The 70,065-nt window shown below is 43.8% G+C and overlaps 2 protein-coding genes across 9 annotated transcripts; one reads left to right on the top strand and one right to left on the bottom strand.

Annotated features, from left to right (window-relative positions):
• Positions 1-21,068: 21,068 nt before the first annotated feature.
• Positions 21,069-59,578, bottom strand: ENOPH1 (enolase-phosphatase 1). Of its 3 annotated transcripts, none has more exons than XM_070372586.1 (6): positions 59,445-59,578; positions 32,187-32,288; positions 30,348-30,550; positions 28,212-28,344; positions 25,531-25,654; positions 21,069-22,163 (listed from the first exon to the last, which is right to left on the bottom strand). In XM_070372586.1, the coding sequence occupies exons 3-6, from the start codon at positions 30,470-30,472 to the stop codon at positions 22,024-22,026; spliced, it is 522 nt and encodes a 173-aa protein (XP_070228687.1). In that variant the 5' UTR covers positions 30,473-30,550; positions 32,187-32,288; positions 59,445-59,578; the 3' UTR covers positions 21,069-22,023. The 3 variants fall into 3 exon arrangements, with proteins under 3 accessions (XP_070228687.1, XP_070228686.1, XP_005904406.1); XM_070372585.1 differs by having other exon boundaries at positions 59,434-59,570; XM_005904344.2 differs by lacking the exon at positions 59,445-59,578 and adding an exon at positions 58,778-59,130.
• A 214-nt stretch (positions 59,579-59,792) lies between these two features.
• On the top strand, positions 59,793-65,093 carry HNRNPDL (heterogeneous nuclear ribonucleoprotein D like). Of its 6 annotated transcripts, XR_011464535.1 has the most exons (9): positions 59,793-60,462; positions 61,263-61,431; positions 61,528-61,689; positions 62,161-62,292; positions 62,469-62,583; positions 63,116-63,286; positions 63,583-63,674; positions 64,041-64,145; positions 64,832-65,093. XR_011464535.1 is itself a non-coding variant. In XM_070372580.1 (8 exons), the coding sequence occupies exons 1-7, from the start codon at positions 60,020-60,022 to the stop codon at positions 63,651-63,653; spliced, it is 1,263 nt and encodes a 420-aa protein (XP_070228681.1). In that variant the 5' UTR covers positions 59,793-60,019; the 3' UTR covers positions 63,654-63,674; positions 64,832-65,093. The 6 variants fall into 6 exon arrangements, 5 of the variants coding, with proteins under 5 accessions (XP_070228681.1, XP_014336476.2, XP_070228682.1 ...); XM_070372580.1 differs by lacking the exon at positions 64,041-64,145; XM_014480990.2 differs by having other exon boundaries at positions 64,041-65,093.
• Positions 65,094-70,065: the final 4,972 nt, after the last annotated feature.

Here is a 70,065-nt window from a genome sequence, read left to right as displayed (position 1 = left end):
TGAAAAACAAAAGCTCCCCCTATCACTTGGAAAATTCCAAGAGTTTTAGGAGCTTTTGGCAGGAACCAAAGACAAAGACCAAATAAAATTTTGTATCAGAGCACACAGACCCATGAAGATCCAGATAACAGAACCTCCTAGGAGTTAAGGACCACAGTATTCATCTAGGAGGACAAGACCAGGGAGCCTGCATTTGGAGTGAGCATTCTTACAGGAGCTAATGCAGACGACCCAGAGAACACAATAGGAGATACACTACACTGCGTTTCTGGTAGTCCAGCTAAGTCTCCTGAAAAGTGCCCTTCCTGGTTAGGAGAGAAATATTTCAAAAACAACATTCGAGGTTCAATAGTTTTTGATTCAATGGAGAACTGACAGTGAGGTCAAGTTGTGTTACCTGTGTTATTTATTGGATTTTCTTTGCACATGGTATGGAAAAGCAGAACTTGCATATCCTGAAATTTGCAGTTTGCTGGTTATCGTGGAGACTGGTACATCACTGCTTATTTTTGTCCTTAGGCACTGTGTCAGGATGAATTAGGTTTTTGCCTTCCCAAAATAAAACTAACGAAACTAAAGTTTATTTTCATACTAGCTGTCTATCCTGGATGAGCAAGGAGGCTCTGCTCATCATTATGACTCAAATACTGGCTGATAGAAGTTTCATCTTTTTTTTTCCCCTAGCCACAACCACAGACCATGTGGGATCTTAGTTTCTCGACCAGGGATCGAACTCAAGCCCTCCTGCTGTGGAATCGTAGAGCCCTAACCACTGGGCTGCCAGGGAACCTCTAAGTCTTCATCTTAACACTTGTTTCCATAGCTGCTGACAGCCAAGAAGATGTGGGAGACTGCTCAGTGGTCTTAAAACCACTATGAAAGGACAAACATCACTTAGCTTACATTTCACTGGTAAGGGCAAATCACCATAGCCAAGGGTGGCTCTCTGGCCATGTGCCCAGAGTGGGAGAAGCCTTTGTCAACAACCTTGTGACTTACTGCCACGATTCATATTTAGGTTTTTTAGGGGGGTTGGAGGTGGAATGTTATTGATTTATTGAAATCTAATTGATTCACATTAAGTTTTAAAGACTTTTTGAGTTACTGTCCTTCCTTTGAAATGGGAGAATTGTTAGAGAACTCATCAACAGGGACTTCCCTAGTGGTCTAATGGCTAAGACTCCATGCTCCCAATGCAGGGGGCCCGGGTTTGATTCCTGGTCAGGGAACAAGATGCCACACACTGCCACTGAGAGTTTGCATGCCACAACTAAAGATCCCACATGCCATAACCAAGATGAGAGATCTTGCAGGCCGCAACTAAGACACCATGCAGCCAAAAAAAAAAAGAAACTCATCATCATCCAGAAATGGAGGAAGGAGGCGAACTGTGGGGTTGGGTTAAACACCTAATTACAAGTGTGAAGAACCATCTAAACAGCAGCTAAATGACAGAAGTGCAATTCCACCAAGTCTAAGGACTCTCAGCCACATTTAAAATGTGTCATGTCCTCCAAAGTAGTGGGAAGTTTGGAGAAAGAGAATTCCACATATGAAACAAGTTGATTTTCACATGGTATAGTAAAGCAAAACTTGCATATCCTGAAATTTGCAATTTGCTAGTTATTGTGGTGACGATAACTAGTTCTCTATCTGTTCAGATTCCCTATTAACATTCCTCAAAGTGAGGGTTCCAAGAAACAGCAAACATCCATATCTGAAGCGCAAGGGAAGGTGAGTGAGAAGGTTAGGTCCATCACTGGAAAAGCAAAGATCTTTTCATTAGCATAAATATTCTTTTATTTCTCCTATCTTAAAAAGTAAACAAGGACTTCCCTGGTGGTCCAGTGGTTAAGAATCCACCTGCCAATGTAGGGAATATGAGTTCCATCCCTGGTCCGGGAAGATCCCACATGCTGCGGAGCAACTGAGCCCATGCACTGCAACTACTGAGCCGCTGTGCCCTAGAGCCACGCTCTGCAGCAAGAGAAGCCACCAGAGCGAGAAGCCCGTGCACCGAAACCAGAGGAGCCCGGATGGCTGCAACTGGAGAAAGCCCCCAGGCAGCAATGAAGACCCGCTCAGTCATAAATACATAAATAAATTTTAAAGCAAACAAAAGAAACAACAGAAAGTCCATATTTGCTGTTCCCAGCCCCTCTCCCACTTCTTTTTTTAAAAAATTTATTGAAATACAGTTGATTAACAATGTTGTGTTAATTTCTGCTGTACAGCAAAGTGACTCAGTTATCCATATATATATATATATATTTTTTTCATATTCTTTTCCATTACGGTTTATCACAGGATACTGAATATAGTTCCCTGTGTTACACAGTAGGACCAGTTCTTTGCTGAACCCACTCCACTAAGCTGTTGCTTGTACCACTTCACTGGACCTGCTTTCCTCAAGTTCTCCTTGTCATGTTGTAGACACAGTTCATTCTTTTAATATTTTACATAGCTTCACAACTGGATCACCCACACTTTCTTTATGTGGCTTCCAGAACATCACACTCTTAGTCTCCTTCCTGTTCCTGTCCACTCCTCAGTCTCCTTTCCTGGGCCGCCTTCTCCCAGACATCCTAACGTTGGATGACCATCCTAACGCTGGTTCCGTGGCTTGGGCCTCGGAACTGTTCCTTCTCGTCTATGCTCCTGCTCTTGGTGACTTTGTCCAGTCTTCTAGTTTGAACTGTTGCCATCTACTCACCTCTCGCAGCTTCTCCAGCCCAGACCTTTATCCTAAATGCCAGGCCTATATATTCAACTACCTTTGTGGCATCTCCCCTCAAGGGCACCTCAAGTTTAACAGTCCTGATCTGATCCCTTTAAAGTCATTCCTCCAGGCATGTTCCCGTATTAGTTAAAGACAACTCATCTTCGAGTTGCCAGACTGAAACCTTGAAGTCATTCTTATCTCTTCCTTCTCTCACACCCATATCTGTCAGCAAATTCATTCTGCTTTATCTCCAAATTATAGTAGAGTTTATCCCCTGCTACCATCTGGTCCAAACCACTTCCATCTCTCCTGGATTTTTATAATAGCCTACAAAAACTAGTTTCTCTGCCTTTTCATTTGCTCCCTTCAGACCGTCCTCAACACAGCATTCAAAATGATCTTAGATCATCACACTCCACTTAAAATCCTCCAATGGCTTCTCTTTTACTTAGACTAAAAGCCCAACTCACTGAAATGCCCTACAAAGGCCAATAGGACCTGCCTTCTCACCTTAAAAAAAAAAAATTTTTTTGGTTGCAAGCCAGGTTTTTGTTGTAGCACCTGAGATCTTTATTGCCACATGAGGGATTAGTTATGGGGTGTAAGATCCAATTCCCTGACCAGGGATGGAACCCAGGCCCCCTGCATTGGGAGCATGAAGTCTTAACTGCTAGACCACCAGGGAAGTCCTTGCCTCTCTACTTGTCATTCTCTCTGATCTAGTCCCTCTGACTCCATATGTTCCCCGAAGAGCCAGGCATGCTCTGACCTCGGGACCTTTGCATTTGTTAAGACCTCTGACTTGACCGTCTTCCCCCACCTTCTTCACCTCCTCAACTGTTACTTTCTCACTGGGGCCTCTCTGGCCTCTAGAATTCACCGCCTTCGAGTCCATTCCAGCTCCTCAAGTGTTACTTTCTCACTGGGGCCCCTCTGGCCTCTAGAATTCACCGCCTTCGAGTCCATTCCAGCTCCTCAAGTGTTACTTTCTCACTGGGGCCTCTGTGGCCTCTAGGATTCACCGCCTTCGAGTCCATTCCAGCTCCTCAAGTGTTACTTTCTCACTGGGGCCTCTCTGGCCTCTAGAATTCACCACCTTCGAGTCCATTCCAGCTCCTCAAGTGTTACTTTCTCACTGGGGCCTCTGTGGCCTCTAGAATTCACCGCCTTCGAGTCCATTCCAGCTCCTCAAGTGTTACTTTCTCACTGGGGCCCCTCTGGCCTCTAGAATTCACCGCCTTCGAGTCCATTCCAGCTCCTCAAGCGTTACTTTCTCACTGGGGCCTCTCTGGCCTCTAGAATTCACTGCCTTCGAGTCCATTCCACCTCCTCAAGTGTTACTTTCTCACTGGGGCCTCTCTGGCCTCTAGGATTCACCGCCTTCGAGTCCATTCCAGCTCCTCAAGTGTTACTTTCTCACTGGGGCCTCTGTGGCCTCTAGAATTCACCGCCTTCGAGTCCATTCCAGCTCCTCAAGTGTTACTTTCTCACTGGGGCCCCTCTGGCCTCTAGAATTCACCGCCTTCGAGTCCATTCCAGCTCCTCAAGTGTTACTTTCTCACTGGGGCCCCTCTGGCCTCTAGGATTCACCGCCTTCGAGTCCATTCCAGCTCCTCAAGTGTTACTTTCTCACTGGGGCCCCTCTGGCCTCTAGGATTCACCGCCTTCGAGTCCATTCCAGCTCCTCAAGTGTTACTTTCTCACTGGGGCCTCTGTGGCCTCTAGGATTCACCGCCTTCGAGTCCATTCCACCTCCTCAAGTGTTACTTTCTCACTGGGGCCTCTGTGGCCTCTAGGATTCACCGCCTTCGAGTCCATTCCAGCTCCTCAAGTGTTACTTTCTCACTGGGGCCTCTCTGGCCTCTAGAATTCACCCGCTTCGAGTCCATTCCAGCTCCTCAAGTGTTACTTTCTCACTGGGGCCTCTCTGGCCTCTAGAATTCACCCGCTTCGAGTCCATTCCAGCTCCTCAAGTGTTACTTTCTCACTGGGGCCTCTGTGGCCTCTAGGATTCACCGCCTTCGAGTCCATTCCAGCACCGTCACTCTTTTCAGCTTTATTTTGCTCCACAGCATTTTTTTAAAAACATGGTCCTATAATTATGAAAATGTTTACATGCATAACACTAACACATTTTACTTATCTTATTAGTGTATCCTCTCTACCCTACAAGGCAAGCCCCGTGAGGGCAGGGATTTTTGCCTGACACATACCTGGTTCCTAGAACAGTGCCTGGCACACAGTTAAGTGCTTAGCAAGTATTTTTTAAGTAAGTGGCTGTTAGCGACAACCCTGCCCTGTCCTTTAGTTTTATTTTCATTCTTCTTTTTCTTTTTTTAATATTTAGTCTTGTAAATACGAGCTACTCAGTGTTCACTTAGGAAACAATGGTAACAGGGTCAGATTTCAGAGGATGCAACTGTTCCTCCACTTCTCATAGCAAACAGCTTTCCTGTGTCTTAAGGAGGAAATTCCAGATTATAAAAAGGGTTATTTTTTATGATGTCTGCAGCAAGTAGGACACATTAAATACTCAGGTTCTAATTAGGACCTGAAGTAATCTTCATGCAAGCTCTGTGTCAGAACCTGATTTTCTCTTTTGGAGCTTCAAAAATAAAATCACTATTTTTGGATAACTGGGTACTTACCTGAAGAAAATTGCATCTATTTCATGGCTTTAAGACAGGAAGCTGAGATGAGCCTGCAAGTCATACTCAGATTAAAAAAAAAATTTTATTCCCCCCCAACACACACCGTGTGGCATGTGGGATTTTAATTCCCTTGACAGGGATTGAACCCGAAATCCCTTCATTGGAAGAATGGAGTCTTAACCACTGGACTGCCAGGGAAGTCCCATACTCAGATTTTTTAAATGTAGCTCGTCAAAAACTCTCCTTACAGATACTGTTTGGGTCAAGATAAAGAAAAGGGTATAAGTTAGAACTAAGAGATTTATTTAACAGTCAACACCTAATACCTCTAGATGTCTGTAAACCAAGTTTAGATTTGTAGCCAAGATCATTCAGAGAGGCTGGAGAAAAAGCACTTGGATTAAACACAGGAACCAAGTGGATCCACGGATTAGAAGCACTCCAGAGATTTCCCCAGTAGTCTAGTTACAGCTCCAAGATTCTACTGCATGGGGTCCAGTTTCCATCCCTGGTCAAGGGGCTAAAATCCCACAAGTCACAGGGTGCAACAAAAATAAATAAATTTTTGTCTTTAACTTAACTTAAAAAGAAGTACTCCAGAGACTACCCACTGATTTGCTTCTCAAATAGCCCTGGAGGTGCTTTATCAAAATACAGCAGACTTCCACATACTGTCTATTAGTATTACCATCACTTGCCCCTGGAAAGCTTTAAAGCCTACCCTTTTCTAGCATGAAACCTGAAAGCCTGATGCCTATTATTACTGGGTGTCTATTTCCATCTCATTGCATTGTATTCTGTAGGTAACAATGAACTCCTGGAATTTCAAGCACAGACTGTTAGGAATGGAAAGAACAAATTTGTGAGGCGCTATGAAAAAGACAGCGGGTGTGATTTGTTACTCCAGGAGGGTGAAGTGTTAGTCGCTCAGTTGTGTCCAACTCTTTGTGGCCCCACCAGGCTCCTCTGTCCATGGGATTCTCCAGGCAAGAATACTGGACTGGGTTGCCATTCCCTTCTCCAGGGGATCTTCCTGACCCAGGGATTAAACCCGGGTCTCCTGCATTGCAGGCAGATTATTTATCATCTGAACCACCAGGAAAGCCCCAGGAGGGTAAAAGGAAAGGAAAAAATAAAGACATTCTGAGGTTTCAAGCCTGGATGATTGGGGAGGTGGGGACACTGCGAAAATGGAGGAAGACAAGAGAGGCTGCTGTTTGGAGGGAGGAAAAGGAATCTGTGTTATAATCCTGCTGGTCATCCCCTTCCCCCAACCTCCCCAATCTCCTACACTTTTGAACACGGGCCCTTTAAATCCATCTGCACAGAAAGGGACAAGTTGTCTGTCCACTGCTTGATACCGTATGACTCACTTCGTGAATTTCCAGTTACTGTGGCTGCCTAGCAAATTACTGCAAAATATAGTGGCATAAAAACAACTGTGTATTATGCTCACAGATTCTGCGGGTCAGACAGGGCACAGCAGGGACAGCTCATTTCTGCTCCATGAGGTCTGAGGTCTCAGCTGGAAGCCTTGAGGGCTGAAGGCTCAAAGCCTCTGAAGGCTGGTTTATTCATATGTCTGCAGATTGAGGCTGGCTGTCAGCTTGGGACCTTTTTTTGAAAATATTTACTTGGTTGAACTGGGTCTTAGTTTATTTATTATTATTTATTTGGGCTTCCCTGTTGGCTCAGAAGGTAAAGAATCTGCTTACAACTTGGGAGACCCAGCTTTGATCCCTGGGTCGGAAACATCCCCTGGAGAAGGCAATAGCAACCCACTCTGGTATTCTTGCCTGGAGAATCCCATGGACACAGGAGCCTGGTGGGCTATAGTTCATGGGGTCACAAAGAGTGACTAACACTTTCACTTTATTTGACATGAAGGCTCTTTAGTTGTGGCATGTGAATTCTTAGTTGCAGCATATGGGATCTAATTCCCTGACCAGGGATTGAACCCAGGTCCCCTGTATTGAGAGCTTCGAGTCTTAGCTGCTTGACCACCAGGGCAGTCCCAGCTTGGGGCCTCCTTTCCTCTCCCCGGGAGCCTCTCCACCTGGGCTAATTTGGGCTCTCACAGCATGGTGGCTGGTTCCCCAAGGCAAGTGTCCAACCCCTAGCTCCTGAAGAAAAGGCTATAGAAGCTGTATTCTTCTCACAGTCTAGCCTGGAAAGTCCGAGTGTCACCTCTGTGGGCCTCTTTCGGTTGGAGCTGTCATAAGCTCCCGCCCAGACTCAAGGAGGGAACAAAGGTCGCCACCCTCTTAGTGGGAGGAGTGTCAACGTTATATTGTTAAAGACCATGGTGAGGTGACAGCAGTGAAAATGGAGGAGTAAGGGAAGGCTTCCTGGAGCAACAAAATAGTGTGTCTGACTCCAGACCAGACAGTTGTGTGTTTAAATCACGTTGGGGTCAACGTGTTATTTTTGGTATGACAGTATGGGGCTTCCATGATGGTTCACATGGTAAAGAATCTACCTGCAATGTGGGAAGATGCAGGTCTGATCCCTGGGTCAGGAAGATACCCCAGAGAAGGGCATGGCAACCCCCTCCAGTATTCTTGCCTGGAGAATCCCATGGTCAGGGGAGCCTAGCGGGCTACAGTCCGTGGGGTCATAAAGAGTCAGACATGACTGAGCAACTAACACACAAGGAACCTCAAGTCTTTCCCTCCAAGGGATTTCCCTGGTGGTCCAGTGGCTAAGATTCCAAGCTTGCAGTGCAGGGGTCCCAGGTTCGATCCCTCCTCAGAGATCTAGATCCCTCATGCTGCAACTAAGAATTCATGTGCCGCAACTAAGAATTCACATGCCGCACTTAACACCCAGTGCAGCCAAATAAACACATTAATTAATTACAAAACAAGTCCTTCCCTCCAAGGAAGCACAAATAGACTGGCAAAACCTGTCAGAATCGACTTTTTCAAAATCCTGGAAAGTAAGTAAAAGCTTGCAGCAGCCCAGAGGGAAAGGCGTAAGGCAAGAACAGCTGAGTCTCAGTAAAAACAGAGAGCATGGTGGTGTCTTAACTCTCTTTGGTCCCAGCCCTGCTCCCAGGCTCAAGGGTGGCCTTGACAGTAACAGCCTGTATTTCTGGTACAGGTAAGAGCAGAAAAATGGACCCCATTTGTTGAGAATTGTGGCTGTTCGCTTTGAGCTATGTGTTAGTTCAAGCAGCAGTTTAAAAAAAAAAGCATAGGCTGCTTGTTGAAGTTTATTTTTTCACAGTCTGGAGGCTGGCAAGTCCAAGATCAAGGTTCTGGCCAATTCAGTTTTCAGTGAGGGCTCTCTGGGGTCTCTTCCTCCTCTTATAAGGACATAAATCCCACTGGATTAGGGCCCCATTCTGTGTGTGTGTGTGTGTGTGTTAGTCGCTCAGTTGTGTCTCTTTTCAACTCCATGGACTGTAACCCACCAGACTACTCTGTCTATGGGATTCTCCAAGCAAGAATACTGGAGTGGATAGCCATTCCCTTCTCTAAAGGATCTTCCCAACCTAGGGATCGAACCAGGGTCTCTTGTGTTGCAGGCAGATTCTTTACTGACTGAGCCACTAGGGAAGCCCAGGGCCTCATCCTGATGACTTGATCTAACCTTCAGTTTCAGTTCAGTTCAGTCACTCAGTCGTGTCCAACTCTTCATGACCCCATGAACTGCAGCACGCCAGGCCTCCCTGTCCAGCCAACTCCCAGAGTTTACTCAAACTCATGTCCATTGAGTTGGTGATACCATTCAGCCATCTCATCCTCTGTCGTCCCCTTTTCCTCCTGCCCCTAATCTTTTCCAGCATCAGGGTCTTTGAAATGAGTCAGTTCTTCACATCAGGTGTTGGAGTATTGGAGTTTCAGCTTCAGCATCAGTCCTTCCAATGAATATTCAGGACTGATTTCCTTTAGGATGGACTGGTTGGATCTCCTTGCAGTCCAAGGGACTCTCAAGTCTTCTCCAACACCCCAGTTCAAAAGCATCAATTCTTCGGTGTTCAGCTTTCTTTAGAGTCCAACTCTCACATCCATACATGACTACTGGAAAAACCATGGTTTTGACTAGACAGATCTTTGTTGGCAAAGTATTGTCTCTGCTTTTTAATATGCTGTGTAGGTTGGTCATAACTTTTCTTCCAAGGAGCAAGTGTCTTTTTTAATTTCATGGCTGTAGTCAATTACCTCCTAAAGTTCCCATCTCCAAAGAAAGTCACAATGAAAGTCAGGACTTTAACATATGAATCTGAGAGGGGTTGGAGGGGGCAGGCAGAGGGCATAGAAACACAGTTCAGTCCATGACAACCATCTGGTGGCTTCTTGGGGGACTGGCTCAAAGCATTCGCCTTTATCTTGCCTAACTAAGAATTCCGCCAGGGTTGAGGCAGCTACCCTACCCAAGGGCAACTGTCAAAAATGTCCCTGGTGGTGCAGTGGATAGGAATCTGCCTTCCAATGCAGGTTTGATCCCTGGTCTGGGAAGAGTCCACATGCCTTGGAGCAATCAGGCGCCTGTGCCACAACTACTGAGCCCAAGTGCTGCAACTACTGAAGCCCTTGTGCCTAGAGCCCGTGCTCTGCAACAAGAGAAGACATTGCAATGGAAGCCCATACTCTGCAACAAAGAGGAGACCCAGCTTGCCATGACTAGAGAAAGTCCACCCTAAAACCAATGAAGACACAGTGCAGCCAAAAATAAATAATAGATTAAAAAAAAAAAGAGTTTAAAGTCAGTGGATTAGGCACGGCTACCCGGAGTACTGTAGAACAACCGGGACTAATGACAGACTGACTAAAAAGCTTGAGAGGAAAGAGTGGAGAATGAGATACTTTGGCAAATAAGTGCTGTGAAAAGTTCTGACACGTTCCTGGTGTTAGGGGTTGACTTGTGTTTCCCCAAAAAGATCTGTTGGAGTCCTAATCCCCAACAGCTCAGGACGTGACCTTATTTAGAAACAGAATTGTTGCAGATGCAGTCAGTCAAGATGAGGTCATCCTGGAGTAGGGTCGGCCCCTAATCCCATCTCCTGGAAGTCAGTCTGTGAAGACACAGACACACGGGGAGAAAGCCACTGGAGGCGGAGAGAGATTAGAGTGATGCCTCTGCACGCCAAGTAACGCTGAGCATTGGCAGCTGTCGGGAGAAGCGAGAGACAAGGGGCAGATTCTCCTTTGGTGCCTCCAGAAGGAACCAACTCTGCCGACACCTTCATTTCAGAGTTTTGGCATCCAGAACTGTGAGAGAATAAACTTCTGTTGCTTTAAGCCACCCAATCTGCGGTTCTTTGGAGCCCTAGGAAACTAATACAATATTGTTGCTGTTTAGTTGCTAAGTTGTGTCTGACTCTTTTGCAACCCCATGGACTGTAGCCCACCATGGGATTTCCCAGGCAAGAATACTGGAGTGGGTTGCTATTTCCTTCTCCAGGGGATCTTCCCAACCCAGGGATCGAACCCATGGCTCCTGTCGCATCCCCTGCACTGAAGGCAGATTCTTTCCCACTGAGCCATTAAAAGAAAATATAAATATATTTGTTGTTTGTAACTCCTTTTTTCCCCTCATATCTGGTTTAAAAGACAACTGCATAAAGATATGATTATAAATCTATGTCCATGGGCACACAATAAAGATGTAATTTGTGACAACAATATAGCAGAGGGATGGCAGAGAATAGAGTTATATATGAGCAGAGTTTTATATCTATTAAAATTAAGGTAGTGCTAATTAGAAATGGATTGTTGTAAGATGTTAATTATAACCACCCAGAGAAACCACTAGGAAAATACAATAACTCAAGAACATAATGTAAAAGAAACAACAAGGGAATTAAAATGGCATACTAGAAAATACGTATTTAACACAAAGGAAGGCAATACTGGAGGGCTGAGGAACAAAAAAGATACAAGAAATGCAGAAATGAATTCTGAAGAATATAGCGCAGTATTGTTGACCATAATCACAATGTTATGTCAGATCTCCAGAACTTATTCATCTTCTAATTACAAGTTTGCACCCAACAGAAAAACGACAGAAGAAATTCCTTACCAGTAATTACATGGAATGTGGAGAACTGAACTTCAATCAAAAAGCAGAGACTGGCAGAATGGATTTTTGACATACAACCCATGATACACTATCTGCACAAAACACATTTTCGATGCAAAGGTAAAAACAGATTGAACATAAAGGATGAAAAAAGACATGCCATGTAAACAGTAACCAAAACAGGACTGGAGTGGCTACACCAGCATCAGGTAACACAGAGGTTCAGACAAAAACTGTTACAAGGGACCAAGAGGTTCACTTGCTGTAATGAAGAGCCAATCTAGCAAGAAGCTTATAAACAGACAGAGACCTAACACAGAGCACCAAAGTAAATGAAGCAAAAACAGACAATGAAAGGAAGAAATGGTTCAACAATAATAGATGGAGAACTGAATACTCCACACTCAAAAATGGAAAAAACAATCAGAAGGCTCAATACTATACAGCAGTTAGACCCAGTGAACATCCACAGAGCATTCAGTCCACCCAACAGTGGCAGAAAACAACACTCTTCAGGGCACAGAGAATGTTCTCCTGGACAGACCATATGTTAGGCCACAAAACAAGTCTCAATAAATTTTAAAAGATCAAAATCATTCTAAGTTCTCCAAGTATAATGGAATGAAATAAGACATCAGTAACAGAAGGAAATTTAGACAATTCACAAGTATGTGGAAATTCAACAACACACTCTTAAACGATCAATAAGTCAAAGAAGAAATCACAAGGGAAACTAGAAAATACTTCGAGATAAAGGAAAATGAGAACGCAAGATACCCAAACCTACAGGATGCGGTGAAAGCAGTATTCAGAGGGAAATTCACAGCTATAAATAACTACATTTTTTAAAAAAAAGAAAGATCTCAAAGCAGTAACCTAACTATTCACCTTAAGGAACTAGAAAAAGAAGAGCAAACTAAACCCAATACAAGCAGAAGAAAGGAAATAATGACGATTAGAGTGAAGATAAAACAGAATTAAAATACCCCAAAGTTTGTTCTTTAAAAAGATCCACAAAGTTGGTAAATCTTTAGACCTCATATTCTCTCTTCAGCTTAAACTAATCTTACTTAAAAAAAAAAAATTATTTATTTTTGCTGTGTTGGGGCCTTCATTGCAGCACATTGGCTTAGTCACCCCTTGGCACGTGGGATCTCAGTTCCCCAACCCTGGATTGAACGTGCGTCCCCTGTGTTGGGAGGCAGATTCTTAACCACTGGGCCACCAGGGAAGTCCCTGAATTCATCTTAGTTTTATTCCTACTACTGCCCTGAGACTGCATTTGTCTAATCCTAGTACCACTGCTATTCTCAACTGACTTGCTTACCAGCGCTTGACACATTTGAGCGCTCTCTTCTTCATTTGGCTCACACGTCACTCCCCTGACTTTCCTTCCTCCATTCCCAATCCTTTTCCAACTCCTTTGCTGACTTCTCTCCTTAGCTTGATCTGTAACGTTAAGAGCCCAGGGGCTCGGTCTAGACTTTCTATCAATATTCTTCTTATGTGTTATATTTTTAAAGGATAAATGACTTGGGTTTTGATAGCATCTTCAGAATGAACTCACTAACCTGATTTTCAGCCAAGGCAAGGCCCTCAATTCTAGGCTTAAATTCAACTGCTTTTTGGTCATGTCTACACTGGCATTTCACACTTTACATGCTACAACTCCTCAAGCTGAAAAATAGGAAAGTTTTTCTTCCGAATCCAATCAATAAACATGTGCTATCATTGTTGCCTCTAAAACATACTCTCAGTGTGTCCACTTCCATCTATTTCCACTCCTGCCATCCCAAGCCAAGCCACCACCATCCTTTACTTGTATTACCACAATAATCTTGTCTTAGATCTAGCAAATTGTCTCTCTCGAGCACCATTTTATTCACAAACTGGAGACATTATAAACCTAAAAACATGTCCCAGACACCCTAATGTGTAGGAGCTCTAGGTTAGAATTAGATACTGTCCATTAAATGTACTAGCACCAAGTTAATAAAGAGAAGCAAGACCCAGAGGCAACCTTCCTACTGGTACTGCTGTTGGTAAGCAAGGTGACACAGTACCAGTTTGGAAGAAGCTGTAACAGGCAAACTTGGTATTCCAGTGCCTGGCCAGCCCTGAGCAGCCATGTCAGTGGTGGCAGGATTCTCAAACTCTGGACTCCACTACTGGGGGTTTCCTTCAACTCTGTAATCCAGCAGTACCACCCGCCACTACTCCTCCTCTAGTCCTTCCCACTGATTTCACAAATGTCTCACTCTGTGTTTTAAATCCCTCTCTGAATAAAATACCTAAAGCAGCTTCTGCTTTGGCATTCAACTCTGATACATCTATCTGGTTTTCCTGCGTCCACTCTTGCCCACCTACGATCCATTCTCCATCCAACAGAGAATTCCCTTAAAAATGTAACTCACGTCATGCCATCTCCCATTTAAAATTCTCTGGGAGCTTCCCACCACCTGCAGAAAACAGCCCCAACTCCTTATTGTGGTACCAAGGCCTGATGATTTAGCTCCAACCCACTTCTCTGATGACATCCGGCCACTGGCCTGCTCTCAATTTTTGAAATAAGCCAAGCTCTGCCCTAGATATTTACGACATGCTATCCCATCTTCACGGAATAGTCTTCCTTCCAGTTTCTTACTTGTCTAGTCCTTCATGTTCAGATTAGATGTCACCTTCTTAGCATCCTCCTTATAAAAAGCCACTGTGCGCTATTTTCTCTTCAGGGCATTTACTGGTATCTAATTTTCTATCATTTATTGTTTATGGACTGCTGCCTCCAAAAATGAATGTACTGAGGCTTCCCTGGTAGTCCACTGGTTAAGAATCTGCCTTGTAATGCAGGGGACACCGGTTCCATCCCTGATCAGGGAAGATCCCACATGACTCTGGACAATAAAGCCCATGTGCCACAACTACTGAGCCTGGGCACCTAGAGCCCAGGAGCTGTAACTAGTGAAGTCTGTGTACCATAGAGCCTGTCCTCCACAAGAGAAGCCACCGCAATAAGAAGCCTGCACACCTCAACTAGAGTAGCCACTGCTTACTGAAACTAGAGAAAACCCTCTGGAAGCAATGAAGACCCAGCACAGCCAAACATCAATTAATTAAAGTTTTTTAAAAATGGATGTACCCTGAGAGTAGGGAGGGACTTTATCCCCTTACAGCACACTGTAGATGCTTAATAAATATTTGTATGAATAACTTGGGTAAAATCTGCAGAGTGAATTTTATTTCTGTTAGAGTGTCTCCAATGCTTTGGCAAAAACTACAAATTATTCTTAAACATGAGGTTGAAGATAACAGCAGTTTACCATCTAGGCACAGGTGGTGGGAATAACAAACTCTTCTACACATACTACATTCAACTTTGTACTCCAAGGATTTGTTTTGTTTTGTTACCCCAAACAAGTTCATTTTAACACTGCATCTAGAAAAAACAGTTATCTAAAATCACTGATTTTTTTTTTTAATGTGACTTAGGGAACAAAGAAGGAAGAGAAACATTAGTAGCTAGATTTCATTCAGTATTACTGCTGTTTTTTCTCAAACTACTCTGACTTCCGTAATATCATGTTATGAATTTAAGGATAAATACTGTCATGGATTTAAGGACAAATACACTTATTTTGTCTAGTCAAGGCTATGGTTTTTCCAGTGGTCGTGTATGGATGTGAGAGTTGGACCATAAAGAAAGCTGAGCGCCGAAGAATTGATGCTTTTGAACTGTGGTGTTGGAGAAGACTCTTGAGTGTCCCTTGGACTGCAAGGAGATCCAACCAGTCCATTCTAAAGGAGATCAGCCCTGGGTGTTCTTTGGAGGGAATGACGCTAAAGCTGAAACTCCAGTACTTTGGCCACCTCATGCGAAGAGTTGACTCATTGGAAAAGACTCTGATGCTGGGAGGGATTGGGGGCAGGAGAAGGGGACGACAGAGGATGAGATGGCTGGATGGCATCACCGACTGGATGGACGTGAGTCTGAGTGAACTCCGGGAGTTGGTGACGGACAGCGAGGCCTGGCATGCTGTGATTCATGGGGTCGCAAAGAGTTGGACACGACTGAGCGACTGAACTGAACTGAACTGAACACTGATTTTGGGAGAAGGAAATGGCAATCCACTCCAGTGGTCTTGCCTGGAGAATCCCGTGGACAGAGGAGCCAGGCAGGCTACAGTCCAGGGGATCACAAGGGCGGGACACACACACACACACACACACACACACACACACACGTTCTCTCTCTTAACGCTTAACACACACACACACACACACACACACGTTCTCTCTCTTAACGCTTACACACACACACACACACGTTCTCTCTCTTAACGCTTACACACACACACGTTCTCTCTCTTAACACACACACACACACACACACACACACACACACGTTCTCTCTCTTAACGCTAACTCCTAGCGCCATCTGCTGTTATCGCGGGAGGACACACTTGCTAGTCCCCAGAGAAACAGCACCATCTGCTGGACAAAGGCTGCCATGCACCTGTCTTGGTGAAAAGTCACCAGTTAAGCTTAGCAACTCAAGCCAGCCTTGCAGAAGGCCAAACAGGAAGCCCTGCTACCCAGAAGTGCTGATAAGATTAGAGAAGCCCTTTTGTGTGAGGCTTCTAAGAAACCAACTTTATCGACACAAGATTGACAATCCGTGCTCCTGTGGGAGGGAGCACAACTGGGCTTCGTGGCTCAGATAGTAAAGAATCTGTCAGCAAAGTGGAAGACCTGGATTTGATCCCTGGGTCAGGAAGATGCCCTGGAGAAAGGGAATGGCTACCCACTCCAGTATTCTTGCCTGGAGAATTCCATAGACAGTGGAGCCTAGTGGGCTAGAGTCCATGCGATTGGATATGACTGAGCAACTAACACAAGGCAGATCTGGATTAACAGGAATAAAAAGAACCACAGCTTTAAGAGGCCTTTGTCCCCTGATATCTCTGCAGGCAAAAGTGAAAGTCAGTCAGTTGTGTCCAACTTTTTGTGACCCCCATGGACTATACAGTCCATGGAACTCTCCAGGCCAGAATATAGGAGTGGGCAGCCTATCCCTTTTCCAGGGGATCTTCCCAACCCAGGAATCGAACCAGGGTCTCCTGCATTGCAGGAGACCAACTGAGCTATCAAGGAAGCAGGCAAGATGCTTAGCAAATTTAATACCTTTGTCTCTTTCTGGAAATTCCAGAGGTGAGATTTTTCTCCTTTTTCTGTTACTAAGGATCATGATTGACTCTGACTCAGCTCCTAGCTCACTCCCCACTCTCAGGCATTTTTCTTCCTCAGAACCAGCCTATTTGATAACTCAAGTTCTTCTAAGATCCTTTTCCACCACATCAATTATGAATGCATTTCTTAGGACCTCAGAAAGATCCCACTCACCTTTTTTTTTCCCCCCTTCCTTCCCACCCCATGCTGACAAACTGAATCTGATATTTCAGTTTTCTCTTAATTTTTTAATTATTTAAATATTTAAATTTAATTATTTAAATATTTTTAAATTATTTCTATCCTCAACTACTCACCATAAATTACAGTGTGTCTGGTACCCGTTTTAAAATTTTTTAACTGGAGGATAATTGCTTTAAATATTGTGCTGGTTTCTGCCATACAATGTGAATCAGCCATAGGTATACATGTGTCCCCTCCCCCTGAAGTTCACGCCCACCCCCTCATCCCACCCTGAGGCTGTCACAGAGCACTGGGCTGAGCTCCCCGTGTTACGCAGCAGCTTCCCGCAAGCTGTCCATTTCACATGTGGCAGTATATATGTGTCAACGCTACTCCCTCAGTTCATCCCACCCTGCCCTGCCCCCACCACGCCTACAAGTCTGTTCTCGATGTCTGCATCTCTATTCCTGACTTACAAACAGGTTCATCGGTACCATTTTTCTAGACTCCATGTATACGTGTTAATACGGTATCTAGTACCCTTTTTATTATGCATAGTAAATGCTTCTAGCCATAGACTGAATGCTTGTGTTCCCCCTTCCAAGCCCAAATTCTTATGTTGAAGTTTAACCCCCAAGGTGATGCATTGGAGGCAGGACCTTTGAGAGGCCTTTGGAGCCAAGAATGGGATTAGTGTCCTTATAAATGAGGCCCAAGAAGCTCCTCCACCCCTTCTACCCTGTCAGTGACAGTGACAAAGACAGCCAGCAGCGAGGGGACAGGCCTCTCCCCTCGTCTCTCATCTTCTCCTGCAAGAACACCAAAATCGCAACGAGCTGCTGAACAACCATTGACAGGAGGATGTTGGAACCCACCAAACAAAGATATTCCCCTGTCCAAGGACAAAGGAAAAGCTGCAACGAGCCAGTAGGAGGGGGCGCAATCAGGTTAAAATCAAACTCCATACCCGCTAGAGACTCCTGGAGGACACAAACAGAACCTTTTGCACACCAGGACCCAGAGGGAAGGAGTCGTGACCCCACAAGAGAATGAGGCGGACCTGCCTATGAGTGTCCAGGAGTCTCCTGTGGAGGCACGGGTCAACAGCGGCCTGCTGCGGCGACAGGGGCACTGGCAGCAGCCGTCCTGGGAGGCAGTGGGTTGGCGTAAGTCCTCTTGGAGGAGGTTGCCATTCGCCCTACCATGAAAGAAAAGTGAACGTGAAAGTTGCTCAGTTGTGTCCCACTCTTTGCGACCCCATGGGCTTCTCCAGGCCAGAATACTGGAGTGGGTAGCCTTTCCCTTTTCCAGGTCGAACTCAGGCCAGGGATCGAACCCAGGTCTCCCCCATTGCCGGCAGATTCTTTACCAGCTGAGCCACAAGGGAAGCCCAAGCTCTACCACAGAGGTATCATATGGCAGCTCGACCACAGAGACTGCAGACTCCAGGACTGGGCAGCCTCAGGCACAACTACACAGAGGGAGCAAGGCCCCACCCATCAGCAGAAAACTGGATTAAGGATTTACTGAGCATGACCCCCCCCACCAGAGCAAGACCCAGGCTCTCCCCAGATGATGAATTCACCAGCTCCTTGGTCTTGGACTTCCCAGCCTTCAGAACTGTGAAAAATAGTTTTGCTGTTTTGAAGCTACCTAGTCTCTGTGACTTTGTTATAGCAGCCTAGAGGGACTAAGATACTCTCCACTCAATTCTCCACTGGCTAGAAACTGAGCATTCTCCTTTTCATTTCTTTCTAATCTAGTCCCTGGTGTATAATTTTCTCTCATTCCTTCCTTACTTTTCCAGTTGTTCCTCTACTATCATTAAGAGATCCCCTTTCTTTAGTCTTCAGTCAGTTTTCATTCCAATTCCAAAGAAAGGCAATGACAAAGAATGCTCAAACTACTGCACAACTGCACTCATCTCACACGCTAGTAAAGTAATACTTGAAATTCTCCAAGCCAGACTTCAGCAATATGTGAACCATGAACTTCCAGATGTTCAAGCTGGTTTTAGAAAAGGCAGAAGAACCAGAGATCAAATTGCCAACATCTGCCGGATCATCAAAAAAGCAAGAGAGTTCAAGAAAAACATCTATTTCTGCTTTATTGACTATGCCAAAGCCTTTCACTATGTGGATCACAATAAACTGTGGAAAATTCTGAAAGAGATGGGAATACCAGACCACCTGACCTGCCTCTTGAGAAACCTATGTGCAGGTCAACAGTTAGAACTGGACATGGAACAACAGACTGGTTCCAAACAGGAAAAGGGGTATGTCAAGGCTGTATATTGTCACCCTACTTATTTAATTTATATGCAGAGTATATCATGAGAAACGCTGGACTGGAAGAAGCACAAGCTGGAATCAAGATTGCCAGGAGAAATACCAATAACCTCAGATATGCAGATGACACCACCCTTATGGCAGAAAGTGAAGAGGAACTAAAAAGCCTCTTGATGAAAGTGAAAAAGGAGAGTGAAAAAGTTGGCTTAAAGCTAAACACTCAGAAAACTAAGATCATGGCATCTGGTCCCATCACTTCATGGGAAATACATGGGGAAACAGTGGAAACAGTGTCAGACTTTCTTTTTTGGGGCTCCACAATCACTGCAGATGGTGACTGCAGCCATGAAATTAAAAGAGGCTTACTCTTTGGAAGGAAAGTTATGACCAACCTAGATAGCATATTGAAAAGCAGAGACATTACTTTGCCAACAAAGGTTCATCTAGTCCAGGCTATGGTTTTTCCTGTGGTCATGTATGGATGTGAGAGTTGGACTGTGAAGAAGGCTGAGCGCCGAAGAATTGATGCTTTTGAACTGTGGTGTTGGAGAAGACTCTTGAGAGTCCCTTGAACTGCAAGGAGATCCAACCAGTCCATTCTGAAGGAGATCAGCCCTGGGTGTTCTTTGGAAGGAATGATGCTAAAGCTGAAACTCCAGTACTTTGGCCACCTCATGCAAAGAGTTGACTCATTGGAAAAGACTCTGACGCTGGGAGGGATTGGAGGCAGGAGGAGAAGGGGACGACAGAGGATGAGATGGCTGGATGGCATCACTGACTCGATGGACGTGAGTCTGAGTGAACTCCAGGAGTTGGTGATGGACAGGGAGGCCTGGCGTGCTGTGATTCATGGGGTCGCAAAGAGTCGGACACAACTGAGCGACTGAACTGAACTGAAGCTTTTTCAGAATCTGTATAAAGTTCATTCTTTAATTACCATTTGTGGCTTTACTAACACTTACAAATTACTCCCATTTCTATGATTTACTTATATTCATTTCCCTTTTACTACTCTTCTATATCTTCACATAGCTTGCAAAGACCCTGATGCTGGGAAAGACTGAAGGCAAGAGGAGAAGGGGACGATAGAGGATGAGACAGTTGGATGGCATTACTGACTCAATGGACACGAGTTGGAGTATAGTCCAGGAGATGGTAAAGGACAGGGAAGCTTGGTGTGCTGCAGTTCAGGGGGTCACAGAGTCAGACATAACTGAGCGACTGAACAATAATATCTTCACAGCCCTTAGATTTCTTAATTAGCTACTACAACATAGAAACTATCTTTTATGTTCCCTGTCCTCTCCTATTTGCAAGGCTACTAAAATTATTACTCCAGGATTCATTCATTTTTCTTGATTAATTAGGAGAACAGTTGCCTCCTTCAAGCATTATCTTATATACCTCAAACATAAGATTCTCAAAAATCTTAAGAAATCCACTTATATCTTGAATGTTTATTATCCAAATGAAATAATAACTACTAAGGTTACATATCGGAGAAGGCAATGGCACCCTACTCCAGTACTCTTGCCTAGAAAATCCCATGGATGGAGGAGCCTGGTAGGCTGCAGTCCATGGGGTCGCTAGGAGTTGGACACAACTGAGCGACTTCACTTTTTACTTTTTACTTTTATGCACTGGAGAAGGAAATGGCAACCCACTCTAGTGTTCTTGCCTGCAGAATCCCAGGGATGGGGTAGCCTGGTGGACTGCCGTCTATGGGGTTGCACAGAGTCAGACACGACTGAAGCGACTTAGCAGCAGCAGCAAGGTTACATATCTCTCTCTCTCTCTCTCAAATAATAGTCAATGATTTTCTACTGGCATTCCATTAAAATGCATACATGCATAAACACCCATATCACAAACACACACTCAAAATTAAGGCAAAAGCTAAACTAAAATTCTTATTTATCCAATCTCTCTTCAGCTACTTTTCTGCTTCTGGCAGTAAGCAAGCTTCCATAAAACTGAATGAAGAAGAAAATGCTTTTATTAATCATATGAAACTGACATGACATCCCATTAGGCTGAACCAGGATAAATAATGCTGTTATAAAATTTACATTTCTTGCATCCACTTCATATTAGATATCAGGGCTCTAGGTCTTTTGGCCAAATTTCAGTAAACCATTTATTTTTTAATAGTGAACAGGAATTAACATATGTTCTCAAACTGTGCTAAGAAGTAGTTAGCTGGGCATCTCTGATCTGTAACAAGGGGCAAGATTAGGGCTGTTTGGTTACACCTTAGGAAGCACATTTCTATTTTAGCTGTTACATTAGTGCATCTTTTCCACTGGTAAGGCAACTGCTTGCTGTGGGTACCACAATGATCAGCAAGTTTCTCAAGTAATAAACACTTGGTTAATCAAGACTCACATGCATTTTCTTTCCCAACTCTGCTCTCTTCTGGAGCAGAAACAAATAGCTTTGTCATTTGTAAACAGAGAGATTAATAGTTTCAAATTAGGTTGTTGTAATCTTAAACTCACAATTTAAAAGGGGAAGTAGATTATTATTAGGAATGTCTTTGAAATACTTCTAGTTTCAAAATAACAAGGCTTCTGAGAAACCACTCAAACCAACCTATTTTGATCCATGACTTGATAAACATTAACACATTTGACCTGTTCAGTCATAATCTCTTCTCTCAACTATACGTTGCCCTCCATAAGGGTTAGAGTTGTGGTCCCAAACAATTTCTACATATAGAGCATCTTTAAAATGTTTCCTTTTCACTGAACTGAGACTCTTTTTCCACTATGTGCTTGTGAAAGGAAATTTGAACATACACACACTTAACAAACCTTCCGTGTGTGTTTATATCTGTATTTTTTAAGCAAATGCCTTTTACCATTAGAATAAAACTAGACGACAGGGACGACGCTGTGAAGACAGCCTGGCCTTCCTCGGGGCTCCTCCTCTAGGTCGAGGAAGGCAGGTACAGTTCACTGAAGGACGTGATGAGGCTGAAGTGGGTCTTCTCATCATCAGTCAGCCCTGCGTTGCCCGGTCTCACCACCACAGCGACATGCACGCCCGCCTCCTCAGCAGCGCTGGCCTCTGCAAGAAGCAAAACACGCGTCAGAAACAGCAGAACAGGGTGCTTGGGATTTGCTTCAAAGTGATCAGAGGGAGGTGGGAACGCAAGAAACAAGTCTCGGGACTTCCCTAATGGTCCAGGAGTTAAGACTTTGCCTTCCAGTGGAGGGGGTTCGGTCCTTGGTCAGGAAGCTAAGATCTCACATGCCTTGTGGCAAAAAACACCAACACAATAAAAGAAGCATTATAGTTAAGAAATTCAACAAAGACTTAAAACAAAGGTTTGTCTCAAAAAAAAAATTCTTAAAAAAGGAAAGAAATCTGGCCCAAATTCTGTAATTGTTGAAGCTAAAAAACAGGCACACGGGGACTTCCCTGGTGGTCCCAATGCAGGGGGCCAGGGCTCGATCCCTGGCCAGGGAGCTAGATCCCACATGCTGCAACTAAGTCCCAACACAGTCAAATAACTAAATAATCTTAAAAAAAAAAAAAAAAAAAACATGGGGTAGAATTATTGTTTTAAATAGTTTTAATTTTTCCATAAAACATATTTTTCAAATACCTAACTGTACTGACAGACTAGGAGGACGGTGTATCCCAGACTTCTGAGCTTGATTAAGTGCTTATGAACGCACAAAGACAGAGCTGTGTCCTGCTGACAGCTTTCTTCCATTCCCTCCCATCAGTCCTCCAGAGACCTGAGCTGTTTCCCAGAGGACAGGCTGTCAGGAATAATTCCAATTAAACAGATATGGGACAAACGGAACCCCAGGATCTAATCAGGCTAAAACACCTACTTATACCTGGAGCCCAAAGATGTCATAAGCCTTGGCTAGACTGTCCACCATTTTTGCGTGGCGGATTCCTACTCTTCAAAATTCAGCTCAAGTATTCTATCTTCTAGAGCCACCACCATCTGTATTAGAGCATCCTCGGTGCTCCTTGTATTTAGTTCCATCAGGACAATATGAGGGACATCCCAAGTGGTGCTAGTGGTAAAGAACCCACCTGCCAATGCAGGAGACATTGGAGATGTGCGTCTGATCCCTGGGTTGGGAAGATCCCCTGGAGGAGGAATTGGCAACTCACTCCAGTATTCTTGCCTAGAGAATCCAATGGACAGAGGAGTCTGGAGGGCTGCAGTCCGTAGGGTCGCAAAAAGTCGGACATGACTGAAGCGACTAAGCATGCACAGGATAATATGACCTGACACGTTATTACCTGCTGTCTCTCTTCTCATTGGACTATGAGTGCTTTAAGATCAGTGACAGCATGGATACGTTTAGTCACTCAGTCATATCCGACTCTTTCCAAGCCCACAGCCCACCAGACAAGAATACTGCACGGGGATTCTCCAGACAAGAATACTGCAGTGGGTCGCCACACCCTCCTCCAGGGGATCTTCCCAAACCAGGGACTGAAGCCAGGTCTCACACATTGCAGGCAGATTCTTCACCATCTGACCCACCGAGGAAGCCCATAGCATGGAAAGGTAGAAGTAAAAACAGGACTAGCCAGAATTTCCCTGGTGGTCCAGTGGTAAAGAATCTGCCTGTCAATGCAGGGGACATGGATTTGATCCCCGATCCAGGAAGATTCCACATGGCACAGGGCAACTTAGCCGTATGCCACAACTACTGAGCCTGTACACGCTAGAGCCGGTGCTCTGCAACGAGACGCCACCGCAGTGAGAAGCCCGTAAACCGTAATTAGAGTAGCCCCCACTCGCCGCAACTAGAGAAAGCCCAAGCAAAGCCACAAAGACCCAAACAAACAGGACTAGTCAGATGAAACCAAGTAAGCTACGTATTGCGGGGGCTATCTCCAACGTGTCTTGGGTTACAATCCCCTCCTCCTTTTGTTTCTATCTGAAAGATAATAGCTAATCCCTTATATTAAATTAGCAGCTACTACGTGCCAGGTACTATGCTAGGACCAGAAACAGGAACAAAATGAAGGTCTTGGCTTCATGGAGCTTCTGTTCTCATCTAAATCTTTCCAACAATCCTTAGGTAATTGGCATTATATGACCATCCCCATTCTACAGATACGAAAACTAAGAGCTAGCCAGTGGTAGAGCTACAGTTGAAATCGTGTGTCAGCCTCCATATGCTCTAGAACGAAGGTCAGCAAATGATGGCCTACCACTTGTTATCGTAAGCAGAGTTTTACTGGAAACAGCCAGGCCCACTCACTTCTGTACTGTCTATGGCTGCTTCTGCACTTCGAAGACAGAGTTGAGTAGCTGCATGGCCTGCAGAGCCTAAAATACTTACTGTCTGGCCCTTTACAGAACACTACTATCAACTCCTGCTCTGGAGCACCACTGCTCTGAGTGGTCCCTGGACCAGCAGTGTGGCCATCACCAAGAAGCTTGTTAAAAATGCAGTGACTCAGGTCCTCAATGCGCAACTACTGCATTAGGACCCGCAATTTAACAAATGACTCCTTTGCACAGAGTGTGAGGAAATTTCAAGGAAGGAAAACTGGCAAGAGAGGAGGCACTGCAAGCAGACATAAAATCCACGCACAAACAGTGGAGGATTGGAGACAGGACTCAGGTCTGCGGCCAGAGACGGGGCAGACAGGGCAAGAATCTGAAACACACTCTCTGGATTCAGATCTGCTGTAATAAGAATCCCCAGTAGTTTCTCAACCTGTGGGAAACAGAGCAACAGAATGCATTAATTTAAGGGTGACAGGCTTCCCTCATGGCTCAGATGGTGAAAAATCTGCCTGCAATGCAAGAGATCTGGGTTTGATCCGTGGGTCGGGAAAATCCTCTGGAGAAGGGAATGGCAACCCACTCCAATATTCTTGCCTGAAGAATCCCCATGGACAGAGATGAGCCTGGCAGGCTACAGTCCATGGGGTCGTAAAGAGCTGGACACCACTGAGCGACTAGCAAACTTTCACTCTGAGTACTAAAAGTAAATGGGGCAGAGCTGTCTCTTCTATGTTCCCACCTTCTGTGAAAGGACTGTCACCTCCCAGAAAAAGAGTGCTCCACACCCCTCTGCTCAGATTCACTCACTCAGCAGCAGAGGCGCTGCCTTCCATGCACCCCGAGTTTTCAAGCACAGTTCCCAAGCACCCCTGCCTCAAGCACAGTCCTCTTGACCAGCAACCCAGATTCTCAACCAAGCTGAGTCATCACTGTCCACGTGGGACTTGACATTGGCTAATAACCGTTTAGCATTAGATCTCTTACCAAGATCAGCACCAGGCAAGTTTTGTCTATAAACATCTATTTGCACTGTTTCCTTTAGATACCTGTCTCATTTCTCACGGCTCCCCATGGAAACCTTCTTTATGAAGGCAAAGTGTTTCCAGTGCCAGGCTCAGCTCCCAGCCTGGAGTGTACTATCCAAGAAGTCAGGTTACTCACCTCGGGAAACATCCGTCAGAAACAAGATGTTGTTGGTTGAACAGCCAATGCTGCTGGCGATCTTTTGGTAACTCTCACTCTCCACTTTGTGTCCAATCTTGGTATCAAAGTGACCATCCACAAGCTGAACACACAGGAGGGGAAAGAAGGATGCTATGAGCACATGTGCAACCCAGCCCCTCTGGTTCTCATCCCTTTTCTTTGAAATACTCAACAATCATAGTCACTTCATCCACTCAAGAAATATTCCCTGTAGGTCTACTTCATAGAGAACTTTGTGGAGGCTATGAAAAATAAAGTAAGGTTTTATAGAAATAAACATCTGAAAGAAGAAAACTACTGATTCAATGCATGTAAGATCATTCTGTAATCTTTTCGGCTTTCTTTCATTTTCTATTTTATATCCAAAGTCTTTTACATATATATGCCCTGCTGCTGCTGCTTCTGCTGCTAAGTCTCTTCAGTCGTGTTTGACTCTGTGTGACCCCATAGACGGCCGCCCACCAGGCTCCCCCATCCCTGGGATCCTCCAGGCAAGAACACTGGAGTGGGTTGCCATTTCCTTCTCCAGTGCATGAAAGTGAAAAGTGAAAGTGAAGTCGCTCAGTCGTGTCCGACTCTTAGCGACCCCGTGGGCTGCAGCCTACCAGGCTCCTCCGTCCATGGGATTTTCCAGGCAAGAGTACTGGAGTGGGGTGCCAGTGCCTTCTCCGATATATATGCCCTACTTTCTACCATTACAATACTATATGCACTCAAACAACTTACGAACTGGGTTTCACCTCTGATGAAAAGGTTCTCCACATTGTCCTTTCAATGCCAGCATGAACGGATTTCTCTAACCTGCCTTATTAGTAAGCTGTTATCTTACTTTCAAGAAACTTTGATTTTCTAAATAAGACATTTTGAAATTCTATCCAACCCAATATTTTATCTATCATTTTTGAGCAGTAACAGTGGCAGGCTTCCCAGGTAGCTCACTGGTAAAGAATCCACCTGCCAATGCAGCAACTGCAGGTTCGATCCCTGGGTCAGAAAGATCCCCTGGAGGAGGAAATGGCAACCTGCTCCAGTATCCTTGCCTGGGAAATCCCATGGACAGAAAAGCCTGGTGGGCTACAGTCCAAGGGGTCACAAAGAGTTGGATACGACTGAGCACACACACACATTATATAATGTGATCTCTTGAATTTCAGAACTTTTCACAAACTAAAAATAAGCTTAACTAAAAACACTCAAACTAAAAACAATCACTCAAAGAAATTAAGGTGTATTGAGATTTTTAAAGTTAAGAATGGTTTTGCATATTTTCTTTCTCAAGTCTGTCTCACAAGGAGCAAGTGGAGAATAAAGCATTCATTACTGAACCTAGTAGGTAATTATTATGTCCTGTCTCCTATGACCTGATTGTTTTATCAGAGATAGCAGAAAAGAAGCTTAAATCTGTATTCAGAGGAGAATAGTTACCAAACAATGAAAGGGTTTTATCAATGAAAGCATTTTATTTAATATTTGATTTAGAACCAAGATGAAAAGAAGGAAAGTAAAATAGACTGTGACAATCTCCAAAGCCAAACCTTTCTCTGCATATGGTAAAGGGTCAATAAATATTAACTTTAAAAAAATAGTTAGCTGAGTATAAACTGTTGTGTAACATTAAGTTTGGCCTGTATTCAGTTACTCAGCATTTCTTTCCCTTTTCCAATGACCATCTTGTCCACCAGGGGGCGCAGGGACAGTGGGACAGAAAAGCTAGCCAGGCCTTTCTCAGGTCCAAGAAGTGTTCATAGGTGGCCTTAAGTCATTTTGTGCAATAACATGGCCAGTTCTCTTCGAGAAGAATGAGGATTCTGCTAAAATAAAATCTGTCTCCAAAGTACTGGGAACAAATGAAACCACCGTGTCCTCTCAGGCACTCCAGAAGTCTGTGTGCCCTTTTCTGAGACCCAGGGTCAGGAAGACCCCCCTGGAGAAGGAAATGGCAACCCACTCCAGTATTACTTTCCTGGAAATCCCACGGACAGAGGAGTCTGGCGGGCTATCCCACATGGGGCCGCCAGAGCTGGACGCGACTTAGCGACTACACCACCACCACAAAGTTATGTGCCGCTATCACACGTCATACCTGACACCTTCAACAACCAAAAGCCATTGGTTCCCTTCCTCTGGGCTGACAATTTTCTAATATTGACAAGATAGCTGGTTTATAAGCTAACTCAGGTCTTATTTATCTGTGATGAATAAATGTGGATGTGGATGGATATATAGACAGACAGGTCGATCTATATACATAACTATATACATATAACTAGTTTTAATACTAGTCACCAGAATCACTTGGGGTGGATATTTTTAAATGCACATGTATGACCCTCACCCCAGACCTTCTGAGTCAAGATGCGCTACGAAGCGGGGCCCAGGGATCTACATCCTTAACAAACTTTCCAGGTTCCTTATGGGCAGCTAAGTGTAAGAACTTCTACAAAGTGGTACAAAGCCTGGGACCAGGGCTACAGTTCACCCTTCCATAATGTATTCCCCGTTTTTTCCACTTTTTTCAACTCACACAGCATATGTAAAGGCAATTACCTGAATGCTGACTTAGTTTATAACTGTAGCATTCACAGTCACTATTTTATGCTTTGATGGTGTCCAAAAAAAAAAGCAATCGGGCCACCTACCTCAAGAATGTCCCCCTCTGTAGAATGCCCAAATAATAGTTTCTGTGCCTCCACACTCCCTGAAGAATAGACATACACCTTCATCCCAGCCTCTCGCCACTTCCGGACGGCCGGAACCACGTCTTCAAAGAACCTAGAGGGAAGAGCACAGAGGCAAAACGCAGGAAGAGGTTATTCCGGCCGGATGAAAACCAGTCACACGCTGCCACGAGTTTCTCTACTTGTGTACAAATGGACACCAGGGAAAGCACCTCCACGAGCTGTGAGCTCCTGCAGATGTCATGAGCGTGCCCCAGAGAGTCAGGTCATAGATCAGAAGCAGTTTCAGTGGAGAGGGGACAGTCACCCTAATGACAGTAAAAGTGATTATGGACAGAGAGATAAAATAAGAAAGCAAATGTTTAAAATCCTAAGGAATTTCTACGGAATTCAAAAAAGCAAAAAACAGTAATACTGTACTGCTGTGTAATCTTTGATTAATTCATGAGTAGAAAAGGTTCTGTCCAGTGTGCCTTAAGAAAGCACAGAAATGCTTTTAGAAAGATCTGTAGTCAAACAACTAAAAAATAAAAAAATTGGTGGGGCTCAAAGCTATTCGTCTTCGATTAGCTAGAAAACAGAACTACATTTCTTGAGAACTAAGATAACTTCAAGTTTTACTCTACAGAAAAAAAGTATGGAACAAATCAGTTAAGAGACATGTACCACCTCACATTTGCTGATCAGCAAAGCGTCGTGTCTGGTTTTCTGGGTCCTGACACTAACTTGTTCACCAATTCTACGATGTGTTCTGTTCAGGGAGGGAACATCACAGGAAATGGGTGAAAAGAGAAGCACAAGAAACCTGGGAGGTGGAACCAGTCTGTTATAAAGGATTACCTGGAAAATGTCAGAGAAGTCTTCTGCTGGATGAAACACAACTCAATATATTACACAAACTGAAGTAAAGGGATTGACGATTAGTTCAAAACCAGTTCCCATAATTGTGAGTCACTTCGTATATTACTTTTCACTCAGAGGCAGGATTATTCTATGTTGAATCTATAGACTGATATTGCTCCAAAGCAGGGTTCAGACGTCTAAGATGATTTATTTCAAGCTCCTGGTTTTATAATTAAGGAACTAGGGCTGCGAGAAGGCAGGGCTGACTCCTATGACACGGTCTCCTGGCTCCACTCCTCCGGCTGTTTACAACGTGAACTAACTAGTGTTGACTTCCACATCACTGGCCTATCCTGAAATTCTCAAGCATCCTTAAAAGGTGGAAGCCCCCTTGTAAAGCACCTAAAGGAACGGCATCTCAACTGACAGAAAAAAGAAATGTAAGCAGCTAGTAACAGTCTTGGATCCTAGGCTTTACATCAGGCAATGCCCTAAAATCCTAAGAGATGTGACTTACTAAGACTCTCTTAGCAACACAGGACTCACGAGGCTCCTCTGGCAGGAGTACTCTGACCCCAGGGTCCGTGGAAAAGCGGCACTGCTGGCGGAGGAACCTCGCGGTGGCAGGTGCATCATTTCACACCATCTCACTTCTCCAATGGAGCAGAAGCCGGTCACAGTCCCGGGAAGCACCCAACGGCGCTGGCACACATACCCTAAGGATCAGGTATGACTGAGCTCACGGAAGTCGCCATTTTCTAAGGCTGGGGTTAAAAGTTTCCAACCACCACACCAAGCCAGATATAGGCCTGGGCAATTTAGCTGGGTGAACTAAATTTATCCCAGCTTTGGGAAAAAAAAAAATAACATACTCACTCGTTGAAGTAAAAAGAATGCTGATTTTTTAGCTACTTTGCAAGTCATGCAACTTGCACTGGAGAGAGAAAACTATTGGGAAACGCATTTGCTTTAGGGCGTGGATAAAGCGTTGAGTCTCTTGCTGCTGCTGCGTCACTTCAGTCGTGTCTGACTCTGTGCAATCCCATAGACGGCAGCCCACCAGGCTTCCCCGTCCCTGGGATTCTCCAGGCAAGAACACTGGAGTGGGTTGCCATTTCCTTCTCCATTGCATGAAAGTGAAAAGTTAAACTGAAGTCGCTCAGTCGTGTCCGACTCTAGCGATCCCATGGACTGCAGCCTACCAGGCTCCTCCGTCCATGGGATTTTCTAGGCAAAATTACTGGAGCTACGTACTCCGCTTTCATGTGCCCAGCCTTGAACGCCGCCCTCCACATGTGGCCCTGCAGCTGCTTCAGCGCCGTGGTCTTCCGGTCCAGGGACATCTGCCAGTACACGTTATCCACCACGGCCTGGATCATCCACTGCGGGTCGTCCGCCCCATTACCAGAGGCTGCTGGGATTGGAACAGCCCCATCCAGGTGGGAGTCCTCTTCAGCCTTTAAAAGTCATCAACAACACGAAATCTATGAAGAGATCCCTTAAACGATACCTGAAAACTAGCAGACCAACCTTCCCCAACTACCACAAGCTCCAAGCACCGTCACAAATTAAAGTATCCTAGGCTTTGAGACTGAAATGAATGATTCCTAAAAAAATAGTGGATTATAATTAGTAAGTTTACAACAGCTTTCCTGTATCACTAAAGCTGAAACTTAAACTGAGAGGCATGTTGTATGTGAGAAGAAAGAGCACAAAACGATAAAATGTTATAATAAGAGCTGGTTTGTTGATTCACTGACTAGGATCAAACCAGGGCTTCAGTTAAATCTGATCATTTTCTCTGCACTATAACTGACTGAGGAAGAAATCACGAAAAGCTTAGTTTATGCCTGGAATTCAGTGAAAAGAAACCAGTGAAGCGATGCCTGGGGTTGGTTCAGATACGTCTCCTGCAATCGGCCCACATCTTGCAAACCCTAATAGCTACTGAGCCTGTGACAATGTGTATGCCCAACCCCTGAAGACGCAATGATTCGTGTACTACAATGGGGGAAGACATATGTATGTTTCCACAACAAGCGTTGAAACACCAAAAAAAGGTGAAGAGGGGAATGTTTCAGACTAACCCTGAGTTTTGTGGAAAATTTAACAAACCCAAACGCCCCATGCCCCAAAGGCTGTGATTCTCTTCAATCCGAACTCCTAACATGAAAGAACCTACAGAGCCTCCCACATTGTCCCATGTAGAAAATTAACTCCAAAAAGAATCGCCAGAGAGTTTGCTCTGCACAGTAAGACCTTTGCCAGTGAAGCAATTTTAATAAGAAAAACAACAGAAGAGGAGTTCCACAGAGCACAGTGGTAGGAGTCAGAGCAGAACAGAGCATGTGCGACTGAAGGCAGGTATAAAGACTGGGCGGAGGGGCATCCCTGGTGGCTCAGTGGTAAAGAATCCGCCTGCCAATGCAGGAGGCACAGGTTCGATCCCTGGTCCAGGAGGATCCCACTTGCCACAGAGTAACTAAGCCTATAAGCCACAACTATTGAGCCTGTGCTCCAGAGCCTGGGAGGTGTGACGACTGAAGCCCATGTGCCCTAAAGCCCATGCTCTGCAACAAGAAAAGTTGCCACTGCAGTGAGAAGCTCTTGCACAACTAGAGTAGCCCCTGCTCACTGCAACTAGAGAAAAGCCTGTATAGCAATGAAGACCCAGTGCAGCCAAAAAATAAAATAAATAATAAATAAAAATTTTTTAATTAAAAAAAGAAGACTGGGCCGAGAGTGAGCTGGGGTGAGAGATGCGGGCCCAGGAGTTCTGTGGCTGGGCAGCAGGGCCTTATGCCGTGGGGAGGAGACAGTGGAGAACGAGATGATGAAGTGTGGTGGCAAGGAGACATTCATGAAAAATGTGACGAAATGGCACAAGACCTTCCTGCATCCCACCCAGAAATGATTTAGTTTATTTATAAATACATAATATTTGTATGCAACTGAAACAGCTCCAGAAAGAGGCAACTGTGGAGACAACAAACTGCCATGATCTGGCCGTTTAATTATGTGGATTCCTAAGCAAGCGTCCGCAGCTCTAACACCCTTGGGAATGCAGAAGCAAGGGAACAGAAGCGTCCCAACCTGTTTCCTCAAAAGCCTGACATCCTGTTGGCACTCCTCTTCTTCCCAATGTGTCTGCAGATACTCTTCAACATTTTCTTTGACGTAGGGAAATAAAATGTCCTAGATAGAAGTGCAAAAGAAAAAAACAAGCATTAGCGTTTAGTTGTTTGCATGAGATCAAGTTCTTCAACAATCTCACCTCACCTAATTCTAGCAAATAAGACGCTGAAAGTTTCATTGAAAATATGAAAATTGCTGCTCTGGATAGAAGAGACAGAGAAACGAATGAACTAGATATAGAGTTAGCACCTACAGCCTACGTGCCAAGTTCAACCTCCTCTCGTTTTTGTCAACGGACTTGTATTGGAATATGGCCACACTCACTAGTTTACTGGGTGTCTGTGGCCACTTTGGGGTCACGATGCGGAGGTGAATACTTGTAACCAAGACCATATGGCCCTCAAATCTCAACATTTAGTATTCAGTCCTTTCCAGAAAAAGCTGGCTGACTCCTAAACCAGATGGCTAGACCACACGTCCTTGAGGGTAGGGATCAAGACTACCCAGTTTACACTACAGGGCCTGGGACCTAGACACAACAAACATCTGCTGACAGAATGATATCCACGTATAACAAACATTTTAGAAATACCTGATCACCATAATTCCTGTTTGGAAACCAGAACACCTACAGAATATCCTATGTATTCTTTTTTTTTTTTTAATTGGGGTATACTTGCTTTACAATGTTATGTTAGTTTCTTCTGTACAACAAAGTGAATCAGTCATATGCATACATATATCCCCTCTCTCTTGGACTTTCTTTCTACTCCTCCATACCATCCACCTATACATTCTGAGGTGCAAAACAACTGAGAAATGAAGAACCTGTAAGTAACCCATGCACTGGGAACATGATTTCTCTTAGGTCAAAATTTTTATATTTACTTGTAATTGCAGCATGTGTGTCCTTTCAAATCCAATGTGACACATTCAATAAAAATTAAGTGTCAACTATATGCTAAGTGGGGCTTCCCACGTGGCGCTAGTGGTGAAGAACCTGCGTGTCAATGCAGGAGACACGAGACACGAGTTCAACCCCTGGGTAGGGAAGATCTCCTAGAGGAGGGCAGGGCAACCTACTCCAGGATTCTTGCCTAGAGAATCCCACAGAGGAGCCTGGCAGGCTACAGTCCATAGGGTCACACAGACTAGGACACAACTGAAGCGACTCAGCATGCACGCATATGCTAAGACAGGCCAGTGAGCCATGGAGATGGGGACTGAAAAGATAAACAAGTCACATTCCCTTTTCTCAATAAGTTTCTCAAGAATCTAGATGGGGCGGGGGCGAGAGGTGGGGATAAAATGATGCAGTGACTCTATAAAGGAGTCTGGCAGTTTCTTTAAAAGTTCAACAGCGTATGATATGACCCAATGATTCCATTCAATGTTCCATCCCAAGAGAAATGAAAACTGTTCACAAGAATTGGATGTGAATGTGTCATGAAAAAGTGAAAAGTGTTAGTCACTCAGGCGTGTCCAACTGTTTGTGACTCCATGGACTGTAGCCACCAGGCTCCTCTGTCCATGGCATTCTCCAGGCAAGAATACTGGAGTGGGTAGCCATTCCCTTCTGCAGGGAATCTTCCCAACTCAGGGATGAAACCTGGGTCTCCTGCTTTGCAGGAAGATTCTTTACTATTCAAGTCACCAGGAAATGAGTCATACTAGTGAAAAAGTGGAAACAATCCAAATGGCCATCAACTGGCAAATGGGTAAACAGAAAATTCATACAACATAATACTGATACATGTTACTGCATGGATGAACCTCAGAAACATCATGCTAAGTAAGAGAAATCTGACACATAACCATATAAGGTATGATTCCATTTATAATGAAATGACAAAAAAGGAAAATATCTAAAACAGATACTAAATAGGCGGTTATGCTGGAGTGAGGAGTACGGAAACGGCCACAGATGGGGTCATGAAACTTCCTCAACTACACCGTGATACATCACCTCCAGGTGTAGTAACTACACCGTGGTACGTCACCTCCAGGTGTAGTTACTACACCGTGGTACGTCACCTCCAGGTGTAGTAACTACACCGTGGTACGTCACCTCCAGGTGTGGTAACTACACCGTGGTACGTCACCTCCAAGTGTGGTAACTACACCGTGGTAGGTCACCTCCAGGTGTAGTAACTACACCGTGGTACGTCACCTCCAGGTGTAGTAACTCTCTTTTCTCATCTGAAAGTTAACACAGGTTTGTTCACAGAAATTTCGGAAAATACAGAAACGTACAAAATAAAAACCATGATAATCTCATGATCATCTTTCTTCAGAGAATATTTTTAATAAATAAAGAGACTTCTCTGGTGGCCTAGTGGCTAAAACGCTATGCTCTCGATGCAGGGGGCCCGGTTTTGATTCCAGGTCAGGGAACTAGATTCCACATGCAGCAACTAAGACCCAGTGCAGCCAAGTAAATAAATAGATATAAAAACAAAAAAATACTACTTTTAAAAAATGAGTGAGGGGGTGGGGGAACTATAATGCAGTGCAATGGGTGAGACAGAGCATGAACAGAATGCTTGGCAGACCCAGAGCCTAATGGCCCTGCAACAGTTTTAGCAAGGAGCAGCCTGGGAAAAAAAGGAAATGAACAGATGCCATGAATGCAGACACCAGGTAGACAATTCAGACAAGGCCTTACATTTCAAGGGAAAGTCTATAATCAAGTTGAACCCAAGAAGTCTGCTTATTTAAACTGATTTACTCATTTACTTATTCAAACATGTCCTGAATGCCCAGCACAGGGGCAGGCCCTTGCAATAAGGGCTGAGGATATAATTGTGAGCAAAACCCATACAGGATCCTGAATCTCAAGGAGCCAAGTAGCAGAAATAGAACATTAAAGATGGTACTTTAATAAAGGGTACAAACGAGAGGTGTAACATTAATGCATAAAACAGGAAAGTCTGACCTGTGAGGGAGGTCAGGGAAGGCTTCGCTGGAGAAGTGACCACAGAACTGAGATCTAAAGCAATGATTCTCAAAGTGAGATTCAGGAGTCCTGGGGGTCTTGGGAACCCTTTTAGGGGGCTCCACGAGGTCAAACTATTTTCATAAAAATACTAAGATCATTTGCCTTTTCACCAATGAGTGATGCTACAAGAGACCCAATATAGACGAGAATCCAACCATCTTCCTAGCCAGTTTATAAAATGCAAAACACTGTCTAAAAGTCTTCTAGCCACATTTTCCAAAGGAATGGGAAACTTTTTCATAAAAATATATTATTTATTGGGGCTTTCCAGGTGGCACTAGTGGTAAAGAATCCACCTGCCAATGCAGGAGATGTAAGAGATGTGGGTTCAATCCCTGGGTTGGGAAGATCCCCTGGAGGAGGGCATGGCGACCCACTCTGGTACCCTTGCCTGGACAAGTCCATGGACACAGGAGCCTGGCAGGCTATGGTCCATAGTGTCACAGAGTTGGACACAACTCAGCGCACACACACATATACTATTTGTTAATGTTAACAAAGTAAAGGGGCTTATTGTTTAAAATGAATAAGTATTTTTAAATTTGTTTCAACTGCTAATATGGTAAATGTTGATCCGTATAACCTACATAAAAGCTCTTTGGGGCCTCAGTAATTTAAAAAAAATATTTATTGTTTTTATTTGGCTGTGTTGGGTCTCAGTTGTGGGTCTTGGGCTTTCCCTGAGGCATATGGGATCACAGTTCCCCAATCAGGGCTTGAACTCATGTCCCCTGCATTGGAAGGTGGACTCTTAACCACTGGACCACCAGGGAAGGTGGATCCTCAGTAAATTTTAAGTGTACAAAGAAATCTTGAGAATAAGAAGTCTGAGAACCACCAAAAGAAGATAGGCTTAATCCGAAGAAGACGAGAGGAGAGGATTCCACACAGAGAGAACGGTGTGGGTAGGAAAAGGCTCCAGTAGGGTCATCTGATAGAAGCCGGGGGTTTTCAGATGTTTCTGCATCACCTGGGGATGTGCAGAGGCCCTGAAGAAAAGCAATCCTTGTCCCTGCAAAGTGGGCTCACTTACTGTAAAATAAGAATGGGCTCCAATTCATGAAGCGCCAGCACGTGCTATCACAGGGTCACTGCGCCCGACAGAATGGCTGGCTTCTGCAGATTAGTGCTAGCTAGTACCAGCCCACCACCCAGCTTGGTGCTGAAAACCACTGATCTGTGTCCTCTCCCTCCCTCCCCACTTCCTCCTTATTACTTCTGGATTGTGAGATTTTAACTAGTAATTCTATTACAAGAGTGAACAAGGGCAAAAGAGAAGAAAGATGTTGGTTGAAGGGGAGGGGGTGGAGGACGGGCAAAATACATGGAGAGAATTAAGAGGTACAAACTTCCAGTTATAAAATAAATGAGGATGTCCTGAACAGCATAGGAAATACAGTCAATATTAATGTAATAACTTTGTATGGTGACAGATGGAAACTAATCATGGTGATCATTTTGTAATGTACAGAAATATTAAATCACGTTATACACCTGAAACTGATTTAATATTGTACGTTTGTGATTCTTCAATTGAAAAACAAAAAAAGGAAGCTAGCAGACAACTTTTTATTTCCTGCTAACAGGCCCGAGCGATGCTATGATTAGGACATAGTTAACAGATTGTTAGGAGAAGGCAATGGCACCCCACTCCAGTACTCTTGCCCGGAAAATCCCATGGACGGAAGAGCCTGGTGGGCTGCAGTCCATGGGGTCGCTAAGAGTAGGACACAACTGAGCGACTTCACTTTGACTTTTTCACTTTCATGCATCAGAGAAGGAAATGGCTACCCACTCCAGTATTCTTGCCTAGAGAATCCCAGGGATGGGGGAGCCTGGTGGGCTGCCCGTCTATGGGGTTGCATAGGGTCGGACACGACTGAAGCAACTTAGCAGCATTAGCAACAGATTGTTATGAACAAAACCATGTGGGGTTTTTTTTGGTGGGTATAGAATTTTTCTGACTGGAACAAAGGCTTGGCTCCATAATCAGATTTTTTTCTTAACTTCAGAAGACTCAATTCTAAGTTCAACTTAAATTGCACTCCCAAAAGAAAATACACAACACAAGAAAATTATTACAGGTTTGTTTTTTTTTTAATGGTAGGACTCTTCATACTATGTTATTCAAATTTCACCTGCCCCAGTAAAAACAAAGAAGTCATTCAGTTTTGCTTGTTCTCATGTGGCATTCCAGTAGCACTCAGCAGATTCTGAATCATACAAACAGTGTGAGCAGGCAAAATTTTCAGCATATTTGACATAAAAGCTTTGTTTAAGCTCAATAAAAACTCACTCTTGATCTTAAAGAAGGAAAATGAGCTAAGATTAATAGCTTTTTTTTGTGCAAGAGATTCCTTTTACTGTACTGATATATTTCTTAAAAAAAAGAAAAAACTTTTATTGACGTATAGTTGATTTACAATGTTGTGTTGGGTTTTTTTTTGGCCACACCCTGTGGCATGTGGGATCTCAGTTCCCCATCCAGGGACCAAATCTGCACCCCCTGCACTGGAAGGCAGAGTCCTAACCACGAGACCACCAGGGAAAGTGTTAGTCACTCAGGCATATCCAACTCTGTGACCCCACGGACTGTGGCCCGCCAGGCTCCTCTGTCCATGGAATTCTCCAGGCAAGAACACTGGAGTGGGTAGCCATTTCGTTCTCCAGGGGATCTTCCCGACCCAGGGACTGAATTCGTGTTTCCTGCATTGGCAGGCATTCTTTACCCTTTTCCATATATTTCTGATTTTCTTTAAATAGTCAAGTTTTCCCAGGATGCTCCTCCTCACGCCGTCCTTTCTCTGGCTTAGCATCTCTCCTGCACTCATGCACCATGGCAGAACTGTAAACCAGCCCCTACTTGAGAGGGTGCCATCTGAGAAGATGTGGCAGAAGGAAGGTGCACATACACAGCTCTTCCTCTCCTAGGCAGACACACATGTGCAGAGAGGAGCAAAAAAAGTGCTTACTGTCACAATGGGGAGGCTGCAAATGAACGGAAACATCCTAAATCATCATCAGCTAGAGAATATACGGGCATATTCACACTCTATAACATTACTTTGCAGTTAACAGTGAATGTACTAAAATGTTCTATTTATCAATATGAACAGAAACTCTAACATATGAATAAAACCAATACAAAGTGGGATGTACCAAGGGCTTCAGGTATAGCTGTAATGATTTCTTAAGATCTAAAATAAACATCATATGAAAGTTTAATTAGCTTTGTGGTGGGTGCAGTTATTGTACTAGTCTTTATCCTTGCTAATTTTAAATGTGTTACAGTTTAAAAAACAAACCAACTCTGATCCTTCATGCTACACCTTTCTCATCTGGTCCTTCTCCTCCAGCATCCTGCCTCCATTATTCCCCAACTTGTAAGCAACTGAAAATACTCCCCAGGGAAAATTCTTGGTCAGATTCAGGGCCACTCAGAGTTGAAGTCCTCAAAAATTTTTTCAACGCATACAGTGCTATCCTCTTTGGGCTCCACAAAATCAAATTTCCTATATCCAGCTTTATTGGTACCAAGAACAATTCATCAAGAGCCTGTTAATCCTGAGAGCAGGTACAGACTCCGGGCAGTGTGCCAAGCCAGGGTTCTACCTCTTTCTTTCACCAACTGTGTTCGAGTAACTTATCCTCTTTGAGCCTATTTTCTCATCTGCTAAATGGCGATGATAATACCAAGCAAAGTCACTGCGGTCACTAGAGGTAATTAGATAGATGAAAACATCCAGTTCCTTACCACTAATTATATACTCCAGCACAAACCTTTTAACACAGCAAGATCACCTTTACCCCAATTTAGTGACAAATGATAGCAGAGAAGTCCCCAGAGAACAAATCACAAAGATAACCAATTCATTCCTTCAACATCTACTGAGGACTTACTGAGTGCCACACGTTTCTAATTATATTTATTTTTATTTACTTTTTGGCTGCTTGGCATGTGGGATCTTAGTTCCCAGACCAGGGATCAAACTTGGACCCTCAGCAGTGGAAGCACAAAGTCCCAACCACTGAACCATCAGGGAAGTGCCACCAGACATTTCTGATACTGGAGTGACAGACCACAGACCTCTTCCTCAAGAACTCACAGAAATAAAAGGTCCAGATTTCAAGCGATCCTGTTTAGGAGAAGCTTCAGAAATGAGAATCTACTTTAGAACTTCTGATCATCCAATTTGCCTCTTTCCTCTATATGTAAAACTCCCCTCTGCACTGCCTAAGCACACAAAGGTAGACAATGAAGTTAGAACGCAGGATAACTGGAGTTGGGAGGTTAGCAGACTGAACAGTCTATTTTAGTGTGAGTGTTATTGTACAACATAAAAGTACATGGGGCAATAACTCAACTGTGAAGATTTTATCCATTCTTTCAACATCCTTATTGAGCATCTATCAAGCAAAATAAAATGCCTTCAAGATGCTTGTTTTTAAAAGCCAACAATTACAGTCTGAAAGATACTATGGTACCAAACTGTTGTTGCATGCCAGGCCTCCCTGTCCCTCACCATCTTCTGAAGTTTGCCCAAGTTCATGTCCATTGCATTGGTGATGCCAACCAGCCACCTCATCTTCTGATGCTCTCTTCTCCTTTTGCCCTCAATCTTTCCCAGCATCAGGGACTTTTCCAAAGAGTCTACTGTTCACATCAGATGACCAAAATACTAGAGCTTCAGAATCAGTCCTTCCAACAAGTATTCAGGGTTGATTTCCCTTGACTGGTTTGATCTCCTTGAGGTCCAAGAGACTTGCAGGAATCTTCTCCAGCACCACATTTTGAAGGCCTCAATTCTTTGGCATTCTGCCTCATTTAGGGTCCAGGTCTCAGAACCATACATGACCAGTGGGAAGACCATAGCCTTGACTATACGGACCTTTGTCGGCAGAGTAATGTCTCAACACACTATCTAGGTCTGTCACAGCTTTCCTGCCAAGAAGCAATCATCTTCTGACTTCATGGCTGTAGTCACCATCTGCAAAGATTTCAGAGCCGAGAAAGAGGAAATCTGTCATTACATCCACCTTTTCCTGTTCTATTTGCATGAAGTAATGGGGCCAGATACCATGATCTAAGATTTTTAACTAATATTTAATTTTAAGCCGGCTCTTCCACTCTTTCCTTCACTCTCATCAAGAAGCTCTTTAGCTCCTCTTTGCTTTCTGCCATTAGAGTGGTATCATCCGCGTATCTGAGGTTGTTGATGTTTCTCCCGCCTATCTTGATTCCAGCTTGTAACTCATCCAGCCCGGCATTTCTCATGCTGTGCTCAGCATATAGATTAAACAAACAGGGTGACAGCTGACAGCCCGGCATTTCTCATGCTGTGCTCAGCATATAGATTAAACAAACAGGGTGACAGCTGACAGCCCTGTCGTACACTTTTCTCAATCTTGAACCAATCAGCTAGCTGTTCCATACAGGGTTCTAACTGTTGCTTCTTGACCTGCACACAGGTTTCTCAGGTAAGATGGAGGAGGAGGATGGAATGGAGAAGGGGGGATGGCAAACCACTCCATTATACCTGCCATGAGACCCTCATGAACTGTATAAAAGGACAAAAAGATAGGACACCGAAAGATGAGTCCCCCAGGCTGGAAGGTGTTCAATATGCTCCTGGGGAACAGCAGAGGAAAACTACTAACTGCCCCAGAAAGAAGGAAGCGTATGGGCCAAAGCGGAAATGACACTCAGCTGTGATGTGGTGAGGAAAGTAAAATCTGATGCTGCAAAGGACAGTACTGCATGGGAACGTGGAATGTTAGGTCCATGAATCAAGGTAAACTGGACGAGGTCAAGCAGGAGATGGTTAAGAACAAACACTGACATCCTAGAAATCAGTAAACTAAAACTGGACAGAAATGGGCAAATTTAATTCAGATGATCATTATATCTACTACTGTGGGCAAGAATCCCATAGAATAAACAGAGTAGCCCTCATAATCAATAAGAGTCCAAAATGCAGTACTCGGGTGCAACCTCAAAAATGACAGAATGATCTTGGTTCATTTCTAAGGCAAGTCATTAAACATCACAGTAATTCAAGTCTATGCCCCAACCACCGATGCTGAAGAAGCTGAAGTTGATCGGTTCTATGAACATCCAGAAGACCTAGAATTAACACCAAAAAAAAAATGTCCTATTCATCACTGGGGACTGGAATACAAAAGTAGGAAATCAAGAGGCACCTGGAGTAACTGGCAAGTTTGGCCTTGGAAAACAAAATGGTACCAAGTAAGAATGTTCTAAAAACAAATTTTTTAAAGTGGGTAGTGGGACTTCCCTGGCGATCCAGTGAAGACTCTGCTTACACTGCAAGGGGGCATGAGTTCAATCCCTGATCAAGGAACTAGGATCCTGCAGTGCCATGCAGCATGGCCAAAAAATTAACAAATAAAGCTAATGCTTATCGCCCAAACCTGCCCACTGAAAAATTTAAGGCTTTAAAAGTAATCGAGAACAGCAATGATAAATTCTTTAACTTCAGTTATAATCCACTTATAGACAATTTCACAATTCTACAGTATGAAAAAAAATGCTGTAATGAACCCAGGATTCTACAAACATGTAAGTATTTTTAGTCTATCAGGCACCTAAAGGGTTGTTACAGTTTAGTAGTATGTATGAGGCTTCCCTGGTGGCTCAGCTGGTAAAGAATTCGCCTACAATGCAAGAGACCTGGGTACAATCCCTGGGTTGGGAAGATCCCCTCTAGAAGGCAAAGGCTACCCACTCCAGTATTCTGGCCTGGAGAATTCCATGGACTGTATACTCCATGGGGTCGCAGAGTCAGACATGACTGAGCGACTTTCACTTTCATGACAAAAGGGGTTTCCCTGGGGGCTCAGATGGTAAAGAACCTATCTGCAATGCAGGAGACCTGGGTTCAATCCCTGGGTCAGCAAGATCCCCTGAAAGCGGGCATCACAACCCACTCCAGTATTTTGTCTGGAGAATCCCACGGACAGAGGAATCTAGTGGGCTACAGTCCATGGGGATAAGCTGGACACGCAATAAGCTGGACACGACCAAGACACTAACACACACATGACAAAAGGCTATAGAACTAAACGACAGTAGTTGTCTTTCAGGGGACTGTGATTATCAATAAATTCTACTAAATGCTAGTGGGGGTACTATGTAAGCAGCAGTTTATATTACTCTACACAGCTCAATGATAGCATTCTGAAAGAGCTCCATTAAGGGCCACAACATTTCTGAAGATCTAATTAAAGAAGTTGCCTCATAAATGTTTAGAAATCTAGATATGGATTTGCTTTATTGTCAAGTGGCTATTTTAATGAAAAGGTCATAGAATCAATAAAAGTAAAATTGTTGCCATATTTACTCATGTCTCTTTTGAAGAAAATGGGCAATAAAAAGGTAATGGGTGATACTTAAGAGTACTACAGCTATTTAAAGAAACTATTTTAAAAGCTTTCCAAAGGGACCACAGGGTGCAAATGATTTACAGTATTTGAGAATTTAACATTTTCCAGGCAGAGAGTTAAAGAACACAAAGGCAACACTGGTGACCTATTATTTCTGTATTAATCCCAGAGGATAAAAAACAAGGGAAAATCAAGTGGCTTAATCAGTCCTAAGAACCAATCACATTCTCTAAATAAGAAATGAAAAAACAGGGTAATCATATTTTGGGGACTATCTAAACAGGTAAAAGGAAATCTAAGAGAATATGGACATAACCGGTTACAAAGGTTTTCTCTGGGACATGAGATACCAAGGGAGGGGAAAAACTGTTTTTTTAACATATCTATTTCTACAATGAAAGAGCAGAGTCTTTTTTTTAAATTGAGACATAATTGATACATAACATTCTATTAGTCACAGGTATGCAACGCATTGGGCTTCCCGTGGCTCAATGGTAAAGAATAAGCCCACCAATGCAGGTGATGCAGGTTTGAGCCCTGAGTCAGAAAGATCCTCTGGAGAAGGGAATGGCAAAAATCCACTCCAGTATTCTTGCCTGGAGAATCCCATGGACAGAAGAGCCTGGTGAGCCACATTCCATGGGGTCTCAAAAGAGTCGGACATGATTTAGTGATTAAACAACGAAGACAGCATGTAGGTTGAATGTTTGTGTATACTGAGAAGTGAGCACCACGGTGAGTCTTGTTGACATCCATCACAGTTAAGCAAGTTTCTTTCTTGTGATGAGACCTTTTGAGAGCTACTCTCTTCACAGTCTTCAGATATACAATACAGTATTATTAACTCTGATCACTATGTTGTGTACGGCATCTCCACAACTTACTTACTTTATAACTGGATATTTGCACCTGCTTGAACATTTCTAACAATGAGGAAATCTACTACTTCTTGGAGTGGTCCACACCATCCATCAGACAGACTCAACAGTTCTGGTATTAGAACTGCTCCTTAAATATCCTTCCTGAAGACCATACTAGGAACTACCAAGAGAAGTTTTGCAGCTCTGGCTGCTACAAAGGGTCACGAGGGCTCAGAAATGGTAACTCTGCTATTTTCATGGGTTAAGCAGAGATAATCACTCCCCTTTGAAAGCTGAAGCCTTTAGGAATGAACACTAAATATCTTTATCTGCATTCAAAAAGAATATATGTAATACTGTACGACAAACTTGTCTTCTAAATCCCATTAAGATTAAACTGTAATTAAAGAAATATAAACTATAATCTAATTAACTGCAATGAATTACATCTCACAAGGGAAGGTCATCCTTATTCACAAGTGCTGCTGCTACTGCTGCTAAGTCGCTTCAGTCGTGTCCACCTCTGTGCGACCCCAGAGACAGCAGCCCACCAGGCTCCCCCGTCCCTGGGACTCTCCAGGCAAGAACACTGGAGTGGGTTGCCATTTCCTTCCCCAATGCATGAAAGTGAAAAGTGAAAGTGAAGTCGCTCAGTCGTGTCTGACTCCTAGCGACCCCATGGACTGTGGCCCACCAGGCTCCTCCGTCCATGAGACTTTCCAGGCAAGAGTACTGGAGTGGGGTGCCATTGCCTTGGGATAGGTCTTTAAAAGCAGCAGAGAGAAAGAACATCAATATCCCATAAGTTTCAGAGCAGGAACCCTGACTGGCCCTAGGATAGAGTCCTAGCCCCTGTGAGTGTGGAGGGGAGGGAACTGACATTTACTTCCTTGACTCCACCTACATCGGTGCAAGGTGACCCCCTCTGAACAAATGAAGCAGCTGAGATTGAAAAAGGTTTCACTGCTGGTAGAGTAAAGCCAGGACTCAAACCCAGGTCTACTGAAGCCCAATGCTTGAGTCTATCCAGCTCTGTGGGTGGATGACTTCAGGGAGGATCACCTAACCCCCCCAGATTCTGATGATATATTCCCTACAGAAGTTTCTAATACTGCTTTTCTCTAAGAGATTTGCACTAAGAAAAGAAATGAGAGATTCTGGCTCACCTGGCAGTACGGTAACTGTTCCAATAAACAGGAATAATGAGTAATTACAGCAATAGTGGGAACAACTGCCAACACTAACTGAGCCTTCACCGTTCCGGGCACTTCTCATTCTACAGTCAGTCCTTAGTGATCTCGTCTAATCCATGATTTTACATGCCATCTGTTGCCGTGCTGTGCTAAATCACTTCAGTTGTGTCTGATGCTGTGCAACCCCAGGGGTGCCAGGCTCCTCTGTCCATGAGATTCTCCAGGCAAGAATACTGGAGTGGGTTGCCATTTCCTCCTCCAGGAGATCTTTCTGACCCAGGGATGGAACTCACGTCTCTTGTCTTCTGCACTGGCAAGCAGGTTCTTTACCACTTAGCAGTTAGTTCAGTTGCTCAGTTGTATCTGACTCTTTTCGACCCCATGGACTGCAACACGCCAGGCTTCCCTGTCCATCACCAACTCCTGGAGCTTGCTCAAACTCATGTCCATCGCATGAGTGATGCCATCCAACCATCTCATCCTTTCTTTACCACCAACACATCTATATACCCATCTGTTACCAATGACCCCTAAATCCACAGCTTGAACCTGGACCTCTTCCCTGAACTCGAGTGATTTTTTTTTCAACTACCTTTCTCAAATCTCACTTGGATATCTGAAATTCAAACTCCTGTTTCTAGCCCTTAATCCTGCTCCTCCCACACTGTCCCATTTCAGCCAACTGGCAGCTCCATCATTCCAAGATGCTCAAGCCGAAAGCCTTGAAGTCCTCTTTGACTCCTCTTGCTCTCATACTCCACATCCCACCAATTCATCAGCAAATGCTGTCAGCCCTATCTTCAAAATACATCCAGAATCTAATCACTTCTCACCATCTGCCACTGCTCCCAAGCACTCCAAATCTACTCAATACATTGATTAATGAATAACCTGAATCACATCATTTCAATCCTCAAAATAACCCTATGAAACAAGTGCTCTTATTTCCTCCATTTCACAAAGGCACATAAAGGTTAAATATAAACTAAGAAACTATAGTTTATCAATCAGGTCTTTTTCCTTTTTTGGTTCAAAGAGTCAGATCCCCAGAGCCTGATCTTCTTGGTCAAAGGGATCTGACTAGCTTACAGACTTACAACGAGTTGGTCCCAGCCAAGGCCCAGGGCAGGAGTCAGTCAGCCTCCTGGAGCACGGCAGCACCAACACTAGTCTGCCCACGAGCTCCTCTCTGAAATCCCACCCAGGTTCCACTGCCAGGACTCCCACTAGTTTTCAAACTACATGTGTTAGTCTCTTTTTATTCAGTATCAGCTCTCCACACTTTTTTAAGACTTAAGAAAAGGAACTTGTTGGAAGGTCACATAATGAATCACTGAAAATCAAGTTAAGAAATGAAGCCCTCACATGCATACCCAGAAGACAAAGAACCCTTTTCTGTATTAAAGAATTCTGACTTTGAAAAGCAATCCGTGTTTTTGAAAGTGGAGTCCCCTGGGAAGGGTCCAGTGAGGTTCCAGAAGGGCCTCTGAGGACAATATTACTGACTTTCCACGTGACGGAGGACCGGATACAGCAAGATAAGGGTGGGCTGGCCACCACCCTTCTTCTGACCTCTACCTCCATCAAAACCAATAATGAAAATTAAATGAGTTAATAAATGTGAAAATCAAAGGCTGTATACAAAAATAAGCCTTTATTGTAAAAAGAATAGCTTTTTTGTGCATATGAAGGAGTTACATGGGGTGAGCTTTAAGGATAGAAAATTTAAGAACCATCAAAGAAGGGAGGTCTTTTCAGAGCTAAACACAGGATAGCCTTAAAAAGTTTATCTGAGCAAAAGAAAGGCTTACCTATCTATGTATTTTCAAAACAGGGGTTATATATTAGAATTGGGACTTTTGGGGAATTGATCTGACTACATATACTTCAAGGATCTAAGTGACTTTAAGCATAGGAAAAAAAAAAAATCAGAAAGAATATTCACCAAACTCTTAATGATTACTGCTTGGTGGTGGGAGCAAAAGGGGCATTCATTCTCTACGCTGTACTCTCCTGTAATGTCTGCAGTTCATAATAAGCATGAATTAATTTCCGTGGAAAAATTAGGGGGGTGGGAAAAACACTCCTCTAGCCTCACATTAACAGATACAAGTTTCCAAAGAATAATGTATTTAGCTCTTTAGATACTTAATTGTTAATAAAATTTACTTTATGGTGTTTTAACTCCCATTGAAAACTAATTTCTCTAAAACTCACCAGTTTTAGAAATGCTGGGTCAAAGAAAGTTCTAATATCACTCTAGAAACACAACAGTTACATCGCATGCTGTGCAAATAAGATAAAATATCACCTTGAGGAAATCTGAAATAGCAAGGAGAGCAGAAGTGGGAGCAGACAATGCCAGCCCCTCCTGGCCCAGGCTGGAAGGCACCGTAATGCTGTCAACAAGCACTCACCAAACGCCGTATGTGCGAGCGCTGTGCCAGGCTCTGCTCTCGGCCCTTAAGGAGCTCTCGGCACAGCGGGAAGACAGCACGCACAGACGACACCGCAAGGCAGCATCTGCTGCGATGGCAAATACACGGCCCTACAGAGCAGGGAGACAGGACTCGGAAGTTCCCGCTTAAACCCAAGTCCTTGGAAAGCAGAAGTAGGTATCACTTGTCTATTCCCACAGCCTAGCACGAGAAATATGTTTTAAACATGTTTTAAGTCAATGGCTACATGGAACCAAACTGCACTTGGAGAGGACAAGGTGTGACACTCCAAGCTAGAGGAACGGCGGTGGCATGAAAGACTAGCATGACCCAAATGGGCATCATCAGTTATTTACAAAAAAAAGTGTAAAGGAACAGAGGAACAGAAAGTTGGAAAACCTGACTCACTCAAGTTGAGGAGCTGAAACTACCTTTGAGACAACAGGAAACCCAAAAGGATTTTGATGGTGCAAAGACAACCTGTTTATGTACCTGTCTTCCTTACTTGATTCCTTCAGAGGGGGCAACTGCATCTTTAAGAATTTTGGTTTCCTGGCAGCGACTGGCACATGAAAGGTATTCAAACAAATGTGGGGAAAAGGAAGGGAAGACTGATTAGCTGGAAACATTATGCATGTGCCATAACATTGAAGGTTCTAGAAGAGTAAGAGACCAGAAATTGAGGCTGGAGGTGTTTTCTAATCCATCTCATGATATACTCAGGCCCAATACAGTCATTCTCCAAAGGCTCCTCCCCTTGTTTCAAGTTCAATCAACAAAAATCCCCTTGTAGTCCACCATGAGTACATCTCTGTGTAGGAATCCGGAGCAAGGGGAGGTTTGGGGGAATAGTAATCAAACCAGGAAATCCTGCCATGCCAGTGCAAGTTGTCTAAGAGCAGTCATGTTTTGTGTCCTGTTCTTGACCTCCTTCTGCTCAGGGCCATAGAAGCACAGGTAGAGGTAATCACAGTGAGTTTCAGTACATATTCAGTTCAGTTCAGTTCAGTTCAGTTCAGCTCACTCGCTCAGTCGTGTCCAACTCTTTTCGACCCCATGAATCGCAGCACGCCGGGCCTCCCTGTCCATCACCAACTCCTGGAGTTCACTTAGACTCATGTCCATCAAGTCAGTGATGCCATTCAGCCATCTCATCCTCTGGTGTCCCCTTCTTCTCCTGTCCCCAATCCCTCCTAGCATCAGAGTCTTTTCTAATGAGTCAGCTCTTCGCATGAGGTGGCCAAAGTACTGGAGTTTCAGCTTCAGCATCATTCCCTCCAAAGAAATCCCAGGGCTGATCTCCTTCAGAATAGCGCCCCTTTTTCCATACTGACTCTTCACAAGTGCTGTCTGTCTCCAGTCTGATATTTCCTGCATTGTAATCAGTGTTTCTACTGGGCTTCATATTTTTCAAAGTCCACCCCCCCTCCAGCTCATGACTCCTGCCATAAGCAAAAGGACAGAAGATTAGTATAATGGTCATCAAGTATAATGGTGGTCACTGGATACAGAAAAGTATATGGGACCTTAAGCTCACCTTCATGGCAAATAGATGGGGAAACAGTGGAAACAGTGTCAGACTTTATTTTTTGGGGCTCCAAAATCACTGCAGATGGTGACTGCAGCCACAAAGTTAAGACGCTTGCTCCTTAAAAGAAAAGCTATGACCAACCTAGACAGCATATTCAAAAGCAGAGACATTACTTTGCCAACAAAGGTCCGTCTAGTCAAGGCTATGGTTTTTCCAGTAGTCATGTACAGATGTGAGAGTTGGACTATAAAGGAAGCTGAGCGCCAAAGAATTGATGCTTTCAACCTGTGGTGTTGGAGAAGACTCTTGAGAGTCCCTTGGACAGCAAAGAGATCTAACCAGTCCATCCTAAAGGAAATCAGTCCTGAATATTCACTGGAAGGACTGATGCTGAAGCTGAAACTCCAGTACTTTGGCCACCTGTTGCGAAGAACTGACTCATTTGAAAAGACCCTGATGCTAGGAAAGATTGAAGGCGGGAGGAGACAGGGATGACAAAGGATGAGATGGTTGGATGGCATCACTGACTCAATGGACATGAGTTTCAGTCAGCTCCGGGAGTTGGTGATGGACAGGGAGGCCTGGCGTGCTGCAGTCCATGGGGTCGCAAAGAGTTGGACACGACTGAGCGACTGAACTGAACTGAACTGAAGCTCACCTTCTTGCATCCAGGGAGCAAAGCTTTTTGTATCTATCTCATTCGATCTTCTTCTCTACCTTGTGAGCATGACAGATCCTACTCCCCCCATTCTTGGAGATGAAAAAGCCTGAATCCCTAGATTGAAGGAACCTAGGCAAAGTGACACAATTATAGCATCAATAATAAATCACACAGGTGGAAAAAACTCTCGCGCGCTGCCTCTTGTGGGCAGTCTTGTAACAGTTTCATACTGAGGGTGGAGTCAGCGCCCTACAGTTCTCAATGCTGAGAGCATTAGAAATGATAATCCTTATTAAATGGCTATTAAACTAAAGTTGGGAGATACTATCAAACAACACAAGCTCTCTTCCTAGAAAGACCATAAAATTAACATAGTAGTTTTTGTGAGAAAAAAAAATGTCAACTTCAACATTTCCTCATTATTATCTTCCAAAATATATTGTTAGAATATAAGACAACATAAGAGTAAATTACACATATTATTAAACAATCGATTGTGTGAGCTATTTCTAAAAGCGCTTTAGCATAAAATATAGTGCAAAGAAATTTACTAAACAAATGTCAGAAGAACATACAAACAGGATTCCATTGTTCAACTGAATTAATATCTTTACCATTTTGATTTTCAATGAAATGAGTATCTGCTACTTCAAAAAAATACTACTGATAGGATCAAGGATTTGTCTGTTTAATTCAGATTTTCTAATGCAGAAGATTAAGTTTGAGACATCTTTTCTCTTGGTCTTATTCAAAACACTACCAAAATTATGTACTCTAAGGTAAAACTCCAGTTCCTACATATTGTCTTTACCAACTTCCATACCACCACAGTCCTTAAACAGAATCTTAAAAAAAAAAAAAAAAAACTCAATTAAAAAAAAATTATAATCCCAGGACTTCCCTGGCAGTCCAGTGGTTTGGACTCAGTGTTTCCAATGCAGGGAGTGCAGGTTCTATCCCTGGCTGGGGAACTAAGATCCCAAATGCCACACAGCAACTAAGCACACGCAGCAATTAAGACCTGATGCAGCCAAATAAGTAAATAAATATTTAAGAAAAAAATAAAAGAAAACTGCTTTGGACTTCCCTGGTGGTCCAGGGGCTAAGACTTCACACTCCCCCTGCTGGAAGCCCAGGTTTGATCCTGGGTCGGGGAACTGGATTCTGCACGCCGCAACTAAGACCCAGCACAGGCAAACACATAGATAATAATAAAAAACACTCCGAGGTTCCACTGCAGGGGCCGCAAGTTCAATCCCTGGTTGGGGAGTTCCACAGACAACAAAAAAAGAAAGTTATTATTACAGTTCAGTTCCTGGAAGACAATTTGCAAAAGCTGGGGAAGTGGCCACTTGCTTATTGTTTTGTTATTTACCAGTTTATTTCATTATCTTGCTCTCTTTTGTCAATTTACTTGACTTCTGAGAGGTTTTGGTTCTGTTAATGATGACAGACCTCCTTTAATTCACCTACACTATCTTGGTCTGCTCTGTCACCTCCAATGAACCATTAGGAAAGAGGGATGCTAACAGATCTTGGCTTCTGTATACAGCCTAACTACTCAGAGTTCAGTCCATGGACCGACAGCATCAGCATCACCCGGGAACCTGTTCAAAACTCAACTTCATGCCATGTTATTCAACCATTAAAAAAAAGAATGAAATCTTGCCATTTGTGATAACATAGATGGATCTTAGAGGGTATTTAACTTATATGCAGAGTACATCATGAGAAACACTGGGCTGGAAGAAGCACAAGCTGGAATCAAGATTGCTGGGAGAAATATCAATAACCTCAGATATGCAGATGACACCACCCTTATGGCAGAAAGTGAAGAGGAACTCAAAAGCCTCTTGATGAAAGTGAAAGTGGAGAGTGAAAAAGTTGGCTTAAAGCTCAACATTCAGAAACAAAGATCATGGCATCGGGTCCCCTCACTTCATGGGAAATAGATGGGCAAACAATGGAAACAGTGTCAGACTTTATTTTGGGGGGCTCAAAAATCACTGCAGATGGTGACTGCAGCCATGAAAGTAAAAGACGCTTACTCCTTGGAAGAAAAGTTATGACCAACCTAGATAGCATATTGAAAAGCAGAGACATTACTTTGCCAACAAAGGTCCGTCTAGTCAAGGCTATGGTTTTTCCAGTGGTCATGTATGGATGTGAGAGCTGGACTGTGAAGCTGAGTGCCAAAGAATTGATGCTTTTGAACTGTGGTGTTAGAGAAGACTCTTGAGAGTCCCTTGGACTGCAAGGAGATCCAACCAGTCCATTCTAAAGGAGATCATCCCTGGGATTTCTTTGGAAGGAATGATGCTAAGGCTGAAACTCCAGTACTTTGGCCACCTCATGCAAAGAGTTGACTCACTGGAAAAGACTCTGATGCTGGGAAGGATTGGGGGCAGGAGGAAAAGGAGACGACAGAGGATGAGATGGCTGGATGGCATCACTAACTCGATGGACGTGAGTTTGAGTGAACTCCAGGAGTTGGTGATGGACAGGGAGGCCTGGCGTGCTGCGATTCATGGGGTCGCAAACAGTCGGACATGACTGAGTGACTGAACTGAACTGAACTGAGAGGGTATTATGCTAAGTGAAATAACACAAAGACAAACACCGTCTGATTTCACATATCTAAAAAACAAAACAAATGAAGGAACATAACAAAACAGAACAGACTCATAGATAGAATAAACAGGTGGTTGCCAGAAGGGAGGAATCTGGAGAAAGTAATGAAATAGGTGAGGGAGATTAAGAGGTACCAACTCCCAATTACAAAATAAATGGGGATGAAATGTACAGCATGAGGAATATAACCATTTATACTGTAGTATGTTTGTATGGTGACAGATGTTAACCAGACATATCATGATGATCATTTTATAATGTATAGAAATTGAATCACTATGACACCTGTAACTAACATAGTGAAAGTGAAAGTGAGGTTGCTCAGTCCGACCCCTGTGGACTGTAGCCCACCAGGCTCCTCCGCCCATGGGATTCTCCAGGCAAGAATACTGGAGTGGGATGCCATTTCCTTCTCCAGGGGATCTTCCCGACCCAGGGATCGAACCCAGGTCTCCCACATTACGGGCAGACGCTTTAACCTCTGAGCCACCAGGGAAGCCCCAACTAACATAGTACTGTAGGTCAATTATACTTCCATTAAAGCACTACGGGATTTCACTGGGGGTCGAGTGGTTAAGACTCCATACTCCCAAATGCAGGGGGTACAAGTTCGATCCCTGGTCAGGGAACTAAGATGCCTGGCCAGAAAAAGAAAATGAAAACAAACAAACATGTATACACTGGAAGGAAATGTACCAAAATGCAAATAACAGTCATCTCTGGTGGGAAGGGGGCCAGTGTGAATTATGCATGATTGTCAATTTTTACTTTATGCTTTTATGTATTTCCGTTTTCAATGAACATGTACTGCTTGCAAAATTAGAAAACAACAAATGTCACTAAAAAAAAAAAAAAAAAATACCATTTCAGGTCTTCTGAATCAGAAACTACATTTTAGCCAGATCTCTGGATTATTTGTCTGCACATTCAAGTCTGAGAAGCACAGATATAAAGGGCCACTGGCAAGGGTACTCACCACGACCCACTTAATACACTCTCTAGGAACAAATATTCTAATCAAATTCACACTTTCAGTTAATAGAAGGTTCTTAATTATTACAAAGACTTTATTTTCAAGCACGAAGTCTTCCTAAGGCATAAATGAAATACATACCCCACCACTGCCACTCACCCCCTACTCTCTGACAAGGTTTGTTGACAGCAAATGAAATACTGATGGAAATATATTTATTTATTTCATACAGGGGGCTAAATATTCATTCTTTGCTTTCCAGGTAGCTCAGTAGTCAAGCATTTGCCTGCCAAGGCAGGAGATGCAGGAGACTCGGGTTCGATCCCTGGGTCAGGAAGATCCCCTGAGGAAGAAATGGCAACAGACTTCAGTATTCTTGCCTGGAAAATCCCATGGGCAGAGGAGACTGGCAGGCTATAGTCCACACACAGGGTCACAGAGAGTCAGACATGACTGAGTGAGCACAATCCTTGAGCACGTATATTCATTAAATGTTCACAACAGCCTTACGACATTGCTATCTCCACAGTACAAGACACTGTAGAGGACATCTGCACCCAGACTCAAAGGACAGTAACTAACTTGCCATAAGTCATTCAGGGATCCAGAAGCCAAGCCAGACTTGCAGTCACCAAGCTCATCCTGATAAATACTACACTCTGTCCAGCCAATCCCTGTTGTTTAAAGATACTATATTTACAAATTCTACCTACTAAAATTTATTCATAACCTCCAAATCATTATTCACTGAACTTTCCCACTTTTCTGACAACAGGTACATACATGAGCAAAAGAGCAAAACTTGTGGAGAAGCAGCTGCACACATTCCCAGTATGAGGTGATGCTTTGCCTTACTTCACCTCTCACATTTTAAACAAGCATCCTTTTCAAAGTCTGTTTGCCACTACATTTTCACATTTTGTGCTTTTGTTGGTGACTGCCCCCAAAGTGCTCAAGTGCTGTCCAGTGTTCCTAAGGCAAGAAGACTACCTCCTGGAGGAAGCACATGCCAGAAGCTCCAGCACAGCCTAAGTCACAGCGCCATCGGCAGCGAGCTCAGTGTTAGGGAGTCGATGGTATGTATTAAGTAAGACAAACAGAAACACACAAACAAGGTTATCTATCCATCAGTTGTGACCAGAGGCTCACAGGAACCGCTCCCTTCATCTTCTCTATGGACAGTGTTTCAGTATTTGCTAAGATGGTGTTTGCAGTGACTTCATACATCATAACTGCCCCAACTGTTGTTACAAGTACTAATTTGACGTGTAATGACAGGAAAAGCACCAAATTTTCAGAAGCAAGAGATCATCTTCCCTAACTCAAAAACAATAGTTGAAGTTTCCTGACAGGATAACTACAGGATTGGTAATGGTGTTATTTCACAGCTTACAGACTAAAATCATTGGAATAACACAATACAAAAACTCAGAAAAATGAGTATTACATCACCATGGACAAAGATCTGTGGCAGCTCCATGGGTTGCAGGCAAGATGATTCAAAGGGATAAGGGAAGAAAATACAAACCCATTCATTTATACTTATTTAAACCTCATCTTTAAATTCTAATTACTTTATAACTTAATAACAGTACATAAGAAATTCTGTTGGTTACAATAAGTTCTATTGGTTATGCCTGACCCAACTCTACTGATGCTTTGTTTGTGTGTGTATGTGTGTGTGTAGTCACTCAGTGATGTCTGACTCTCTGCTACCTTTTAGACTGTAGCTCGTCAAGCTCCTTTGTCCATGGGATTCTCCAGGCAAGAACACTGGAGTGGGTTGCCATGCCCTTCTCCAGGGCATCTTCCCAACCCAGGAGTTGAACCTGTGTTTCTTGTGTCTCCTACACTGCAGGCGGATTCTTTGCCCACTGAGCCATCGGGAAAGCCTGCTGATGGTTTATATAACCAAAAAATGTTGAGTGATCACCACCATAGAGGATCACAGTCAGTGCCTGAAAAGAAAAGAACCTCCAGAGGCACATGTTCTGCAGTGAGGGGCAGGACTGATGGCTTTGAGGACTCAGATGCACTGGGAACCATCGAGGGAAAGCGAGGATCTACTGCTGCTCTGCCCCCAACAAGTTGTGATGACCCTCACAAAGACATGCCTCTAGGCATCCATTGATTCCTATGAGAAATTAATTAGCTGGTTGTGACACTGACTAGATGATTCAAGCTAGGAACCCTTCACACTCCAGAAATTTGACCATTCTGACTCGAAGAAAATAAGATAAATTAGCAGTTAAGGAAAACCACTGTTTATTATTATCTGTAGCCTAAGGGTTAAAGGCATGTACTGACAGAGCAACAGGCTGTTCACAGAACACATTTCCAGACTGGGAAGATTCTATGGAATCCTGTAAGATATCTAGGAGTTCGTGTCATCTTATATAGTTATAAGTTGCATCACAGACACCTTCAACTCTAACTACTCAGCAAGGGGAAAAAGAGAAAGAGAAAGGGAAAAAATAAATATAACCAGTGCTGGTAACCTGTCTGCCATTCCACTCACAGAAGGTATTCTGTTCCCTGGGTCAGTCTCAGTTCCCCAGTGTCTCTGACAGCATGAATGGTTCAGTGTGAGCCTAGTGTTTGACACAATATGTTTTTCATCTACGTCACCTAATCCCAAACCAACTACTTCCTCCGATGCTCAAAAGAAGCAGCAGCAATGTTCCAACTCTGAAGGAAAAATGGATGCATCAGTCTCCAGAGAGGACTGGCTTCCTAAGGGTATTTCAAAGGCATTTTTTTTTTAAAACCTTTTCTTTCGTATTGGGGTATAACCATTTAACAATGCTGTGATAGTTTTAGGTGGACATCAAAGCGACCCAGCCATACATATACATGTATCCATTCTCCCCCAAGCTCCCCTCCCACCCAGGCTGTCACATAACACTGAGCAGAGTTCCCCATGCTATACAGTAGGTCCTTGTTGGTTATCCATTTTAATTACAGCAGTGTGTACATGTCATCCCAAACTCCCTAACTATCCCTTCCTCCCCTCTCCCCAGCCCAAAACTGTTTGTTCTCTAAGTCTGTGAGTCTCTTTCTGTTTTGTAAGTTCATTTGTATCATTTCTTAGATTCCACATACAAGGAATGTCATAGGATATTGCTCCTTCTCTGATTTACTTCACTCAGTATGACAATCACAACGGCAATTTTTGACAATACTCAATTTTCACAGTGTATACTGACGGCAGAACCAAACCCCAAATAAAGTACAGTTATTCTGTTCCAAGGGTGTACTCCTAAACCTATCACCAAGAGGTGGTGTAAACTAAAATTTGCCACCATATACTTTTATGGTATTTCTTACTGATTAAAGTGCTCTCGTGTCAGCTGTGTCATTTAACACCCACAAGACCAGGCAAAGAAGATGGAACAGCACTGTGATTCCCAACAATTTGGTTTCAAATCCCAGGCAAACTGTTCAGTTTTTCAGAGCCTGTCTCCTATCAGTAATACGCAACAGTGCACACAACCTGACTTGTAGTCAAGGATACCAGTCGCATCTCAATGTTTCCTTTCATCATTTCCAAGTTCACACACTAACGTGACTAAAGCCCAAAGTAGAACAGAGGTCCAAGAAGGATATAATTTAGCATCTCTTTAAAGAGATGCTAAGTTAAAAAAATCTGTATTCAAAAGATACAGACACCGTGCTAAAGGATTTCTTGGTTCAAATAAATTTGTGAAATGCTAGTCTCTTGAAGGTTCACAAAGCATTATGTGTGTGCAAGTGTGTGTATGATATAAAGGATCTGAGAAGGTGTGCAATAAAGAAACCTGGTTGAATAAGCATAGACCATTTTCTCAAAATGCATTTAGTAATCTTTTTCTGTGTAGTTACAATAAACATCCACAAAGATCTAATGTTCTTCTGAACATATTCTCAGAAACACTGGTTTTGATCATTTAATGCATAGCAAATAGACAATTATAGTAATTAACCTTAATAAAAATAATAATTGATTATAGGACAAAGCACAATAAATTATCCTTAGAACAAGATCCTTGAGTGATTTTTTTTTTGCAGTCTGGTCTCAAACGCAAAAAAAAAAAAACACCCCTATTTAGACCATTAAGGCATTTTTATTCTCAGAAAGATCTCAGAATAAGTCTGTCATAAACAAAGATTCCACGAAGTGGCTCAGCTCATCTTGCAGAAGACACAGTGGATTAAAAAAGGTGAAAGAGATGCAATATTTTTTGCTACAAAATTGATTTGCATGAGATATCTTCTCCCTAAATAGATTTTCCAAGAATGGTACATATGCCATATTACTACTTGTCATTACTCCTGGTCTTCTGATAACAGTGGAAAGCAAGACTGTGACTTGTAAACTATGAAGCATAAAAATGCAGAATCCTTTTTTTCTTTGAAAACTACAAGAAAGTAGTTATTTTGTCACAATCAACAAGAGAAAGAAAAGTCGACTCAGTTATCAACATTTGGCCAATTCTGAATATTTCTGCAGAGGCCTCAAGTGTACTTAAAAACTTGGGAAAAAAATGCCAAACTAGATTTCTTAAGACACTATGCTGGATGTCAAGGTATTGTGGTCCTTCTAAAGAATTTGTAAGTGGTTGTTACAGTGGAGACCTAAAAGTGTACAACAATTTTATATCATAACCTAGATCAAGAAACACCCCACTCCAGTACTCTTGCCTGGAAAACCCCATGGACGGAGGAGCCTGGTAGGCTGCAGTCCATGGGGTCGCTAAGAGTCCGGCAACGACTGAGCGTCTTCACTTTCACTTTTCACTTTCATGCATTGGAGAAGGAAATGGCAACCCACTCCAGTGTTCTTGCCTGGAGAATGCCAGGGACGGGGGAGCCTGGTGGGCTACCCTTTATGGGGTCGGACAGAGTCGGACCCGACTGAAGCGACTTAGCAGCAGCAGATCAAGAAAAACATTCTTCACAGGTAACTTTAAAAAATTTTTTAAATTAAAACTAAGACTTTCAGTTTGCTGCAAGACGGGCTTTCCCTACTTTGTAAACGGTATCTCAATTATTGCACACAAGCACTTCTATGAGAACTTTTATCTTAAACCTCTAAAATTCAAATAAACAGAAGACTAGGCCTGAGGGGTTCTTTTAAAAATTATATTAATATCTGATATTTAATCATCCTGACAAATACAACATATATAAAAAAGGAACCTGCTCTAATGCAAAGTTTTAAGTTTGTGAACTAGATGTAGACAATTTGGTTAGCACTGCTATCCTAGACGACTTTGGGTAAGAACTTTGTCTTCTTTTTAAAAAAAGGAAAATGGACGGAATCTAGATCGTTGCTAACCTCGTCCAGGAACATTCAGTGAGAGGCTCGGCCACGAACAGCAGGAGTGGGAAAAGGCGAAGAATAACCATTACTGCCTAAGACACCAAGGCTACCAGAAAAGTCATCCTGACGCTTCAGTCTTTCCATTTTGCGGGGCTGGAAGCTTCAGGGACCACTAGATCGCGGCCGCCGACTCCCCAGGTCCATATTGGCACGAGGCAGTCGCTTACCTGCGGGGCGACGGGGCGCACACCTGCCCGGCGGGCGGCGCCCACACCTCTTCAGCTTGCCGCCGCGGACCTGCCCACCTCCTCCCTTCTTCACCACCACCTCCGTCCCTTCCCACCCACCTGCAAACAACCGAGGGCAGGGACGGGGGAAGGTGAAGATGAGGAGAAAATGCATCCAGCAATCCGCCGCAGACTACCTCCTCCCACCCAAGTCGGAGCAAAGCCACACCGTCTCTCCCACTCCTCGTGTCTCTAGTGCAAGGTCTGCGATACTTTCAACATTTTGGGTTTAAAGCGTTAAGTAACTGCCCCGCTCCCTTCCGCCCCTCACCTTCACGAAAGCAATCGGGGTTGTGGTACCTTCGATATCTAACAGGATCACAGTGACTTCGGCGGGCACCGAAAGCACGACCATTTCCCCACCCCACCGACTGCTACCAAGAGAATCGGCCTACTGGTAGAGAGGGCGGAGGGCGGCGCCGGCAGCGCCCCCAGCAAAGGGCTAGGCTTCTGGTGGCCCAGAAAAAGAGTCCCGGAGCGGATAACCGCAGCGCGGCCTGACGCACGAGGCGGAGAGGACTGGTCAAAGCCTCCGGACGTAGAGAAATCCGCAGCCCAAGGACCCTGAACTCGCCAGCTGCCCGGGGCGGGAGGCCCAGACCACGTGGGCAGAAAGAGAGGGCGGTCCTCACGAGGTTCCGAGGGGGCGGGGCGAGGCACGGTGCCGACGTCGATTGGCCGCTAGAGGGCCTCGAACCCGATCCGTCAAAATGGGGCCTCGCGTGGGCGGGAACAAAGAAGCGAACGCGGGAGACGGGTGCGCGGGCGCGCGCTCTCCGCAGACTGGTTGAGCGAGCGGGAGAGGCTCGGGGCACGTGCAGACGGGAGCCCCGCGAGTGGCGCGCCGGGGATGTGAGTGCCCCTTGCCCTCTACGGCACCTAGCCCCCTCCCTCCCCGCCCACTGCTTCGGCTTTGGCATTTTTTACAGTAATCCGACCGGGTCCGCGCCCTTCCTCCCGTTCCTCAGCCACCGAAGGAGGCCGTTCAGGTCCCGGTCAGCTGGACGGCGTCGGCCGATCGGCTAGCGCGAGGCCCGCCGCGCCCCCCTCGGCCCGCGCGCCTGGGGCGGCAGCGGAAGAGGCGTCCGCGCCGCGCGGCCGCCCTGAGAGGCCGCCGCGCGCCCGCTTCCTGTTCGGCTGGTTCCAGCCAGCTCGAGGACAAAACACGCGTGCGCGCGGCGGGCGGACGGCTGGCGCGCTCGCCGCCTCAGCCGCCAGCGCCGGGCGCAGTCCGCCTTTTTCCGGAGCGGCGCGGCCACGGTGCTAATCGATAGCAGCAGCTCTGCGCTGGGGGAACCGAGGGCGGAAAAAGGCGGGGTTGACGGCTCTTGGCTGGGAGTGGGCTGGACCGGACGCCAGAGACAAAAGGCTCTCAAGGCAAGAGGGACTGTGGCGTTGCTCGGGATTCTGACCCCAGGACTCGCCCCGTCGTTGTTTCTCTTCTGACGCGTCTCTCTCTTCCCAAGCCCGCGTCCCCTCACTCGCGACCTCGCTTCTCAGCAGGAGGGCCGTGATGGAGGTCCCGCCCCGACTCTCCCATGTGCCGCCGCCATTGTTCCCCTCCGCTCCCGCTACTTTAGCCTCCCGCAGCCTCTCCCATTGGCGGCCGCGGCCGCCGCGGCAGCTCGCCCCGCTCCTCCCTTCGCTCGCTCCCAGCTCCGCCCGGCAGGGGGCGCGCCGGGCCCAGCGCCACGTCACCGCCCAGCAGCCCTCCCGATTGGCGGGCGGGGCGGCTATAAAGGGAGGGCGCAGGCGGCGCCCGGATCTCTTCCGCCGCCATTTTAAATCCAGCTCCATACAACGCTCCGCCGCCGCTGCTGCCGCGACTCGGTCTGCGCGCCAGCACCTTCCGGCCGACCACTCCGCCGCTATGGAAGACATGAACGAGTACAGCAACATAGAGGAGTTCGCCGAGGGATCCAAGATCAACGCGAGCAAGAACCAGCAGGATGACGGGTACCGCACGCTTCTCGCCTCTCCCCTCCTTTCCCCTCCCCCAGCGCGCCGCACGCGCTCTTCGTCCCTCGGGATCCGCGCGCTACCTTTCCCCACCTCACCCGCCCATTCTTGCCCCGAGTCGATTCTCCCGCGTGTCCGCCGGACCCCACTAGATCGGAGGGAAGAGGAAAGTAGGAGACGGACGGGGTTACTGGAGAGCCCCGCGGAAGGTGGGGGAAGGGCAGAGGGTTTGGAGGCGGAGGGCGGCGGCGTCTGGGGCCAGAGTGCGCAGGCGCCGCGTGGGGCTTGAGGGGGAGGGGCCGGACTGGCCGCGCCGCACACTGCAGCTGCCGCCGCCTCTTCACTGTATCTGTTAGGGCTCCGGGCAGATTTTCTGGGGAGGATGCAGGGGGACCCTTGGTTTGGGAACCTGTAGGCGACTGGTGCCCAGATCTCCAGTGTGCGTGATGATGAGTTCTTCAGGTGGAACACTGACAGCTGAGGAAGACGGTGAACCTGAGTAGTGGGCGTTCACTTTAGAAAGTTGCATTTTCCTAGTTCGGAACGGTCTTTTAACGTGTTTGGTTGGCCTCGTTTAAACTTTGCCTGGTGCAGTGTGGAGAGCGAAGATTTGGATAAGTGACCTTGATGGAATTTGGGGCTTTTTGTGGTCTTTGGTTCCTGTGTGTTTGTAAACAGGTGACATTACTTGTACGTGGGTATGAATTTCCCCGTGCTTATAGTTTGTAGTAAACGTAACTTTAGAATTTAACCGTTTTAGCTACTGCTGTTTGTAAATAAACAACTTTTATTTCTAGTAAAATGTTTATTGGAGGCTTGAGCTGGGATACAAGCAAGAAAGATCTGACTGAATATTTGTCTCGATTTGGGGAAGTTGTGGACTGCACGATTAAAACAGATCCTGTTACTGGAAGATCACGAGGATTTGGATTTGTGCTTTTCAAGGATGCTGCTAGTGTTGATAAGGTATGAACCTGTTTGCATCGTGCTTTTTGTGTGCGTTTTGCAAGTCGTTCGGAGGGTTGGTTGTATGTTGTCAGATCACATAAATCTGTCTTCTAGGTTTTGGAACTGAAAGAACACAAACTGGATGGCAAATTGATAGACCCTAAAAGGGCCAAAGCTTTAAAGGGGAAGGAACCCCCAAAAAAGGTTTTCGTGGGTGGATTGAGCCCAGATACTTCGGAGGAACAAATTAAAGAATATTTTGGAGCCTTTGGAGAGGTGCGCCGTGCTTTTGTTTATGCGTATTCTCATTCGATACGTTTATGTAACATTTTGTCCCTGGCCCAGTTCTTAAAGAATAAAGGGTTCGGTCAGGGTGGAATTAAATCATTGCTCAAGTCCCTCCCTTATCACTGCTTTATGTGTTACAATGGAAACTAGTATCTAAATTAATGGAAATTAATAGCTAATTTATTTCAGCAAAAAGGTGGATGCTTTGGTGTGGTCAGGATTGGAGTGGCATCTGTGGGGTACAAAAGGCTGTTGAGGTTTTCCTCTCCCCTCTAAATAAATGGTTTGTAGATAAGCCAGGTTACTCTACTTTGATGTTGATAATGAAACAATTTATACAGAAGTCAATTCATGAGAGTAACATACTTTGTTAAAGATTGTGAATGACTTGTGTCATTCTGAAACATTTTGGTAGCTTTTTAACTACTGGGTGATCTTGAGTGTGCATCTTGATTTCAGATTGAAAATATTGAACTTCCTATGGATACAAAAACAAATGAAAGAAGAGGATTTTGCTTTATTACATATACAGATGAGGAGCCAGTAAAGAAATTGTTAGAAAGCAGATACCATCAAATTGGTTCTGGGAAGGTAAAGCCATTTGGATTCTGTTCAGTGAACAGTGGGGTGGGTTTGTTTGGTTTTGGTTTTGGTTTGGGGTTTTTTTTTTAAAGGGAAATTTCACAACCTGTTATGAGAAGGGAAAAAATGGCTTGACATTAGAACAGCAGTAACAATTTTGTATTCTTTTTACCTTTTGTTTATAGTGTGAAATCAAAGTTGCACAACCCAAAGAGGTATATAGACAGCAACAGCAGCAACAAAAGGGAGGAAGAGGTGCAGCAGCTGGTGGGCGAGGTGGTACTAGGGGTCGAGGCCGAGGTGAGACCTAATCCCAGGGAAATGACGCAGTGGTTTACGCTATCAACTGCTAAATATGAATAAGCCCATTGGAGAGTAAAGCCAAATTTAAACTGTTACAGCATGCAAAGTGCTCGTTTTAGTCCATGGGTTTTTGTTTTATTCGTTTCACTTTGAATAGCCAGTCTGACAGTGTCAGTACTGATGGGAAAATAATACCATTGAATGTAATTAAGATTACATGATACACTTTGGCATAATAGGTTTTCTGTGGCAGGAGTCCTTGTTCTAAACATGCTTGCTGTCTTCTTGATTTTTTTATCCCCCATTAGATTTAGGAAACCTGATACTGGCACAGTTGGACTTTATAAACACACCCCTCTTTTTTTTTTTTTTAATGACAACTGTAAGTGATATTTTCTTGACCAGATAGCGCTGTAGATGTCCATTATTCCTTTTTAAGATTTGCAGAGTGAGGGACAGGAATGCATCATTTTATGTTAGGACTGGGGGTCAGAAGTTGTTTCCTAACAATCATTGTGCATTGTTTCAGGTCAGGGCCAAAACTGGAACCAAGGATTTAATAACTATTATGATCAAGGATATGGAAATTACAATAGTGCCTATGGTGGTGATCAAAACTATAGTGGCTATGGCGGCTATGATTATACTGGGTATAACTATGGGAACTATGGATATGGACAGGGATATGCAGACTACAGTGGTAAGAATATTTATTTAACTTCATAAACCAATGGTATTAAGATTCATCTCAACTCTGAGATTGTGTTATAGAAGTGTTTAGAGTTAAATTTTTGAGATGTAATAGTCACGGGGTTATACGGATTTAGTGACTGGTTATTGTGAGCATTCTAGAATGTGATATGTGCCTAATTTATAGTGACTTAAAATACCTGATTCTATTTGGCATGCAGAATTTTGTACATCTAATAGCTTTTAAATATATAGCAAAACCATATCATTAAAAGCTAAGTGTAATTTTTTGTCTTTTCCACATAGGCCAACAGAGCACTTACGGCAAGGCATCCCGAGGGGGTGGCAATCACCAAAACAATTACCAGCCGTATTAAAGGGGACACTGCAGAAAACAGGTGTGTATCAGAGTTCAAGAAACCAGTAGAAATGTCTAATGTAATTTAAAGATCAATAGACAAAATGAGTAAAAACAAAATACCACGTAGCGTGTTTTTACTAAATTGTTAAATTTTTACTTGCTTTATGAGCCTGTTTTGCCTAAAGTGTCTATAGATCTTTAACTTTAAAGTTTTATCTCACTTTCTTTAGTAATACAGAAAAACTTAAGAGTTTTTCTGTTTGCTTTGTGTACCAGGTGGTCTAGAGGAATAATTAAACTTTTTAGAACTATTAACAGGTAAAGTACTGAAATGGGTACAACTTAAGGAAAACAAGAATGTTGTCTTCTAACTCTGACATTATACCTTGTTTGTACCCGCCAGCGGGAACTTCATTGCAGGCCGTGTGTCACCCTGACCACGTCTATCTCTGGGGGTCGCACGTTGCGGGCAGAGCGCAAGGCATACACCAGAAAACGCTGTCCTGTGGTATGGTCTCTTCCAACTTCATGTACCAGCGTAAAGATTAAAGTGGAAAACTTCAGACTTTGGCTTCTTTTTTAATCATTTTGAAGATTAAGTGTCTAAACTTAACTTAAATGGTTTTTTACAGGAGTTAAAGTACATAAATGCCTTTTTACAGCTTAATCATTTTGGTCTTCTGTTTAGTGTTGTATTTCAATTGTGGAGCCTCATTTTAAGTGTTCATTCTTTAAGATTTAATGCTTGCTTTTTCTTTTTATAGCTAATAGTGAAATCTACAAACCAAAACAAGAACTTTAAAATCTGGGATTTAAATTAAAGATCATATGCACATAGCAATTTGTTGCCTTGAAATACAAGCGTGTTAGAAATTCGTGTTTGTAATAGAATTTTACATGGCTTACTAGAGACACTTCTAGTAAACCTTCATCTAGCACAGTTCAATCTGTGAATATGAAAAGATTGTGTTCCCGGATTTTCTAAGTAAATTTTAATATCATATGGGAACTTCAAGGTGAGATGGTGATGATGATTATAATTACCCAAACTGCATTTTGCCAATGAATTTGCATGTGATCTTTAATTATTGAAGAAAAGAATAAAGTGAGAACTTAAAACAATTCATGAAAGTGGACCTTAGAAAGCTTGCCGGAGTTGCACAAATCTAATTGCTATTTTGTTTTTGTTTTTAGGAAGAGATTGCTAAAGTAACCATCTTGCAGGAGGACATTGAAGATTGGTCTTCTGTTGATCTAAGATGATTATTTTGTAAAAGACTTTCTAGTGTACAAGACACAATTTGTGTCCAACTGTATATAGCCGCCAATTAGTTTTCTTTGTTTTTACTTTGTCTTTTGCTATCTGTGTTATGACTCTGTGGATTTGTGTTTATACAGACTTTATTTGTATGATTACATGTTAAACCTCAAATAAATGCTTCCTTATGTGATTGTTTTTCTGCGTCAGGTACTAAATAGCTCTGTAAAAGTGTAATTTTAAATAAGCAATAATTAACGCACAGTTTATTTTGTAGGGAGTCTTGCTCCATAGGAAGAGAAAACTGTGGTCCTTTATGAATAGCCAGCTGCAGTGTCTGCTCTGTTCCCCTTGTTTGTTAGATGTATTCTATGCTCTGGAGACTTCATTTTCCTCTCTAACTGAGGCTTCCATCATAACCTTTAATGTTGTTTCCTCTCTGCCTATCTGGAGACATTGTCATGAAAGTTTCTGTGGCATAGTTATACTGTTGTGATTAGTGGGAGCTTTCTAGTAGACCATGAGTCTTTGGTTATATTTTGAAAAGTAAATTTTTAATGGCACAAAGCATGCTGGTAGCTCCTTTATGAAGAAAATGTTTTGCTTTGTTGTCTCCGGAAAGGCATTTTTTTAATGGATTGTTGTATTCAGTGGTCTGCTAGAAAAAGCTTTGACTAATCATAATACCATAACTTTGTTTTCTTGATTAAAATGTCCAAATATACCCATTGCGGGGTTGGGCGGGGGGTGGGGGGCTAAAACTGTGTTATAGGAGCTACAGGTTAAGAATATCAGATATAGTTAGATTTTACACAACAATTTTGGCAAATAGGTATGAAGTTATTAAAGTTTGAACAAAACTTAGATTAAAAGATTTGAAGTAGTAGCTGAGTAAATTAATTGTATTCTATTCTGTTGGTTTTATGTCACGGCAAGCACTGAACTGAACAAAATGTTTTCTCCTGGGGCATTGTTAGGAAGCTGTACTGGGTGTTAACTGTTCGATGGTGTGAGTTCTTAGAAGGCATGGGTAGTAGGTTTCAGTCATTTTTTATGCGGTTAGTGCATGAGCTGAATAGTTGAGCATATTCACATTCAGACGTAAATGAATAATGGAGAAGGATAACCCTTGATTCTTATGTAAACGCAAGTCGTAAGTGTGACCAAGTCATGTCATTACAACACATCTTCCTGGTGCATTAAAAAGAAAACCTTTTAGCTCTAGATTTGGGAGGATATCCTAGATAAGTTTTACATTCAGTGTAGTTAACTGAGTTTAATGTTTTCGGTCTTGTTGCTTTGGTTTCAAGTTCGCCATTAGGATTGGCATACATGTTTACTTGTGGAATAGTTCACCTCACCTTCAACCAAGTGTAAATTTTTTTATGCTAATGAACCTGCCTCTTGTTTTCTTTGGTGCCTGCAACTTTCTTTATTCCAGTGATGTTTGTACTTGGTGGGCTATCAAGTTATAATGCTTTTGGCCTTGTTTTGCTCCTGTTTTGCTATTTGACCTTAAACCTAAGCTAAGTACCAGTGTTGGCTATTGCAAGGGATTGTTTATTCTTTCAACATGCAACCTTAGGGGACAGAAAGGAGATTTTCGTTTTAAGTTATGTTGTCAAGTCAGTAGGTGCAGTGTCTTTAGGGCAGTAAATCTTGTAAGTTCAAATATATGATTAGGTGACAAGTTGACATTGAGATTGTCCTTTCCCTGATCAAAAACGAATAAAAGCTTTTTTTAAACAAAATCCATACTCTTCAGTCAAGTCTTGATATATATAATTTTGAAGAAATACACTACATCGAGTGATTGTCTGAGGTCTTTTAGAAAAATGAAGTACCTATGACAGACATAACTCAATTAGCCTGTATTTTTCTTAAATATACTTCCTGAATAGTTTTGACCAAGTTGTGTGTGTTGCTCCTTACCCTTAGAGACACCTTAATTATTTAACAGTTTTATTGAACAGCATGTTAATATTTTGTAGTCTGAGATACATTTACATGATTAAGAATTTAGAGTTAAATTAAGATGCTTATTGAGATATTAACATGGATAAACAGCATTTATTCCATTCTCTTCCATGCATCTTTTTCATAATGGTGAAGGGAACTGGGTCCTTCGTCAAGATTTAATAGGATGTCAACCATAAGATGCTGTTTCACTAATTACATAATTGCATTTTTAATGCAGTTTTTAGTTACAGGAGGTAGAACTAATGGTGTGTTTCTACCATTTGGGTTTCTCCTACCCGTAATGCAAAATCAAGAGATGTCATTCTGTGAAAATAATTACCTCAGAATTGTCAACTTAACAGGGCTTTCCTAGTGACAGCTGGTAAAGAATCCGCCTGCAGTGCGGGAGACCTGGGTTCGATCCCTGGGTTGGGAAGATCCCCTGGAGAAAGGAAAAGCTACCCACTCCAGTATTCTGACCTGTAGAATTCCATGGATTGTTTATTGTCCATGGGGTTGCAAAGTCAGCCACGACTGAGTGCCTTTTGCTTCACTTTCAACTTAACAGAATTGCCATCTACTGTGGTTTCTAGATTTGTGGCTGCCGTGTTCTGCACATGGCATTTTAATTTAGACTTAATAATGTCTTTTTGTCTTGAAATAGTAAAATTAGATGTGAGATTTCAGTTTTGGTTGAAGCGAAAATAGTTCATCACCTTTGCTCGACCACTGCATTTTATAAAACGTAGGAGAGAGTTTGCTGGTGTTCTGTGAATTTCAGGGAAATGCTGAACATTCTAAAGGCTGAGTTTGTGTTCCTTTAAGTGGCAGTTAAATTTCTGACTTTCTGTCTATTCGGGAGGAGTAACCCTATTTGGGGAAGTAGATTGTAAGTTCACAGGGTGACAGGGTTTAGGTGTGATTGGGGAAGGAATATTCAATGATCTCTGATTTCGTAAAGATAAAAATTTCAAGTAACAGTGCTTAAGGTTTTGGTTTCTCAAAAAACAGCACATGGTAGAAATACATGAGAAACACTACTACAGACAAGTTCTCACTTAATGCTTACCTCCTTTTGAGACTCAGCAAAAATGAGTTCTCTTCAGACAACAGAAGGAATGAATGTCGATACATAAACACTTTTAAAAAGACACATTGTAATTGACTTGTGGGATCTTAGTTCCCTGACCAGGATTGAACCCAGATCCCAAACAGCTGAAGGGTAACCACTGGAAAGAAAGTAAAAGTGAAAGTAGAGTCACTCAGTCGTGTCCGAATCTTTGTGACCCCATGGGCTGTAGCCTACAACGCTCCTCTGTCCATGGGATTTTCCAGGCAAGAGTACCAGAGTGGGTTGCCATTTCCTTCTCCAGGAGATCTTCCCAACCTAGGAATCGAACCTGGGTCTCCTGCATTGTAGGCAGATGCTTTAGCATCTGAGCCACCAGGAAAGATGGCAGGAAGTAACCAATGGGCTGGCAGGTAATTGCCAGTATTTCCTGTCGATGAGGTTGCGCAAAGGCAGTTTCTTTAGAAGTATCTACTCAGAAATTCCAACCAGTCCATTCTGAAGGAGATCAGCCCTGGGATTTCTTTGGAGGGAGTGATGCTGAAGCTGAAACTCTAGTACTTTGGCCACCTCATGCGAAGAGTTGACTCATTGGAAAAGACTCTGATGCTGGGAGGGATTGGGGGCAGGAGGAGAAGGGGACGAGAGAGGATGAGATGGCCGGATGGGATCACTGACTTGATGGACGTGAGTCAGTGAACTCCTGGAGTTGGTGATGGACAGGGAGGCTGGGCGTGCTGCGATTCCTGGGGTCACAAAGAGTCGGAGACAACTGAGCAACTGAACTGAACTGAACTCAGAAATTGTGTGTTGGCTGGTGAACATACACACAGGGTGGTGGATGAGACAGGAATGCCCAGCCCTGCAAAGTAACCTCTGGAAAATCCCTGATTTTTCAAGTTGAAGGAGTTAGCTACTAGAAAATTAACTCATTTCATTTGGGATCTGTTACAGTCCTATCAGGCATCTCTGAGGCTTAGGTTCAGTGTTTAGGAGTGATCTTACTAAGGTTGATGCCAAGATCTTTTGTAGGAAAGTAGGATTTTATTACAGTTGATTTATTCTGATGAAACGGGCCTAGATAAACTGGAGCAACTACTTACTCCAGTGAGAGCTGTCCTATGGGATTGACTCATTGCTTTGGTTGCCTTTGAACCAAGACATTTGATACATGGAAGTTCTTAGGCAATTCACAGGGACCAAAAGAGGGTGTGTCAGTGAAGACTAAAATATAGCATAATTCCAGTATTTTTCATTATCAGGAAAGCCTTCTCATGGCCTTTATGTTGAATGGCTTATGTGTCACATATTGCTCTCATTATGTAGTGACATTTCTATTAAAGGCATATGGCTGTCAGAACATGTACAGTGATACTCGGCATTATAACATCAATTTATTGATGCCAGGTAAAATAAAAAAAGCAAGTGTTTCCATTAGCTCTTACACATATTTTAATGTGATTTTTTTCAATCAAAAATTTTAAACATTATTTTTGGTGGCACTGGGTTTGTTGCTGCCTGAGGGTTTTCTCTACTTGCAGTGAGTGGGGGCTGGTCTTCACTGGTGCAGACCTGTCATTGTGGTGGCTTGTCTTGCTGTAGAGTACAGACTGTAAGAGTGTCAGATTAGTAATTGTGGCTAAGGAGTTTAGTGGTGCTGTGGCATGTGTTATCTTCCCAAACCAGGGATTGAACCCTGCCTCTGCAGGCAGATTCTTAACTACTGGACCAGCAGGGAAGTCCTCATGTGACTTACTTTTAAAATACTGGAAATAGGACTACCTGCTGGCCCGGTGGTAAGAATCTGCCTGCCAATGCAGGGGACATAGGTTTGACTTCTGGTTTGGGAAGATTCCATGTGCAGGGGAGCAACTTCTGATGCCTCCATGCTCTATGGCCAAACAAGCAACAACTAATGAGCCCTTGTGCCACAACTGCTGAAGCTCACGTGCCCTAGAGCCAGCAAGTTGCAAAAAGCCAGCAGCAAGCTTGCATGCTGCAGCTGCCAAAGCCCCTGCACCCTAAAGCCCAAATTCCAAAACAAGACACCGCGACTAGAGAGTAGCCTCTCTTCACTGCCTGAGTGCAGCAACGAAGACCCAGCGTAACTAAAAGTAGTTATGAAGCAGCGTGTATATGTAA

Source organism: Bos mutus, chromosome 6, assembly GCF_027580195.1.
Source record: "Bos mutus isolate GX-2022 chromosome 6, NWIPB_WYAK_1.1, whole genome shotgun sequence".
Taxonomy (NCBI): domain Eukaryota; kingdom Metazoa; phylum Chordata; class Mammalia; order Artiodactyla; family Bovidae; genus Bos; species Bos mutus.
The sequence above is the reverse complement of the archived record's forward strand: the minus strand, read 5'-3'. Positions and strand labels throughout refer to the sequence as shown.

Coding starts and splice junctions, on each gene's coding strand:
- ENOPH1 (XM_005904344.2), bottom strand. CDS start 58,861: ATGGTCGTGCTTTCGGTGCCCGCCGAAGTCACTGTGATCCTGTTAGAT. Junction 30,551..32,186: donor TCAGGCTTTTGAGGAAACAG/GTTGGGACGCTT, acceptor TGACTTTTAAAG/GCTGAAGAGGACTCCCACCT. Junction 28,345..30,347: donor GCTGGGCACATGAAAGCGGA/GTACGTAGCTCC, acceptor TCTTCCCTCTAG/GTTCTTTGAAGACGTGGTTC.
- HNRNPDL (XM_070372580.1), top strand. CDS start 60,020: ATGGAGGTCCCGCCCCGACTCTCCCATGTGCCGCCGCCATTGTTCCCC. Junction 62,293..62,468: donor ATCAAATTGGTTCTGGGAAG/GTAAAGCCATTT, acceptor TTTTGTTTATAG/TGTGAAATCAAAGTTGCACA. Junction 62,584..63,115: donor TACTAGGGGTCGAGGCCGAG/GTGAGACCTAAT, acceptor GCATTGTTTCAG/GTCAGGGCCAAAACTGGAAC.